Raw genomic sequence first — 72,089 nt, forward strand, 5'->3', positions numbered from 1 at the left:
GAGGGTAATGATGGCCACGACTGAGGGGAATGGGGCCTTACCCTAGAGGGCATGGAGTAATGCAGGGCAGGGCTATGGAGGGTTAAGAGGGGAGCAGGTTCCAGGCCCTAGAGGGCCAGGAGGTGAGCAGGGCGTGGCCCTGGAGGGCAAGGAAGGGAGCTAGGTCTAGGCCCTAGAGGGTGAGTTGGGGAGCAAGGCGCAGCCCTGGAGGGCAAGGAAGGGACTGGGGTCCTGCACTGTAGGGTAGTGGGGGAGCAGGGCTCTGCCCTGGAGGCAGGCAAGAGGAGCGGGCCCGGCCTTGGAGGGCAAAGTGGGGAGCAGGGCCCATGTCCTGGATGGCAGTGATGGCCATGCCTGAGGGTAACATGGCCTGGCCCTGGAGGGTGAGGAGGGCACCAGGCCCCAGGCTCTGGAGGGTGAGGCGGGCATCGGACCCTAGGCCTTGGAGGGCAAGGAAAGGAGCATGGTCCAGCCCTGGGGAACGAGGGAGGGAGCGGGGTCAGGCCCTAGAGGGTGGCGAGGGGAATGGGGCCAGTCCCTGGAAGGCAGTGAGGTGAGTGGGTCCTAGTCCATGGAGGGCATGGAGGTGAGTAGGGCCAGGCCTTGGAGGGTGAATAGGGAAGCAGGGTCAGACCCTGGTTGGTGGCGAGGATTTCTGGGTGAGGCCCTGGAAGGCAGTGAGGGGGGCGGGGTCAGGCCCTGGAGAGTGTGGACGGGAGTGGGGTCAAGCTCTGATGGGCAACGAATGGAGGGGACAGCACCATGGATGGCAAGCAGGGGAGCAAGCATGGATGGCAAGGAGGGTGAGGAGGGCAGCGGGGCTCAGGCCCTGGAGGGCGAGGAGGGGAGCAGAGCCCATGCCCTGGAGGGCAGTGATGGCCGTGCCAGAGGGGAGTGGGGCCTGACCCTGGAGGGCGAGGAGGGGAGGGGGGCCTAGCCTGGGATGGTAGAAGGGATGCAGAGCTGGCCCTGGAGGGTGAGGAGGGGAGCAGGGCTGGGCCCTGGAGCCTGAGTAGCAGAGCGAGGCCCGACCCTGGTGGGCATCATGGGGAGTGGGCCCAGGTCCTGGAGGGTGTACATGTGAGCGGGGCCTAGCCCTGGAGGGTGAGGAAGGCAGCAGGGTTGGCCCTGGAGTGCAAGGAGGAGAGCAGGGTCAGACCCTGGAAGGCAGTGAGGGGAGCATGGCCCATGCCCAGGACAGAAGTGAGGGCCATGAGAGAGGGGGGTGGGGCCTTGCCCTAGAGGGCATGGAGGTATGCAGGGCAGGGCCATGGAGGGCTAGGAGGGGAGCAGGACCTGGCCCTGGTGGGCGGCAAAGGGAGCGGGGCCCAGCCAGCCATGGAGGGAGGAGAGTGGAGCAGGGCCTGGCCCTGGAGGGCGAGGAGGTAAGTGGGGCCCGGCCTTCTTGGGCAAGGAGGGGAGTGGGGTCCTGCACTTGAGGGCAGCGGGGGAGCAGGGCCCTGCCCTGGAGGGCAGCAAGATGAGTGGGCCTGGCCCTGGAGGGTGAGGAGGGGAGTGGGGCCCAAGCCTTGGAGGGCAGTGATGGCCATGTCTGAAAGGGGCAGGGCCTGGCCCTGAGGGTGAGAATGGGAGCAGAGTCCAGCCTTGGAGGGCGGCATGAAGAGCAGGCCTGGACCTGGAGGGTGAAGTGGGGAGCGGGGCCCATGCCCTGCAGGGCCCGATGGCCATGCCTGAGGGGAACAGGGCCTGGCCCTAGAGGGTGAGGAGGGCACAAGGCCCCAGGCCCTGGAGGGCGAGGAGGGGAGGAAGGTCCAACCCTGGAGAAAGAGGAGGGGAGTGGGGTCAGGCCCTGGAGGTGAGGAGGGGAGCAGGGCCCATGCCCTGGAGGGCAGTGATGGCTGTTCCTGAGGAGAGAAGGGCCTGGCCCTGGAGGGTGAAGAGGGGAACAGAGCCCAGGCCTCATAAACAGGCATCACTGCCAATCAGGGCATGGACCTCGCTCCCCATGTTGCCCTCTAGGGCCAGGCCTTGCTCCTCTTGCCGCCCTCCAGGGCCGGCCCATGCTCAACCTGCCACCCTCCAGGGCAGGACCACGCTCCCCGCCTCACCCTCCAGGGCCAGGCCCTGCTCCCCTCCTTGCCCTACAGGGCCTGGGCCTGCTTACCTTGATGTCCACCAGGGCCAGGCCTTGATCCCCTACTCACGCTTCAGGGCCCAGCCCTGCTCCTCTCTTTGCCCTCCAGGGCCCTGCAGCCCTCCTTACCATCATGGGCTAGGTCCCCCTCCCCTCCTCACCCTCCAGGGTCAGGCCCTACTCCCCTCGGGCACTGCCATCACTGCCTCCCGGGCATGGGCCCTGCCTCCCTCCTAGTCCATCAGGGCCTGTGCCCCATTCTCTCCTTACCATCCAGGGCCTGAGCCCCACGGCCCTCCTCACCCTCCAGGGCCTGGACCCACTCCCCTCCTCACCCTCCAGGGCCAGGCCCTGCTCCCCTCCTCACCCTCCAGGGCCTGGCCCCACTCCCCTCCTTGCCCTCCATGGCCCTGTCCCACTCCACCCGCTGCCCTACATAGCCTGACCCCGCTCCACACCATGCCCTCCAGGGCCTTACCCTGCTCCCCTCACTGCCTTCCAGGGCCTGGCCCCATTCCCCTCGCCACACTCTAGGGCCTGACCCCTCTCCCCTCCTTGCCCTCCAGGGCTGGGCCCTCCTCAACTCCTCACCCTCCAGTGCCAGGCTCTGCTCCCCTCCTCGCCTTCCAGGGCATGAACCCCCCTCCCCTCCTTGCCTTCCAGGTCCAGGCCCCACACCTCTTGCTGTCATCCAGGGCCAGGCCCTGCTCCCCCTGCCACCCTCCAGGGTCGGGCCCTGCTGCCCTCCTTGCCCTCCAGTGCCGAGCCCTTCTCCCCCAGCCGCCTTCCAGTGCAGGACCGCAGTCCCCTACTCACCCTTTAGGGCCGAGCCCTGCTACCTTCCTTGCCCTGAAGGGCCAGGCCCCATGCCCCTCTTGAACGGGCATTGCTGTCCTCCAGGGCAGGCCCCATTCCCCTCTCTCCTTCCAGGGCCAGGCCTCACATCTCTTGCTGCCTTACAGGGCCAGGCCTTGCTCCTCCTGCCGCTGTCCAGGGCCTACTCTGCTCCCCTTCTTTCCCTCCAGGGACAGGCCCTGCTCACCTCCTCGCCTTCCAGGGCCTGGGCTCTGCTCCCCTCCTCGCCCTCCAGGGATTGGCCCTGATCCCCTCCTTGCCCTCTGTGGTCCTTCCCTGCTCCCCTCTCCACCCTCCAGGGCCAGACTTCCTTGCCCTACATGGCCTGGTTTGTGCTCCCCTTGCCACCCTCCAGGTCCAGGCTCTTCTCCCTTCCTCACCCCCCAGGGCCAGGCCCTGCTCCCCTCCTCACCATCCTGGACCAGGCTCCCCTCCCTTGCCCGCCCTCAGGGCCTGACCCTCTGGCTTTCTTGCCCTCCAGGGCCTGGGCCCAGCTCCCCTCCTCGCCCTCTCAGGCTGGACCCTGCTCCCCTTGTTGCCCTCCAGTGCAGGAACCCACTTCCGTCTTCTCCCTTCAGGGCCTGCCCCTGCTCCCTCTAATATTTCTAAAACCTACAATGAAGTTGATTTCTGAACTCTGGAAAATTGAAATTGTGTTAAGTAAAATGCAAATCATGCATTGGGGAGATCATGTGCATTTAGTCATGAAGTTTATAATCACTGTCTAGTTATAGTGGAGAGTGAACATGATGCATACAACTATGGTAAAGTCTGAACACCTGAATCTAACACTGAACTGTACATGTAGTGTTAATGACCATGCTAAATTCTAACAGCATTTGAATCACTAGAAATATTGAAAAGCACCCAAATATTTATAAACCTCACATCTGTATCCATAGTAATGATGCTAAAAGTACAATGTGTAACATTTCCCAGTACGCGTTTATATGCATTTCCCTTTCACAAACACACATGAATGCACACACGTACAAATCATAGAAGCTTAAGGGTTCAGAAACAAATATTTATGGACTTTAGGCCTTCATTATAGTTTATTGACAATTGAAAATAACCAAGTTTAATACTAATTTATATATGTTAACATTTTTGTAACTTTGAACCCGCTATGCTTTCCAGCATGATTAGCAAGCCAACGTCTGCTACATCTTCAAAGGGACTCTTAAAAATCAAAAGTTTACAGTGGTGCTTAAAACAATCAGTACAAAGTAGGTGGTTCTGAGAATGTCTATAAATAGTGTCAATTGCTTGGCTTCCATTACATTTGATTGTTCTCCAAGCAGTGTGGGAACAGGGTATAAACTGCCCACTTTCAGTTAAAATAACTAAAATTGATTAATCGGTGTAATGCTGTTTTTTTTTTTTGTGGAGGATATACAATATATATTGTAAGTATGTTCTTTCAAATTAGTGAATATAAGTATGTATTTCCTAAAAATCAGAACTTAATCCAAAACAGGACATGATTTAGGGACATGAATTTTATTAGATGTTGCATTATATTAGATTTTTGTAAAATGGCAAAGATTTTATTTATAGCTACCAACTCATAAAACATTTGTTGTGGAACAGTGTTTGTCTATATGCTTGGCATTGTAGAATGACAGGTACACAGTGCACTTAATAAATTGAAAGTTAAACCCTAAGTTACATCTTACTCAAACTAATTGTGCATCATATAATTTTTCCTAGATATTCCATCATTGTGTTTTACTCTTCATTTCTGTGTTACTGAGTTGTGTATTTTAGTATTTGCTTTAGAGTAGAAAAAATACCCTGTTGCATCTCAAAGATTAAGGATAATGTTGAACAATTTAAAAGTCTCAAAGCTATAGAATCTTTTTCTTGGAGTAGTAGATTAATTTTGGGGTGAGAACTCTTTGAAATGAAGATGCTTTACTGTTGAAAGTCATCAGTGAATGAAAGGAAGAATGTAAATAAAAATGGGAATATTTTCCAGTTCTGTGTAAGTCTCTAAAATATTTGAAAAGGAAAACCATTAAGTGCAAGATATGACAATATATAAGTTTTCCTTCAGATTAGAAATTTGATGCTAAATATTTAACATTTAATCTTTATTTAATAGTAACTATGAATGGAGGCCATTATGTTGACACCCTGTAAGCTGATTTCTAATCTTAAACTGAAAAAAAAAAAAACATGTTTTGCTCATTACCCCTCTTCCCTCTGTGCTTGAAAACATTGGCTTTTATCACAACACTGGAAGTATATTGAAGCCAGGAGCCAGGAGCCTCCTCCATGTCTCCCACGTGGGTGCAGGGGCCCAAGGACTTGAGCTGTCTTCTACTGCTTTCCTAGGCCATAGCAGAGAGCTGGATTGGAAGTGGAGCAGCCAGGACTCAAACCGGTGCCCCTATTGAAACCTTAAGTTTTAGCCTTCCCAATAAAAATAAATCTCAGCATCATTTAAAATGTTGGCTACTGCCATTGAGTGAATACAATGAAATTTGACGCTTTACTTGGGTGTAAGATACCATTCTCTGAATCAGGTTTTATGACTACCTAAGTAATTTTTCATCCTTGTTTTATGAATATAAACACTGATACATTTTCTTAGCTTCAGAATTTGAACATTCCAGTGATTTAGCTCCTGCTAACAAAGTGCCTAAATATTTTTGACACCTCATAGCCTTTTAATGTGTGATATCTGGTCATATACACATGGGATCTATTATAAGTTAGAGATACTTTCCATAAATAGAATAATATTTTGGATAACCTTTGATGAATTGAAGAATCTATTTCCTCTTCAAATTTTTTTTATTTTAAGGCAATTTTGGGAAATTGAATTTTACCTATAGTTTTATTTGTCTTTGTGTCCAGATAAAGTAATAAAATAAAATAGCTCCAATTATACCAAGCAACCCTTCCTTGTCTCAAGTGCTTAACTTTCTCTCTTCATTCTTAGATAACTACTGGTTTCTTAAATTGAATGGTCTTCTTTTCCAGCAGCTGCTCAAAAATATCCATGATTGACCATTTTGTTTGCACTAAACAGACATGCTTTCCTTCTTTCTCCCTCTCTCTGGTCCACATCATCTTCCCATCACCTGTGCACACCAGACCCACCTGTTCCTTCCTCCTCCAATAATCACTGAACTCTGCAAAGACCCTAACTCTGACCTCTCATGGTCATCCCAGATCCTTGTGTTTTCAAGACTCAAAACAAAATCAAGTGTGGAAAATAGGGTTGATTTTTCCACATTTTTTTTTTCGTCAATCATGACTCAAATCCCAAACACACACATAAAAATCCCTGCTTTACATAACTAATTTTAATTTTCTTTCCAAATGTCTTCACATTAATGATCTCCATTGATGACTTCTCCTTCTCATCTACACTTACATTTGGTCCTCAGTGCCATGGCTTTATTCTACTCAGCATGGACCAAATTCGTCCTATTTGACATCATCCTTTATTTTATTCCTATTGCCACTTTGTGTCTCTGGAATTTAATGTATTCCCTCCCCACAGAACTCCTAAGTTAACTGTCCTCTGAGCATTTTTATCTGTTTTTATTCTTCCCTAGTGGGATCTTGTAGGATTTCTTTACTATACCACACAGTAAAATATTGACTCGATCATTTATCTTCTTAGAATTCTGCATTAACCTGAAGCTATTCCACACTTGTTATACAAATGTTTAATCATAAAGTTTGATGCATATGACACACAAAGTGCCTGATATCTATCGCTGACACACTACGTAACTTTGCTTGGACTGGCTCTTGAGTGTAATCTTGTTTTATTGAGTGCAGTGTTTTTCTGGCAAAATTATTCTTTAGAGCACGATTATACATCATTAGCATTCAAGACAGTGTTCTGTTACTTCATGATGTGAGTACCTAGAACTCACTGTGAAGGATTCATTCAGGAAATTTTCCAGAAGGTGTTCTGCATCCATCATTTAGCCAAGAACCCCTAGTGAATTGCAATACTGTATTCACTATCTGATTTCCTTTGATAAGAATTTTGGAGTATCTATTCATAGACTTTCATCTAGAATTTCTTAACCCAATCATTAAAGCCTTTATTGAATAGTTGATTACTTTTGCACTGATAATTGATTTTGTTTGGTTTTAATAAATCCTTGCCCAATAGACTTGTTTCTGCTTAGCACTTCACTACTAAAACTCCATTTTGAACAAGTGTAAATTCACGTGCAGTATTTAAAGAAATAATGTAGAGGTATCCTATAAATCCTTTACCTAGCTTCCCCCAACAGCAGTAACTTGAATAATTGCAATATAATAGCACAACCAGAAAATTCGTTTTGATACAATCCATCAACATTACCCAGATTTCACTAGTTTTACGTGCTCTGTGTATGTGTGTGTTTAGCTCTTGTTGCCTATCAGATATTCATTTATTTTTAACCCACCAGATTCATTTATTTTTAACCCACAGACTGCAGTATCTTTTTGCCAATCTGCATGCATTGTTTTTATTAAAATCTGCATGACACCTTGTCAGATGCATACCCCCTAATTACTCATCACATTTTCTGCTGGTAGTAAAGACTATTACCTGCATAGAGTCAGGTAAATCCTATTTGTTTGGCAAATCTTACTTCTGGTATAGAAACTGCTGCTCTGAAGATGAATGAATCCTCCATGGTTGAGATTTTCTGAGGCTCCTAGATCCACGTTTTTAGTAGTGGGGTGAACCTGGAAAATGTTTGGTCAACCCACAGGAAAAGTAGATGAACAGTCACTAAAGTCTCATTGTTTGTGTTTGTGAATGGTTGATATCAATGGATGCTTTCTAACATCTTATACCTTTGGTTATATGTTATATATTTACCATTTTTATTAAGTCTGGACAAAAATAAATGCACATTTATTAAAAAGTTTATCATAACCAAGCTAAAAATGTGTATTTTAAAATATATGGTGTCTATACTTTTAATAATCTGGTAACTATGAAATCCAATTTCCTATTAACCAATATGTATGAATATCCTGTGGCATTACTTTTAGATGAGACATGAGATGCTATAGCCATCTCTGCAGAGTTATGCATTGTTGAGCTTTATGCATTTTATACATTTATGCATTATTGAACATTATATATAGTCAGTTCATCTTTTTTAAAATGTCAAGTACTAAATAAAACTTGAAATTATTGGACATTTGGGAAAAATAAGGACTATTAAGCAAGCTGCATTGTACTATTGGATAGTGGCACAAACATTGGTGAGTTAAAGAAAAATAAACTGCTTTCAAATTTTTTAAATTCACTGGCTTTAACAAATAGATTAAAAATCCCTTTTATGAGGACCTTGATAGAAAGATGCTGCTTCAGTCCAGGATGTCTGTGTCTGTATGATCCACTTTGCAGAGGATTATTGTTAACCCTTGTCAAACAGTGCTACAGGATTAGGGACCATGGATCTGGGACACTGATGACCACATGGGTGGCCTGGCCAGTGAATAAAGTACAAGGAAAGGGAGGGCGGGGCAGACCATCAGTAATCTTCCCATGGGATCTTCTGAGATAGGTTCCATAAACCACCTAGAAAGGAAAGTTGGTGGCAAATCTACTTGTGCAACACAGTTACCATTATTTTCTGTAAGGGAGTTAACATAATGCACATGGCAATGCATTTTGGTCAGTATTTTTATTTCTTTTTATAAAAAGATTATTTATCTACTAATTTGAAAGGCAGAGTGACAGAGAAGGAAACAAAGACAGAGGTTTTCCATGTACTGCTTCACTTCCCAAATAGCCAAAGCAGCCAGGGCTGGGCCAGGCAAAAGCCAGCAACCAGGAGCCAGGAATTCCTTTCTAGTCTGCCACATGGGTAGCAGGAGCCCAGGTACTTGGACCATCAGGTGCATTAACAGGAAGCTGGATTAGAAGCAGAGCAGTTGGGACTCAAAGCTGCACTCTGATATGGGATGCCAATGTCACCAGCAGTGGCTTAGCCAGCCATGCCACAAAGCCTGCTCCTTGATGAGTGTTTTTTTTTTTTTTAATAAATATTGTTTTCCATGACTTTGCTATTGATTCCTTTTTCCTGATCTCTTTGGTTCTTAAGGAAAGATAGTTCGTATTCTCTGTGTAGCAGGACTTCTTCATAAACCAGTGATTCTCAAATTTTGTGAGCACTGGAGTAATACAAGTCCTTTCGAAAGATACAGAAGCCTCTTGGATTACAATTAAGTTCATCTAGAGTGGAGCTGCCATGTGTTAAATTTGACAATCCATGGAAATCATAGCATGAAATGGGAGAATGGGGTATGGGACATGTGCACGTCCTGTTCAGTGTTGCTCAGCACGTGACAAATGACAGCTCATTTCTGCCATCCTAGTCTCTGTTCTCATTTTTCCCAGTAATTTGGTGCAAGTCCCAAGTGTCTCATCATTTCATCGGGACACTGTCAGCCTACAAAAAGTCCCCAGGTGATTCTTACACACCATCAGGGTTGAGAATTCCAAGACAAGAAGAGTCTTTTTTCTCAATGAGAAGTCCTAAGACACAAGCACTTGTCCTCTGGATGTCATTCTTTTCAGACATGTCTGCCCAACAAGGCATTACAGATTTACTACAATGCACGGCTTGTATCTGTGGTTATCAGTGATAATTGTAATATTCCCTTTTATAAAAATATTTGTTTTGTTTTATTTATTTGAAAGAGGAACAGAGAGACAGACACAGGCAGAAAGCGATCTCTTGTTTGCTGATTCATTCTGCAAATGGCTGCCACAGCTGGGGTTGGGCCAGGGCAAAGCCAGAAGCCTGGAACTCCATCCAGGTCTCCTGTGTGGGTGGCCCTGACTTAAGTTTTTCATTCATTACCTGCTGCCTCCCAATACATTAGCAGGAAGCTGGAATTGGAAGTGAAGCCAGGACTGCAACAGTGACTGCAAACCAGGTGCTCAATCCACCTGGGACACAAACATTCCTGCTTGTTCCATTATAATACTCTTTCATGCTGTGTAGTAAGGGAACTGATTTCCACTTAAGGCTTTTTAAATTTTAATTAGGTAAACTTAAAAATGCAATCTGTTGATTCAATGAACCACATTCCATGCACACCATAGCTGTGTGTGGCTAATGTATGGGATAATGCAAGTGCAGAACCCTTCCTTCCTCTAAAGTGTCCTGTTGGTCTAGACATAAGGACCATCCTTCTTAATCTTCATCTGCTGAAAGAGGGACCTTCTCAACAGAACAAGAGATTATGAGAACTCCAACACCAAGAGAAACTAAATATGATAAAAAAATGAAGCATCTTTAAAAGTGAAACATACTAACACTAACCGATAGAATAAACAAGGGGGAGAGTGATCCAACATGGGAAGTGAGATACTCAGCAGACTCATAGAATGGCAGATGTCCTAAATAGCACTCTGGCCTCAGAATCAGCCCTAAAGGCATTTGGATCTGGCTGAAAAGCCCATGAGAGTATTTCAGGCATGGAAAGCCAAGACACTCTGGAAAAAGATCTCTGTGAGTGAGATCCCAGTGGAAAGAACAGGTCTTCAAAGAAGGAAGTGCCTTTCTCTGAAGGGAGGAGAGAACCTCCACTTTGACTATGACCTTGTCTAAACAAGATAAGAGTCGGAGAACTCAGAGGGCTTCCATAGCCTTGGAAACTCATGACTGGAGCATAGGGAGATTACTGATGCCATAGACAGGAGTGTCAATTGGTAAAGTCAACAACAGGAGTCACTGTGCACTTACTCCTCATGTAGGATCTCTGTCCTTAATGTGCTGTGCATTGAGATTTAATGCTATAACGAGTACTCAAACAATATATTTCACTGTGTTTCTATGGGGGTGCAAACTGTTGAAATCTTTACTTAATGTATACTAAACTGATCCTCTGTAAAAAAAAAAAAAAAAAAAAGAAAGAAATTATCAACTCCCAACTTGACTCTCACTGGGATTAAACATGACAATAGGTCTGATCTGATTTCATCATCATTTAAAAAAATCATCTATTATTTTTCACTTTATGTTTCTGTGTGAGCAAACTGCTGAAATCCTTACTTAATGTATACTAAGCTGATCTGTATATTAAGATAATCGAAAATGAATCTTGATGTGAATGGAAGGGGAGAGGGAGTGGGAAAGGGGAGGGTTGTGGGTGGGAGGGACGGTATGGGGGGGAAGCCATTGTAATCCATAAGCTGTACTTTGGAAATTTATATTCATTAAATAAAAGTTAAAAAAAATACAAAAAAATGAAACATAAAAGAGCATGATTTTCCAAAAGAACTTTTTAAAAATAAACACTTGCATCAACCAGCTGTTTTTTTAGAAGAAAATGCAAGCATGGATTTGAGGACAAATATGCATCTTAAAGTCATTCTTAATTGAGAACAATGTATAAACATCGAATTTGGGCAGTTATCAAAAGACAAATGGACTCAGAGATACTGAGATGTTAGATCAGTAAGTTGTAGATCCCTAATTAAAATGCAGTCAAATGCACATAACAATGGATATGAGTGTCAGAAAATGGTATTGTGGAAGTGAGAAGGCAAACAATAAAACATATTCAAAAATGTAAGGTCTACTAGGGAGAGTTCCAGGCCCCTAGAGGAACAGGGAGGAGACCATTTTTTCTGGGAAAGGTTGGGGAACATGCCAGAAACTAGGGTAGAATTTCCAGGGGAAAAGTAAGAAAGCTTAATAGAATCAGACAGTGGCAATTAACATAGAAACATTAACTTTTAAAGCCTCACAAAAGATTCAGTCTTTTCGAATTTCCAGTCTGAATTCCAGAATTGCCAGTCAGGTAGCTGACAAGCAGAAGGAGTTCCTAAAGGAGATTAGAAGCACTTTTAGCAGGACAGGGGGGATAAAGCATTCATCTTGGATTTGCGGAGAGCTGATGTAGAGAATTTTGAGGGTGTGCAGCATCTCTCCCATGAAAACATCTGAGCCTGCTGGGTTTCCAGCCATACATTGTGCAATGAAGCTGCCCCAACAAAGGGCATGCGGATGTGGGAAGCAGGAGGACTATTCACTTGTGAATTTTTTTAAATAAAGATTAGTTGGGAATTAATTGAGGATTGCTCTGTAAGCCTTGTGTGGTGGAAAAGGCATTATTACTACTGAACATTAGCAAAGATCCCTGGGTGCAATTATGTTAGAATATATGAGTTGAGATTGCTTATTAAAAGTATGGAAAAGTAGAAAAATGTTAATGATTAGATTCAGGATATTTTAGAAGCCCAGGAAAGAAATATGTATATATAGTACAGCACTAAACCAAACAAATAAGTGTATAGGCAACTCATTATTTGTTAGAGGTTTTGGAACAGAAAAAAATGCAAACCAAATATAATTTGCAGTAAAGTTTTATTGGCAGTGCAGAAAAAAGGGGCAGGAAAACATTTTAGTCTTTTAAGGTGAGTGAAATTTATCCCTACTCTTCCCGGAATGTTGGACTCTCTGCTGGACTTCAGCTGGTTCCTGGCTTCATGATGGCTTGTCAGCATCACCATGTCCCTGTCTAGTCTTCAGGGCCCATGGTCCCCTAGATCGGATGCCTGTACTTTTGCCATCCCCCTTCCTCTCTGTTGTGACAACACTTTTTCAGCCCACAAACAACTGCCTCTCTCAGTTTCTCATTCATTCAAGGCCCTGCACGGCCTTAACCTATCATTCTGGGATCTGTTTCTCATCACTCCCATCTGTATTTTGTACTCCAGATACTGTTTTATGCCTCCTGCTCATGTTTTTGGCTTTTATTTTTCTTGTCACCTGGAAAGCCCTTTTCTGCCACTGTAGAGGCTCTGTCCTTTCTTTAAGAGCTGTGGTACACCTGATCTGCTCATGAAAGCTTTTCATGATTCCCCAGTTGTATGTGCCTTTTTCTTCTTTGATGACCAATGGATGTTTGCATCTCTCTTCAGTCACTCAATCAGTACTTTGATGTTACTAGATATTTATGAACTTATTTTTATCCTTGTTCATGATTTGCCCTCCTGTACCACCCCCATTCCCCATACCCCCAATACCCCACCCTCCACCCAACACAAGCCCACTACTTCCATAAGCTACTTAATTAAGTCACATGGTATATTTACTCATCAGTTTCCTAGTGAGGAACAGAATACCTCCCACTGCAAATATTCAATAAACATGGGTTGAGTGGAAGTCACATGGTAAGTAACATGTTGACAATGGTGAATTGTGAAAGACATGGGGATGAATCCTAGAGGAGATCAGCCTTGGGAGCAGTTGCCATGCTTAAGGAAAGAGTACAGGGAAACAAAGATGGGGAGGCTCAGGAGCAGCAGATATTTGGGGGACACAAGGAGTTGTGAGAGCCCTGCCCAGAGCCCAGGGCGGTTGTGCCTTAGCGAGTGAATGACCTGGCTGCCCACACTTGGGCAATGCCTCATCATCACCAGGTAGGCCTTGCTGCTGCCTTTTTATACCTCTGCTGGCAAGGGGGTGCCCGAGGAAAAGGGAATTCCCTTGGTAAGTAGACTGCAGACCCAAAGCTTCCCACTTCCCATGACTCATCACTTTGAGAGGTTCTTAACAAAGGATCCTTGATTGGGGTCCCAGAGAACCAGGGAATTAATGCAGGAGCACTTTCCTGCATCTCAGTTTAGAGAAACTTTTTTTTTCCAAACTCTTTTCTATTTCTGCCAGTAACTCTTCAGTTTGGGAACTGTAGTTCCAGGCAAAATAAACTATTGTCTCAGGTCTGTATTTTTCCTGAAAAACCATTTTATGTAAGACTTTGAGAGTGACAATGAAGGACCCAGATCAGTTCTCTGGCCTGACCTGACTGCCTCTGTGTCCCAGCAAGGATGATGCAGCTTCCAAAAAAAAAAGGGGGTGGGGGGCGTCTGAGCCTCCCAAGCACAGTCCCTCCTGCAAAGGCTGGTGATGTGATTTCTTCTTCTTTCTCCAATTATTGTCCATGTGTATCTGGCTCCATTTGAAGGAAACAAAGCGATCCCCACATCTGGAGTGCACTGCTCAAACTTCTCTTTTTATTCAACTAAAGAATGCTAATAAAGCTTTCTTTTTCAAAGTAGCTGTTTTTTATATGAATATTCATTAGTTATGCAGTTAATAATAATTCAGAGAAGCAAATATTACACTAAGTCCTAATGACTTCTTAAATATTACAATCACATTGATATATAAATGTAATGATATTATATCATGACATAATTAATATTAATTAATTTTTAAAATAAATAGCAGACATCGTTAAGGAAGGATTTGAATGCTACAGGAGTATCTCTAGCCTGATGCAATCAACAAAGTAATAGTCATCATTTTGAAGACTAGATTCCCTTACTTCAACAAGTGAGTAAAAGACATTCTTCTGATATTATTCTGCTTCCATTAGTTGAGTTTGTCTTATGAGCCCTTCAAAACAGTTTGTAAAATGAGAAGTTCAAAAATAAAAGAATTCTGAAGTCATTTCTTTATAAGACGAGCTAATGCACTCATGGTAATCCTAGGAAAATTGATTATTTTCTTGAAGTTGATTAAAATTTAAAAGTCTTATGTTGTATTAAATGGTTATCTCTTAAATTGAGAAATTCACATTCTAGACATTTTGGGAAAGTTGCTGTAATGAAATTTTTCATAACTTGTTGTTGTTGGCTCCTACAGTTAGAAAGTTCCGCTAATATGTAGGGACTGTTCACAGAAGCTTTAGTTTCATGTTCCATAAAATTGAGCTTCCTCTCTTTACCTTTTGGAACCTAGAATATGATCCTTGAGGATTTTCATGAGTACGTAAGATTGCTAAGGAAAGGAAATAGTGTAACTTCAGAAGACAAAGAAATAGTACCATCAAAGTAGACCCTTGCCTTTAGTTGTAGAATTTACTAAAATCTGTTTATGACCTGCATGTCTGGACTATCTTACCATTTATTTTTTTAAAACTTTTTTGACAGGCAGAGTTAGAAAGTGAGAGAGAGAGACAGAGAGAAAGGTCTAACTTCCATTGGTTCATCCCCCCAAATGGCTGCTCCGTCTGGTGCACTGTGCTGATCCAAAGCCAGGAGCCAGGTGCTTCCTCCTGGTCTCCCATGCAGGTGCGGGGCCCAAGCAGGGCCCAAGCACTTGGGCCATCCTCCACTGCCTTCCTGGGCCACAGCAGAGAGCTGGACTGGAAGAGGAGCAACTGGGACTAGAACCCGGCGCCCCAACTGGGACTAGAACCCGGGTGCCGGCACCACAGGAGGAGGATTAGCCTAGTGAGCCATGGTGCCAGCCTTACCATTTAATCTTGAAAGTACACGATGTCTTTGAGACACTGTCCTGATGAGCTCATGAGGCAAATTTACATTATAGGTAAATATTCTCATTGAGAATGTCCTTCCAACACCCACTCTGTGTATGTTTGAGTGTTAAAGATTTATGAGAATTGCATGATTATTCATTTTTCTGACAGAATCTATGTTTCTTCTAATTTGAAAAAAAATCTTTTTTCTTAGAACAAATTAAATACCTATATTAAGGCTTTCCCCTGAAATATTGAATTTTATTTGTGAATATTAAAGTGTAAGCTTTACCTATGATTTATTTATTGTGATAAATACATGTGCTATATTTATTTTTCAGTGGATATGCATTTAAACCCACTGGATACGTGGATAATACTATATAAGAATTTCATTTAATGTGGCAAATACATTTTGAAGTAAGCACTTGAACACAGTGAATATAGCGATTGAGAACAATGGAATATAAAGAGAAAACACCATTGAAATAAATTACTACCTTCAAAAGGAAGGATGGACACAGATTTTTGCTAACTCGTTCATCATTTTTTCATATTCTGGACTTTAGTTGTATGTCAGTGTGATTTTTTTAAGTGAAAAATCCTGGCAACCTTGCCAAATTTGTTATTAGATATAATTTTGAATTATACAACTCTTCATTATAGAAACCTTATCATGTTCCATGCAGTACTCTTTTTTCATGTGACATTGTTTTATAGCTAAGTATATAACAGAGCTCTTTCAAAATAAAGGCATTAAAATATAATCAAGTAAGGAACAGTATCTCTAACACTCCAGGCCTTCACTAGCATGAACTTTACCAAGTTTGACATACCTCCTCTCACTTAAGTCTTCTGTGTTGTAGAGGAGCCTCTTCCTCAATTGAGGGATAGTATATTCCAGAGTAGAAGGAGTTGGTTGTGTAAGTATATGAGAGAGATGAGAATAGAGAACGGATGTAACTTAATCTAATATAAGAGTTGGAATAAAGTACAACCGTGTTGTGAAAATATGTTTTCAATATGCCATAGACAGTTCTCAGATGATGTTCCATATTTATTTATGGGACAGCTAAGTGATTCCCTGGATATTATCACATTTGGCCATTTAAGGAATCTATGAAGCTGGCAATATATAGAAAATAGAGGGATTACAACTGTTATGTAGCACACAAAATGACAAGGCTGTTGCCATTTTCATTCCCATAGCTATCACCACACAATAGAGCTGCAGGGCAGATTAATTATGCTCTGTGGCTACTAACAGGGAGTTTAATCATAAAAACATTCTTATTCATGTTTAGTGTTTTGCAGTAAGTGCCCATGTAGGGAAGATTCCCCTTGATATTGTAATTAATATTAGGTATAAAGTAGGAAAACTTATCTTTAGGAATGCCATAGTACATGCGTAGAAACACACAAAACTTGACTACTCAAAAATACCCATGCACACTACCCAGAAGATGAGATGTGTTTGTGTATTCCTGTGGCAACTTCCCTTCTGTTCACCCCATGTAAGACAGCTCTTTTCTAGAGAGCAGGTACTTGTATGCTTCAGCTACATTGTACAGTGCTTCAAAGTGTGGTCAAGTGAGATTTGAGCAAGGCTTCTTTTGAGTTGAGTCTTGCCAATTTGGATTCTCTATTACTTCCAAAGCTGAGTTGCCAATCCCTTAAGTAACACCAGTGTAGAATTATTATAAATGATTCCAATATCTATCCTGAAAGAAACATGTTCTTACAATCAGGAGAAATGTGTAGTTTCTTCCCACTGGTGTGAAACCATTTCTCTACTTTTGCTTTCTAATATTGAGATCTCAAAGGGAAGTTCTTTGTGCTATAATTTTTTCTATGCTTTGGGATGGACATATCTATTATTTAATTTAAAGAACAAAACATTTGGATGTGGTGATCATTGCTGGATATCCCAATAATCTATGAGTAGCAATTGTTAATGCATGTACACTTGTGTTACATATGATTGAAAAGAAATATATTTCATTATGTACAACAGTGCTGAGGATTTTCTTTGTACACCATGGCTTCAGCAGAGCAATTTATATATTTCAATGGATTCTTTGTCAGATCAACACAGCAAGAAATATAAATAATGAATCAGAAAAATGTTCTGAGCATTACAGATGAACTTTAGAATACCACTTTATGTGGAGGGTGGGACTTATGCCCCAAGATGGTGACCCACCATGGGAACTTCCACCCTCATAGTAAGATGGGCAACAGACTCCACCCCAAGGTGGTGGCCCCCATGACCAACCACATACTACATGGCTGATTAATAGAGCAATGTATATTAAATCATATTTTATTATATTAGCTTGTTACTTTCACCTCTGAGCTGGATTTTATTATGTTAGTTTGTTATTTTCACCTCTGAATGAGATTTTACAATATTATTTCCTTATTTTTCTCTCTGAGTGTGATTTTATACATTAAGCTCTATAATAGGTATAGTAGCTCTGAGATGTCAGATTACGTGTTAAGGTAGATGATCAGAGATATAACTGGGCCAAAGCTTAGCCCTATTTACCTCCTGTCTCCCCAGGTTACAAGGTGATTTTAAAAGAATTTATTTATTTATTTGACAGGTAGAGTTACAAGCAGTGAGAGAGTCAGACAGAATGGTCTTCCATCCAATGGTTCACCTCCCAAATGGCCACAACAGCTGGAACTACGCTGATCCAAAGCCAGGAGTCAGGTGCCTCCTCCTGGTCTCCCATGCAGTGCAAGGGCCCAAGCACCTGGGCCACCCTCCATTGCTTTTTCTGGGCCACAGCAGAGAGCTGGACTGGAAGAGGAGCAACCAGGACTAGACCCGGTGTCCATATGGGATGCTGGCTCCGCAGGCAAAGGATTAGCCTAGTGCACCACAGCACTGGCCCCACAAGGTGATTTAACTATGGATAGTTCTACATCTGCTCCTTTGGAGACTCCATGACAGATCTACACTTAATAATTGGGAGGCCCTTCGACTAGAAGGATTAAGAAATTATAGCTAATACAATGTATCCATGTAATATGCTTAAGAATAAAATAATTAAGGTCATGAAGACCTGTGTCTGTTTTTATTTTCTCAGGTCCTACAGAGACTGTAAAGCTGTATAGCTCTGCATACATTCCTACAGACTTACTTCTAAGGGTACAGTTTAAAACTTGATATGGGATCGCAAATCCCCTTGGGCTAGATGGTAATGCTAACATCTTAAGTTTTAAAGTGATCCTGTCTATAGGATTAAGTATGAACTGCTAATAGTAAATAAAATTAAAGAGGAGTGAATGCTCCAATATGGGAGGGAGTCCTTACAGCAGACTCATAGAGTGGCAATCTCCTTAAGTAACACTCAGTGACCTCAAAATCACCCCTGAAGGCATTCTGGTCTGGCTAGAAAGCCCACAAGAGCATTTCAGGCATGGAAATCCAGGGGACTCGTGGAAAAAGTGTCCCTATGTGGAGAACCTCCCTGGGTGAGACCCCAGTGGAAAGGAGTGGACATCAAAGTAGAATGTACTTTTCTCCAGAGGGAGGAGAGGACTTCCACTTTGCTTATGGCCTTGTCTGAATACTGATGGAGTTTGTGAAACTCAAAAGGTTTCCATGGCCTAGGCAGCTTATGTCAAGAGCCTCAGGTGATCACTGATGTCACACATAAGAGTGTTAATTGTTAAATTAACAACAGGAGTCACTGTGTACTAACTTCCCATGTAGGACCTCTGTTCTCAAAAGAGCTACAGTATTAACATTAATGGTAAAACTTAATTCCAAAGATTTACTTTGTGCTATTGTGTGATATTATGCATCATAAGTTCTAGTTGTGGCTAAGTGTCAAGCTCCATTGCCTGTATTCTTAGGTATTTATTTAAAGTTTATTAAGTGCCTCAAATGTAAAATCTTGGATACATGTCTCTCTGTGAAATTTCTATCTCATATGTTTTAACATAGGGTAAGCGATTTAAAGGCAGCTGAGGAGATTTCTGAGAATGATGAAATTCTGTGGAATTTGGATTCCAAGATTTGAATTCCAAGCTTTTGTATACAGCTTTAAAGAGGCCCTGATGCAGACTCTGTACTGAAAAGTGTAGCTACAAAAGTTGTTATGGATTCCAGGATTTGGATTCTAAGCCTTGTGTTTGCTTAAAAAGCCTCTGACATAGACACAATGTGCTGGGCATGGGAGCTACAAAAGCTGTTCCAAGGAATCAAGGCGTTTTTAACAAAAACTCCAACATTAACAATTCCTGAGCAAACCATTCATAAGAAGATTCTCTTCAGATCAGTTTCAGCTTAAATGAAAGGGATCTTACCAGGTGATATTGAGCATGACTACCTCCATTAAATTAGGATTAAACTTCTGCCTCTTAAATATTCACAGGTGAATGCGAAAGACATTCCTGATTATTCCTGTAAGCCAATCAGAGACCTTAGTACCTCTTCAAAGCAATAAGATAAGTAAAGTTTTGCCTTTGTCACATCAAGACTGCTGTACCTTAAGGCAAAAATGCTGTACCTGCATTTCTTCATTATCTCTGGGAACTGTTATTGAGAATAAAGCTACCTAATGAGTTATTCTATTATAATTCTCTATACTCAAGCTAAATGGGTTATAATCTACATAAGGGTAACTTATCACTACCCACTCTCTGGGAATCTGAAAAATATGTTGTTTTCGTCTTAAGGGGCACCCCAAATATAATTGGTTTTGTTCCAGTTTTGTTTATGCTAGTCAGCAAACTTTTATGTTTCAGAACTCAACTTCTGGGAGTAACTGACCATGCAGGGGACACAGACATTGGCAATGACCAAGACTGCTCCCGCTCACAAAACGAATTTGTTAGATAGGCTATGTGGAGAATTCCAGAGCCATAGGAAGAGCCTGCACTATGCCCCCATAAGCAGGAAGCATTTACAGAAGAGATAATTCTACACCTATCAACTTCCCTTAGGATTAAGGGATGAAGTCTCTGAGGGGGAAATGAAGTAGACAGGCATACAGGTTAAAATTGATTAGGCTTATGAGCTGGAAGACCATGCCTTTGCCACACCCCTGTGTGACCTCATGCCCCTACCTGGCCACATCTGAGCACCCACTGGCCAATCAGGTTAATTAGCCACTCTCCTTTGATAATGGATTAAAAATCTGTGACATAGTGTGTCTATCCCCCCTTTTATTCCTTTTTGTCACCCTGGCCTCTTGCCAGTAGGGGGCTGTCTGCATCCCTGTGCCTTCAGGGTGTTAGGGTCAGAAAAAGCCCACCGCCCGAGGAACGACTCCAAGAGACTTTTCTCTCATGCAACCAGCAAAGGGTTAAAGATTTATTGATCCAACATGTTGGGGCTCTCTGAACATACAAGGACAGAGGAGCCCTGAGGAACTACAGCATAGGGTTTATAAAGGCAAAAACCGCAAAATCGGGAGGGGGGAGAGAATACACGGTTGCTAAGCAGTTGCTAATATCTTACAATCAACAATTATGATCTTAAGACATAGACAAATCACATCTTCATTATTAGCTCAGGTAACCCAGGTGCAACCTTTTTATTTTTAAGCTTGAGCAATCATGCTAGGGGGTTTTTGTGCATTGCCAAGGGTGATGTAGTGCACTGCTATTGTCTGACTATTTGAGATCATAGTTTCAGACCAGTCTCACGGTGTGGGGGGGTGCTTTCCCAGAATGGAGTCTCAAGTGCTCCAAAATGGAGTCCCTACTGTCAAGGTGCTACTTCACTCTGTTTTATTTTCACAGCTGCACCAGGAAGGTTTAAACCTGTAAGCTTAAGCTTAACTTTTTACACCCGCACATATACAATTTTAACTCTTCATAGGGCACATGGCCTTCAGGCCAACCTACCCTATGCTTCCTGGCCTGGATGCTCTTCCACGTGGCTGGTTCCTGGTACTTGGTGTGAACGCAGATCTATCTCTCTCCTAGAAATAAAGCCCTCACTCTCCTATGCATCTTTCACACTAAATAAAAGCTTAAAATGTAAAAAAAAATAGAATACCACTCTAAATACTAGTGTCTGATCATTAGCATCACTTGTGAAAGAAGTAACCCTATCCTCTTAGACTCATCAAATTTCTCTCTTAACGTGTTCTCACTATCCAACATTGTATGACAGCTTTTGAACACCAGGATTTCATTTTTTTTGAAATAGTAAAGTGTTGCAGTCTTGAGTGTGCTGGAACAGGTTAATAGGGGCTTCAGGTAGCCAGTTGTTAAATTTTCTGGAAGTTCAAGAGCTGTTTGATGTCATCTTAGCTTTCAGCTTTGAAATTCCCTGTGTGCAGGGAACATGTTTCATGGAACGTGGCCAATTGTACAAGTCAGAGCAATTTCCCCATTCTGCACCACACAAATTAGTTTTAAATAAAGAGGATTCTGAAATTTCTTTAGTGAGTGATGATCAAAATTCTAGAAGTGTTTTTATGTATGTACCAAAAAACTTGCATACATTTGACTACATTCATCTGTGACAAATGATGATTCAATTTAAAACATTTAAAATATTTAAACTATAAATCTGAGAGGATTTCAAAGGGTTCATGGAAGATGGAATTAAAGTGTAATTTTATTTTGGGGTACAAAAGATTTGGAGCTATGCATGTTGGAAATCTTTAAAGTTCATGAAAATTGCATATTATTTAAAAAGTGGATATAGTTTTTATTTTATTTATTTATTTATTTATTTTGACAGGCAGAGTGGACAGTGAGAGAGAGAGATAGAGAGAAAGGTCTTCCTTTTGCCGTTGATTCACCCTCCAATGGCCACTGCGGCTGGCGCGCTGTGGCCGGTGCACTGCGCTGATCTGATGGCAGGAGCCAGGTACTTCTCCTGGTCTCCCATGGGGTGCAGGGCCCAAGTACTTGGACCATCCTCCACTGCACTCCCTGGCCACAGCAGAGAGCTGGCCTGGAAGAGGGGCAACTGGGACAGAATCCCGTGCCCCGACTGGGACTAGAATCCGGTGTGCCAGCGCCGCAAGGCGGAGGATTAGCCTACTGAGCCGCAGCGCCAGCCAAAAGTGTATATAGTTTTAAAAGTTCTTCACACTGACATAAATTTATCTTTTTAAAAAAACATTTATTTGAGAGGTAGAGGTGTTTATATCAATATATTTAAATCACACTAGGTAGCAATGATAAACATTCAAGTTTATTTTGTATACAATGATTAACAACAAAATTTCTCTTCATATTTCTGTATAGCTAAGGCTGCTCAGAAAGATATTTTAAATATAGTGAGTTTCAAATGTAGGCTTACTTTCTTCAGATTAGGAAGTTTTCATGCATTTAAAATAAATGCTATTGAAAATAAATTACAAAGAAAGAGTACTTTTTCAGATTATACTTTTACTTTTTTTTTTGAAAGACTTATACATTTACTTGAGAAGCAGAGTTACAGAGAGAGAGATCTTCCATTGCTGGTTCACTCCCCAAATGCCTGTAATGGCTGGAGATGGGCAGATCCGAAGCCAGGAGCTTCTTCCAGGTCTCCCATGCAAGTGCAGAGGCCCAAGCACTTGGGCCATCTTCTGCTGCCTTCCCAGGCCACAGAGAGCTTGATCGGAAGTGGAGCAGCTGGGACATGAACTGGTGTTTTGGGATGCTGGTGCTGCAGAAGGAGACTGTGTCACAACCCCACAAACTTATCTTTTAATTTCATTCTCCCTGAATTATTTGCACACATACATAAAATATATATAAACATTTTTTAGTTTGACTTACCTTGAAAGTAGATGACAATGTCATTAAATTATATTTAAAAACTGACTGTTAATGAACAACTTAATACATTATCCCTCTTAGTAGTTTTTTTATCTGTTCTACTTAATATGACTGGTTTAGATCTGTAATTGATGCACAGTTATTCTTAAGTGTTGAAAATTAACTGAAATGTGATCCCTGTTGAACATGGTGGTGGGAATGGGAGAGGGAAGAGATGTATAATTTGGGACATGCTCAGGCTGACTTGCCCCAAGTGGTGGAGTTGGAAGCATACCAGGGGATTCCAATTCAATCCCATCGAGGTGGCATGTACCAATGCCATCTCACTATTCCAGGTGATCAGTTTCAGTTCACAGTTGGTCATGGTGGAGGGACTGGGAGTCAAAGGGAGCACATAGACAAGTCTAGTACCTGCTAACGCTAACCGATGGAGTAAATAAAGGGGAGAGTGATCCAACATGGGAAGTGAGATACTCAGCAGACTCATAGAATGGCAGATGTCCTAAATAGCACTCTGGCCTCAGAATCAGCCCTAAAGGCATTCGGAGCTGGCTGAAAAGCTCATGAGAGTATTTCAGGCATGGAAAGCCAAGACACTCTGGCAAAAGATCTCTGTGAGTGAGATCCCAGTGGAAAGAACAGGTCATCAAAGAAGGAGGTACCTTTCTCTGAAGGGAGGAGAGAACCTCCACTTTGACTATGACCTTGTCTAAACAAGATAAGAGTCGGAGAACTCAGAGGGCTTCCATAGCCTTGGAAACTCATGACTGGAGCATAGGAAGACTACTGATGCCATAGACAGGAGTGTCAATTGGTAAAGTCAACAACAGGAGTCACTGTGCACTCACTCCTCATGTAGGATCTCTATCCTTAATGTGCTGTACATTGAGGCTTAATGCTATAACGAGTACTCAAACAATATATTTCACTTTGTGTTTCTATGGGGGTGCAAACTGTTGAAATCCTTACTTAATGCATACTAAACTGATCCTCTTTAAAAAAAAAATTATCAATTCCCAACTTGACTCTCACTGGGATTAAACATGACAATAGGTCTGCTCTGATTTCATCATCATTTAAAAAAAAATCATCTATTATTTTTCACTTTATGTTTCTGTGTGGGAGCAAACTGTTGAAATCCATACTTGATGTATACTAAGCTGATCTTCTGTATATTAAGATAATCAAAAATGAATCTTGATGTGAATGGAAGGGGAGAGGGAGTGGGAAAGGGGAGGGTTGTGGGTGGGAGGGACGGTATGGGGGGGAAGCCATTGTAATCCATAAGTCGTACTTTGGAAATTTATATGCATTAAATAAAAGTTTAAAAAAAAAACCTGACATGCTTCAGTTTGAGGCGTTTTTAGTAACAGAGCTATAAAAAGATATTATGAGATAAATAAAAGCACTCAGACCTGCTAAAACACTTTTATTTCTTAAAAAGCAAGCATACTTAACCCTAACTGATGGGCCAAAGGAATTGTGAGCACAGCCAAGTTTTTAAAAATATGTGTTAGTAGAAAGAGCATCACCTCATTTATAAAATGAATTTCATTTTTTAAGAAAAGAAGGATGCATTTTGCTAAATGCTACATGTCAATTGACAGTGAAGTGATTTAAGTGGAATTAAAATACCAGTAAATGTGTCAGTAAAAATTTCAGTTGAGGGGCCAGCATTTTGGTGCGATAGGTTAGGCTGCCACCTGCAAAGCCTGCATTCCATTTGAAGCCCAGTTCGAGTCATGGCTGCTCTTCTTCCAGTCCAGCTCCCTGCTAATGTGCCTTAGAAAACAGCAAAAGACAGCCCAAGTCCTTGGGTCCTGCCTGCTCCCCATGTGGGAAACTTGGATGGAGTTCCAGGCTCTTAGCTTTGGTCTGGCCCAACCATTGAGGGGAGTGAACCATTTCCTGAGTGAATCAGCAGATGGAAGATGTCTTTTTCCTTATCTTTCCCTCTCTCTATGTCACTCTACCTTTCAAAAAAACTAAGGTAAATCCTTAAAAATTGTTTTCAGTTAATTAAATCTCACTCATGGTACATTTTATTTGATATTATCAATAGTAAGTATTATTACTAAACTTATTTTCTCTCTCCCACATCTGTACTTTAAATTCTCTCAATTTTCTGTTTGCAACAATCATGCATGGATTCTATAGATTAGGAATCTGAACTTGAAAAGAGAATTGGCTTAGAAGACCATGGAAGTGGCAAATTGCAATGATTTTCAACTCAAGTCTTCAGGTGTCAAACCTTCTGCAATTTTCCCCAAGTCATTCTTCTTTTCTGAATCTGTAAATGTTTTAAGCAAAAATATGCCCATTACAAACTGATTTTAACCAGAGTTCTGGTTAATCAGTGCAAAACTTTAAAAACATGTGCGGCTACTAAGATTTATTTTCTACTCTGACAGTTATTGCCATATGAAACAAATGATGTGCTTCATTCGTGTTTCTGTGTGCTGTGTGTATGCAAGGGTAGAGATGCTGGTAAATAACATTTACCCTTTTTGAGAGTGCCAGCTTACATGTTAAGTACAAGAAAAATGTACAATCCCAGTTCATTTCCCCCCTCAGTGTAATGAAATGCTATCTTCTATCTAGTATATAACTCTAAAAACTTATTAAATATTTCAAAAGTTATGAGCCATGATATATGACATATGAAAAAATCAAAGTATGGGTTTGGATGGAGTGCCTTGATCCAATACACAATCAGTACCCTTGGATTATCTGCAAGGTGAAATCTTCAGATTCACATAAACTTACTCATATGCCATTTGGGAGAAATTAGAAGTAGGTGTAGAAATTTTTTTTGTATCTAATCTAAAATTTGGCTTTTAAAAAATATATCAGATTTCAGTTAAAGCTACTGTCCTAGAAAATTTGTTTACCATAATATTCAGTTTAGTCTCTGAAATGCATACATATAACAGAATTAAAATTCCTGTTTAAAATTTTTATTTATTTGTTTATTTGAAAGGTAAAGAGAGACTTACCATTTGTTGATACACTTACAAATGCCTACAATAGCCATGGCTGGATCAAACCAAATCCTCAAGTTAGGAATTTAAATTCCATCTCCCATGTAGGAGACAGGGCCCCAAGCACATGGGACTGCCTCCCAGCATAGGAGTCAGAAGAAGCTGAAATTGGAGGCAGCGCCAGGTCTTGAACTCAAGCCCTCCAATATGCAATGTGGGTGTCCCAAGCAGCTTCTTAACTGCTTAACAAAATACCCACTTCATGGTATTATCATTGCTATTTCCCATAAATTGATTTAGCAAAGAAAAAGGTTATGTATCCCAAAGTATTAACCCTTAATGCATGATAGCTTGATAGTACCCCAAGGACTACTATTTATAATTATTTATGGTTAATTTTAGGTCACTTGTATCCAAAACTTGATTGTAAGGTACTTCTAGGTAGGTAGTATATCATATTTATCTGTGTATTTTATAGTACATTGTACAGCAAACTACTCGTGATTGTCACATGTCACATACATCACATATCACACTTTCACCATAGGGTATATGCTATGTGTACACATTTCTAAAAGGGACTATAGTATCAAATGGTATTTAAAAGATACTTTATTTTTGAGTTTCCTATTTCAGCAAGATAGTCAATTCCCCATTCCCACTTTTCCACACACATAAGCCAATCCTATACTCACTGCCTTTCATAGCCTCTTTTGTTCAAGAAATGCACTAGGATCAGTGCCTCTGACCTCACCTTCTTCTTCCTCTTCTAGAAAGGCATTTATGCACCACATGAAAGCCTCTTCTGCTGTTATTCATAATCATTGCTACTGTATCCATTCTGCCTTCACCAGTCTTGTTACCAACCTTCTTTGCTTGTGTACTCTACACAGGCTAGGCCAGCAATTCTTCACATTTTACACTCAGAAATTTGTTGATGATCATTTCATTCCTCTCATAGGATCTCACATTCAGTATGTTTTTTTTTGATAGGCAGAGTTAGAGAGAGAGAGAGAGAGAGAGAGAGAGAGAATGGTCTTCTTTCCATTGGTTCACCCCCTAGATGGCTGCTATGGCCGGCACGCTGCACCTATCTAAAGCCAGGAGCAAGGTACTTCCTCCTAGTCTCCCATGTAGGTCCAGGGCCCAAGGACTTGGGCCATCCTCCACTGCCTTCCCGGGCCACAGCAGAGAGCTGGACTGGAAGAGGAGCAACCAGGACAGAATCCAGCACCCCAACCGGGACTAGAACCCGGGGTGCTGGCACCGCAGGCAGAGGATTAGCCTAGTGAGCCACAGCACTGGCCTCAGTATGTTTTCTAAGTAAATGTCACTTAATGTTTTCTTCTCTCTCTCTCTCCTCCCTCCTGCACACAGCCTCTCCCTATATAAAGTAATAGTAAGAATGATGAAGAAGACAATGGAGATATGATTTACACAGTTTGGGAAGAGGAAGCCTTTCTTTGTCATTTGCATGTTATTTTTCTCAAACATGTTTACATCAGAGCTTCCCTGTTATTTGAGGAAATCATTATGTTGCACAACAAATTGACTTTATTAGAGAGCACTGATTTTCTCTTTGGCTGATTTTACTTTTTTGGAAAGCAAGTACTACTTACTCAATATGAACAGGATTCTATCTGTGAAGGGTATTTAAGCAGTGTCCTACAAATGGAACTTCTATGATTTTTGACTTCTCATATTGGGGAAGTCCTTTTAGAAAAGCAATCAGAAATGTGTTGCAGAAGATTCACCCAAAGACTATGATCTTTCTTGCCAGTGCAACTGCAATAGGGAATGATCACAAGGCATTTCTTTCCAGCAGCAGATGCAAGCAAACTGCTGTATAATACATGAGCTGGAAACTCAGGTTGTCTCAGATTTTAAGATTATTTTTATATCATTACTTTTATGTATTGTTTATTTTTATAATTTACAGTTTCTACTGTGAAGGCAAGTGAAATAAATAGGTAGATTATTGACTTTTAATCATCCAGAAATAAAAAAGTAATACCTGAGCTATTTGCTTCTCAAACCCTCCAAATGAAGAAAATTATACATCCTAGTAAATAATAAAGGCATAATATTTTAAAGAATGGGCTAAGGAATGTTTTTAGTAAATTTTGTCTTGATTAAAATCATTTAAGAGTACAAGTTATAGTATTTTGTATGTTCTAACATTTAGGCATGATGTGATTCTTCTTAGTACATCCATGTATCTGTTTACTGGGACTCTTTAAAGGAGAAGAAACACACACACACATCCTGACATACATACTCTCACACTCATACACATTCATATACACAGTCACCCATACTTACACACTTACACACACACACCCTCACACACACACTCATATACATGCTCACCCATACTTACACAGTCACACACATATCACACACATACTCTCACAGTCACACATACACACTCACTCATACACACACTCACCCATACACACACTCACTCATACTTAGTCACTCACACACAAACAATTATACTATCTGATATTAGTTAATTGGGCAGACTAGGATTAGTTATATTTCATCAAACTTTCCAAAAAAACCTTTCAGAGGGAAAAAATTCATCTCTGGATGCCACTGGGCCTTGGAAATCATAGCTACACCTTCTGTTTCATTGTGGGCTGGCAGAAAATAACATACAGCTCCTTGTAGGAGCTCAGCTATTTTTCACTGTGAATTAGAACACACTTATCCATTGTGTGAATTCTTTTTTTTTTTTTTTTGACAGGCAGAGTGGACAGTGAGAGAGAGAGAGACAGAGAGAAAGGTCTTCCTTTGCTGTTGGTTCACCCTCCAATGGCCACCATGGCTGGCATGCTGCAGCTGGTGCACCATGCTGATCCGATGGCAGGAGCCAGGTATTTCTCCTGGTCTCCCATGGGGTGCAGGGCCCAAGGACTTGGGCCATCCTCCACTGCACTCCCAGGCCACAGCAGAGAGCTGGCCTGGAAGAGGGGCAACTGGGACAGAATCCGGCACCCTGATCGGGACTAGAACCCGGTATGCTGGCCCCGCAAGGTGGAGGATTAGCCTAGTGAGCCGCGGCGCCGGCCCCATTGTGTGAATTCTAAACTTCTTACATTTTAGACTGAGCTCCATTTTAAGAACAAATTTTTCCTATTTTTTTAAAATGTTTTCTAATTCTTCATTGTATTAAATGTATTATTTCCAAATACTAAGGCCTTAGGCTACAGTCCTCTCTTAAAGGTTAGAGTTTACAATTAATTATTGAATCCTACAATATGTGGGCATTTATCTAAATGATTTACTTAATTTAACCATCTTCACATGAATTCTGGGTTAAAGGTCAGGAAACGAAAGAAGTAGGGTTGAATAAGCAGGTGAGCGGCAGAGGTTGTGCTCTTAACATCAGATGAATGTGGCTTCTTGGGTAACCAAGAGTCTGCTTGTGTGTCTTAGTTATCATAGCAATACTTAAGTTATCATAAAAATACTTAGTATCATAATTAAATAGAGGTATTTTCTAATTCTTCTGTTTTTAATTTCAAAGATTTATTTATTTATTTGAAAGGCAGAGCTCTACAGAGAGGGAGAGAAACTAGAAAAAGGATCTTCCATCCACAGGTTTAATCCTTGAATGGCCACAATGGCCAGGGCTGAGCCAGGCTGAATTAAGAAGCCAGATCTCCATCTGGGTCTCCCACATGGCGGCAGGGACCCAAGTTCTTGGCTCTACTGCTTTCCAACAAGCTCCCTGCTAATTCTATTGGGAAAGTAGCAGAAGAATGCAGATGGAGTTCCTGGCTCTTGGCTTTGGTTGACCCAGCCTAAGACCTTTGTGGTCATTTGGGGAGTGAACCAGTGGGTGGAGGATCTCTCTCTCTGTCTCTCCTTCTCACTTTATCACTTGCTCTGCCTTTCAAATAAATAAATAATGCTTAAAAAATGGAGAATCATTCTGTTCATACTTAGACCTCAAGCCTGTGTGTTAAGAACTTACTAAATTTCATATCTAAAATTGTTTTCTAGAGAGGATTTTGTCCATCTTATTATAATATCATATGATGAGTGGTTATATACAGTTCATGTTTTGTAAGGAGAAAATTTGACACATCTCCAATTAGGTCATCAGTTGTTTGAAGGCAGATTGGAAAACCAAGGATGTGTTGCGCATGATGGAGGTGAGAGTATTTTACTGCTTCTACTCTCCATTTGTCCCAAGACTAGCACAGCACTTGGGAAAGCAGTAACTCAGCCATGATGAATACAGTAAATCACATGATTACATATATTTGAATGAATGAGTTGGTACTAATTTTTTTCAGATCCCAAGAAGGAAATTACAAGTCTGAAGTCAACAGCAAGCCCAGGAAGGAAAGGACAACATTTACCAAGAGCAAATCCAAGGACTAGGAGCAGAATTTGCCCATCACAACTATGTGACTAGACTGAGGAGATACAAGATAGCAGAGAATCTGGATCTCACCAAAAGACAGGTAAAGCTGGGCATTGCCAGGGATTGTTTTCATTGCTTTGGTTCAATAACCCTCTTGTACCATTTTTTAAATATCTGGAATCATTGTTCTTAATTATCAAAAGGAAGAAAGGTGTGCTATTTAATGATTAAGTATTTTTACCCAGCAAAATGAAAAAATCAAAAATCAGTGAGTGATTTTATGGGGGAAAAAACTCTACATTTATTGAGTTTAAAGAAGAATTCTGTGTTCTGCAATAACGTTCTTTCTGTATTCGTTGGTGGTGAGGAGGTGTGTGTGAAAATATTTATTTGACATAATGATGGAATGTGGTGAGGAATTTTGTATCCTTTCAAAATCTCCTATTTGGCATGTTAGAAAGTTGACAACCCCCGAGTAGTTTCCTGTATTGGTCAGAATAGGGTATGTTATGTTGCGCTAACACATTAGCTTCCGAGCCTCAATGGCATGATACAAAAATGCTCATTTGCTCACTCTCCATACTGAGTCTCCTAAGTCCAGGCTTCCAAATAAACACTCCCAGCATGGTGGCTCTCTAGCATCTCCACACACAATGTCATTGGGAACCACGGAAGGTGAGCAGTCATTGCGAGTTCATGCACTGGCCCTTGAATGCTTGCATGGCCATGACCCACATTAATGTTTCAGGTTCAGAAATCATCAAATGGTGCAACGTAAAGGAAATGATGGAATACAAGGGCACGTAGACCACTCATGAATATTTTTGTCCCATTACTCCAAATATTTTTGAAATTGTGCTGGTCTTGGTAATGCAAAATTCTGCTACTAACTCAGAGAACACTTTGGAATTATTAAAAATTTGCGGATCTCAAATAGTAAGACCTAAAGAGTACTATTACATTAATTTTGTATTAATTACTTCCTAGATCCCCTTCTTGAATTTTATTTGGATGACAAATGGTCTCCTCTTATGATGCTCCCAGCACACTCTTTGTAAGGGCTGTGACTTGCCCTGGGAGAATCTAGCCGACTTACGATTACCAGTTGTTCAGCTTCAGATAAACATTCCTGAAAGTCAAATGCAAAGATCTTTATGGACAGTGCAGTTATTATTGGCACTTGGAGGGCTGGACTCTCATTTCCTCTTTCACTGTACACACCTCCTCCGGGATCCCACTGGAACCAAGGAAATATCCACAGGGTGCAGACATATGAATGCATATCTTAGGCGAGCAAACTGTTCATCTAATTTCTTAAATCATCTTCTTTCCTCTGTTAATTTTACATCTCAACCCTGTTAGGTTACTTCTGGGTGGGGAAAATGCATACAGGAACACTTTCATGTGTTTTTATACATTGCCAGTTTGTGTTTTATTAATCATGACTAGTACCTAACTTATGGAGCATAACATTTCCTTCCCTTGAACTTCACAAAGTTCCATCTATAAGTGTACAGCTTATGGCATGCAAGAAAGCCTGTTCCAAAATCTATATCATCAGACAATAGTTTCACTATGTTTTCATTTCTAAAAAATTGTTTACTTAAAAATTTATATACTTATTTGAGAGGCAGAGAGAAAGAGAGGGGGCATTTGTTTTATTGTTTTTTAATTTCTAAAAAATTATTATTTATTTACTTATTTGAGAGCAGAGAGTGAGAGAGAGAGGGGATACAGCTATTGCTTGCTCATACCCCAAGTGCACATGATGATCCTCGGCTCGGGGCTGAAGCTGGGAGCCAAGAATCCAATCCAGGTCTCCCTTGTGAGTAGTAAGGAACTCGTTGACTGAGGCTACCACAGTGGCATCCCAGGATCTATGTTAGCAGGAAGCTGGAGCCAGGAGCTGAGCTGAACCCAGCATGGAATGCAACCAACCAACATCATAACTGCTAGACCAAAACCTATCCTGTGTTTTTCTCTTGTTTAATTATTTCTTTAACTGGGTACAGGACAATAGGCAGGGGGAACCACAAATTTCTGTCATTATAGAGAGACAGTGAACTCCAGGAAAGCTAAATGTGTTTTATATAATACATGAAGGAAGATGGAAATTGGAGTTTGCTTCCAGTGTTCATAATGATGGCTGTAATACTGAGCCTTCAGTGAAGAACAAAGTAGAAACTCTGTGTTTACTAACCTGGGGATCTTGGTTTTCCCCAGCTATCTAGGCATTCAACAGGTTTCACTTTTGTATGAGTGTAATTCCTTTTGAAAAGTAATTCTATAAGCCTAGTTTGAGAGGTTTTGAAGGTATTTGGATATTTTTTCTTTTTTTTCTTAAATGACTTAACACTATTGAAAAATAATGATATGTAAATATGATATATCTACATATGTCACATACATGCACACACAACTTTATTCACTTCTTTGAAGTCCCTTTTCAATGCCATGATCTTAAGCCAATGCTGTATAATAAACCACTCTACACATTGCTGGATCTTAATGGATATTGAGCTGTAATTCACTCACAATCTTGTGCATCAGATTTGGACTGGAATTACTTGGCCAGTTTTATTTCCAGCAGTACCTGCCTTCCTCATGAATCTGCACTTGGCTGATGGGTTGACTATGAGCTGACTGGGCCTCCACTAAAACAATGCATTTCTGTTGTGTGTGTTTCCATCTTCTACCAGGATAGGCTGGAATCCCAATCTTCAGGTGGTTGTAGAAGCATTTCCAGGAGCTCTGAGAGGGAAAGCTGCAACATGGAAGGTTTCTCAAGTCTTTGCTTGGATGATATTTGCTAATTTAGTTTCATTGTCCAGAGAAAGTCATACAATCAAACTCAGTGTGGACAGGAGAAGGAGATTATGTCATTGCCAGACATTCCTAGAATAATCTAAGCATGGCCTTGGTGGAAAAAACAAACAAACAGCAAAACACTTGAGTAATAATTATGTTTTCAAAGAACTGAACAGTTGATATTATGCAGATTATATTTATTCCACAAATATTTAGGTGCAGTTTTGCAAGATAATATGAAAAGGAGATGAATGTGGGTGGAATGTAAATTCCCAATTAAAAGTAAGTCCTCAGGGTTCCTCAGAAAGAATTCAATTGTTATGCAAAACACTGATTAGAATTCTGAGATTTACCATTCAGAATTGTGTTTTGTTAGGTAAGTAACAATCTTTTCAAGACACAACATGGAGATTAAAATTGCATGCTCTTTCTTTTCCTTAGAATTCTATATTATAATGCATATGAAAGAGTTCTTAGCATAAAGTACAAAAACCTAACCATCAACCACAGGAGGAAAATCTTTGATATACATGTCAACTAATTATTTTATAATACAAATATACATTGAGCCAGGTGTTAGATGTAAAATATTGTTACATTAAGCTAGAAAAGTAACTTCCTGAACACACAGAAGAGGCAAAAACTGAACTAGTAACAACACTGTGGTCAGCATTGAATGTCACAAGAGAAGAATGACAGGATCATATACGAATATGTTCCTGGTTTCATCAAATGTAAATTTATTCTTATCCTTCTGCACCTGTACAGCATCTTAAGATTCTAAAGGCTTTATTTTTATTCTCTGGGCTGAATTTTACTGTGCTGAACTTATCAGAAGAATTATTGTAGATTTCAACCATCAATTTTTCTATTATTAGTGACCCAAAGATGTATTTCTCCAAAATGCCAGGGCTTTCATCCAGTAAAATATTTTCAATTTATTTTCTGAAGATTGGGCTCTTAAAGTTATAGACATAGAGTTATATACAGAATTCTACCTTCTTAAATTGGGAAGCTGCCTGTCCTAGTCCATTGGGGTTGCCAGAGCAAAATCCCATAGACTGGATGGTTTACAGACAACATGAACTAGTTGCTCACAGCTGAAGACTGGGATCAAGGTTAAGACACCAGCAGAGTTCCTGTCTGATGAGGGCCTGCTTCTTCCTAGACAGCAACCATCTCACATGGGTGAGAGGTTTGGCTGAGCTCTCTGGGGCCTGTTCTACAAGGCACCCAGCCCAATCACAAGCGCTCTGCCCACATGAACTAATCACTCTCAAAAGTCCTTATTTTTTCAAAAATAATTTTTTGAAAGGCAGAGAGAGAGAGGAGAGAGAGAGAGAAGTAGAGAGAGATAGGGTGATCTTCCATCTGCTGGTTCACTCTCCAAATGGTCACAACTGCCTCAGGCTGGTCCAGACTGAAGCGAGGAGTCCAGGACTCCATTTAGGTCTCCTGTGTGGGTGGGTGGCAGAGCCCAAGAACTTGGGCCATCTTCTGCTGCTTTCCCAGGCCCTTCAGCAGGGAGCTGAATTGGAAGTAGAGCAGCTGGGATTTGAACTGGAGCTCATATGGGATGACAGTGTTGCAGGCAGATGCTTAGCCCACTGCACCAGTGTGTGGGTCTCAGACCTCACTTTTAATGTGGTCACTTTCACAGACAGGATTCTAACATTTGGAGTTTGGAAGGTACAAATGTTCAAACTACAGTATAGCTATTCAATTACTTTAATTTTTCACTAATGCCATGCATGCTTATCATGTAATCCTCATCTTGGTCTTGAGTGATACTGTTTTGCAGGATTTCCACATATTAAATGCTCTAACTAAAGGGTGCAAGATCTCTCTCTCTCTCTTGCCTTCTCCATAACTCTGAGTTTCAAATAAATTAACAAATCTTTAAAAAATCTAACTACATATATGCATTCTTTTCACTTGCATTCTTCAATGCACACTTTGAAATACTGTGATTTAGTACAGGAACTTACACATACTCACAAAGGAATGTTGTATCAAACCTCATACTGATCAGTGTTTTCCTTCACTTAAATAGGATCCTCTAAATCTAACAAATGCCTGTCTGGACCAACCTGAGGCAGTTGTGACCATTTGGAGAGTGAACCAGCAGATGGAAGATCACCCTATCTCTCTCTACTTCTCTCTCTTTCTGCTCTCTCTCTCTCTCTCTGCCTTTAAATCTCTAAATCTAACAAATGCCTGTCTTGACTTGTCCAAAGCTTTTCAAGATGTAAGTACAAAGCAATTCTATCCTGCAAATGGGAAAAACAATAAGTGTTAACTCATCTAGCTCCATGGTAGGATTGTTTAAGAGAAATAATTTTCTCTTAAATGACAACTGACTTAAAAATCAAAACTAGTCTTTGACATGTTTTCATATGTAAATTTATTGTGATTACCTATGAAACATCCATTTCTATAACTGATGTCATTTTTAGCTACCTCTACCTTATTTATTGAATGCATTTCATAATAAGCCTTATGCATGTCATCCTGAAGGCTTGCAATCCTTGGGTCTCATTTTAGAAAAAAACCTAAGATGTACAATTTGGGACTTGCTCAAGCTGACTTGCCCCAAATGGTAGAGTTAAAAACATACCAGGGGACTCCAATTTAAGCCCATCAAGGTGGCATGTACCAATGTCATCTCACTAGTTCAAGTGATCAATTTCAGTTCACAATTGATCATAATGAAAGGACTAAGAGTCAAAGGGAGCACATAAACAAGTCTAGTACCTGCTAACACTAACCGATAGAATAAATAAAGGGGAGAGTGATCCAACATGTGAAGCGAGATACTCAGCAGACTCATAGAATGGCAGATGTCCTAAACAGCACTCTGGCCTCAGAATCAGCCCTAAAGGCATTCAGATCTGGCTGAAAAGCCCATGAGAGTATTTCAGGCATTGAAAGCCAAGACACTCTGGCAAAAAAAAAAAAAAAAAAAAAACCCACACAAACCTAAATGAAAGATCTCTGTGAGTGAGATCCCAGTGGAAAGAACAGGTCTTCAAAGAAGGAGGTACCTTTCTCTGAAGGGAGGAGAGAACCTCCACTTTGAGTATGACCTTGTCTAAACAAGATAAGAGTCAGAGAACTCAAGGGGCTTCCATAGCCTTGGAAACTCGTGACTGGTGCATAGGGAGATTACTGATGCCATAAACAGAGTGTCAATTGGTAAAGTCAACAACAGGAGTCACTGTGCACTTACTCCTCATGTAGGATCACTGTCCTTAATGTGCTGTGGATTGAGATTTAATGGTATAACGAGTACTCAAACAATATATTTCACTGTGTTTCTATGGGGGTGCAAACTGTTGAAATCTTTACTTAATGTATACTAAACTGATCTTCTGTAAAAAAAAAAAAGAAGAAGAAATTATCAATTTCCAACTTGACTCTCACTGGGATTTAACATGACAATAGGTCTGATCTGATTTCATCATCATTTTAAAAAATCATCTATTATTTTTCACTTTATGTTTCTGTGTGGGAGCAAGCTGTTGAAATCTTTACTTAATGTATGCTAAACTGATCTTCTGTATATAAAGAGAATCGAAAATGAATCTTGATGTGATTGGAAGGGGAGAGGGAGTGGGAAAGGGGAGGGTTGCGGGTGGGAGGGACGTTATGGGGGGGAAGCCATTGTAATCCATAAGCTGTACTTTGGAAATTTATATTCATTAAATAAAAGTTAAAAAAAAAAGTGGTTGTGAAATTTCTCAAAGAAGGCAGACTCTTAAATGGTGTCTTCTTCCCTAATCCACCTGGTCAACCAGGAAGAAAACAAGAGGCTCGTATTGAAAACCAGCTCCACTAAAAATGCTAACCTTAGAGCAAAAATGAGGTTCAAGTCTTTTAATTCTAAAGCTGTGTTGTGGAGCACTTATCACTGCAGTTACTCTCCAGCTTCTAACTCAAAGCTTCCAGTTTATGACCTATCCTCCCACATCCCCAAGAGCCACGGCTAATAATCTTCAATTGGCAGCGCCACTTAGAATATTTTGAAGAGCCAGTCTGTCTAAAGATCCTCCTGTGCCAAGGTATTTTCAAGTCTGATGAGCTTATTCTGGCTTTTTTTTTTTTCATCCAGATAAGCTTGGAGAAGTCTCCTGCCAGATATCTGGTATCTGACAGGGGGAAGAAAGAGAAAACAGCTGCATGGGAATTTAACAGGGAGTGGTAAAAAGGACATTTTTACAGAGTGAAGGCTGCCAAATGTAGAAGTAGTGGGAGATCCTGCCACTTCACAAAATCTTTTCCACAGTGCTAATCAAAGGTGCAATATTGTGGATTTTTAAAGCAGCTAAAATGAGTGGAATAAACATACTGAGAACTCAATACCTCTGCCAAGATAAATGGAAAATCCCCACCTTGTTGGATTATACTCCATTGACGGTAATAAGAAGGATTATGTTTTGTTTGCTACTCGTAAATCATTCAGTGGCTCAATGCCAAGTATTTTCAACATAGCCATCCACTTTTTTTTGGATGAGTATAAAAAAGGAAATAATTTTGTACACCACATAAACAGTGGGTTTGTCTTTTGCACATTTTTAACAGAATTTTTCCCATTCTAGATTTATTTATGTAAATTACTATGAAAACACTTAGTTTAATCGATTTTGTTTCTGTGAGCCACCATATTGTCTGTTCAACTGTTCTGAGATGGCCTTTGTTACCAATGATTTTATGATAGTGCTTCTTTCTTTGGATCAGTATTTAACACTTACCTGGAGTAAAAGTCAGTTGCTTCTTTTGTGTAGGTTCCACATACACAAAAAGCTTATGGTAAGTAAAAAAATCATTTAAGAAATAGTAACATTAAAGACAGATCTGGCTGGTGCCATGGCTCAATAGGCTAATCCTCCACCTAGCAGCGCCAGCACACCGGGTTCTAGTCCCGATCGGGGCGCCAGATTCTGTCCTGGTTGCCCCTCTTCCAAGCCAGCTCTCTGCTGTGGCCTGGGAGGGCAGTGGAGGATGGCCCAAGTGCTTGGGCCCTGCACCCCATGGGAGACCAGGAGTAGCACCTGGCTCCTGCCTTCGGATCAGAACGGTACGCTGGCCATGGCGGCCATTGGAGGGTGAGCCAAAGGCAAAAGGAAGACCTTTCTCTCTGTCTCTCTCACTGTCCACTCTGCCTGTTAAAAAAAAAGACAGATCTATACAGTGACCAATATTGCAAACCTTCCATACACTGATTTTCAAAAATATTGCCTATATGAAGTAGAAGACTGAGAAATAAGTAACTGGTTCATAACCATAATATTCAAAGTTGAAATGACAAAGACAAAAACTCTGAAAAATAAGGTCATATCCTAACTACTGCCCTTGAGAATGGTCTTTTTTCTTTAAAAATGCTATTCTTTCCCTGCATAGATAATAGAGAGGTAGATAGATAGATGATAGACACACAGCTATAAAGTTGAAGAAATATTTCTGAGCACACACACAGACCTACCTATCTATGTATATGTGTTCATATACATGTGTACATATACATAAAAATGAGTTTTAAACAATTGAAATTTGTTGTACTTTTTGCTATCATGAGCATTCATCAACTTAGTACAATGAAAGGACAACATCATCGAAGACAGCATTGTCTAAGAATTTTCCATACTTGGCTCCTGAATTTCTTCAATAAGCAGTTAAAACATTAATTTGCACTTAATCAACAAGTCAGTAGTTACATTCTGATGGCTATTGGGGATCACAGCCAAATGTCATGGTTTATGTGTGATGCTACGGAAGGAGATTTGGCTGTGAGAGGACACTTCCTGCACTTCTTTTCACACTAGCCTTGCATGCATTTTTTTATTTCATGAGAAAATTCTAGAAAGTTTGAAAAGCCAGTGAAAGTTTTGTGTTGACATCTTTAATTTCAACAAGAGTTGTTCTAAAAGGTAATGAACTCAGGCCAAAGAGAACTATTTCTGGAGACTTTGTCTATAAAAGACTGTGCTATTTGATCTCCATAAACCCATAACTTATGAAAAACTCAGAGATACATTCAATTTAAAGTAAATGTTATACTTTAAATCATTTTATCACTCCCAATTTTTATGCATAATATATACTTTTTAGTTTTTTGCTTTCTTCCAGTTATTGAAATTACTGACTATTTTGGGGAAAGGAATCAATGTGTACTCATACAATAGTAATGATAATCTTTGTGAATTCTTATAATGATTTTAGATATAAGGGAGTAGTCTCTAAATTAGTAAATGAATGATCAGTGAGAGCTCACATATATGCTGATAACAACCAGAACATATCAGTATTAATTCAATTAGACTCAGACATAATAAGTTGATAATGTCCTATGGTTCTTTACTCATAAATTTGGTGAGATTCACTGTTTTAACTGAATACATTTGATAGATATGCCTGAGATGAGGGGGAAAGAAGAAGTTGTTAATTATAATAATGTATATTGATAGTGATGTTTCTAATTGTTTTTAAACACCATTGAGAGATTAGGCAAGATGATAAGAGAAAAAAAAGCTGTCATTCTAGTTGGTCTTGTTAGTTTGAAAAAGACAGAAATGTGAATTAATGCTATAACTAGTACTCAAACAGTACTTTCTACTTTGTGTTTCTGTGTGGGTGCAAACTGTTGAAATCTTAATAATACATACTAAATTGATCTTCTGCATATAAAGATAATTGAAAATGAGTCTTGATGTGAATGGAATGGGAGAGGGAGTGGGAGATGGGAGGGATGCAGGTGGGAGGGAAGTTATGAGTGGAAAAAGCCATTGTAATCCATAAGCTGTACTTTGGAAATTTATATTTATTATGTTAAAGTTAAAAAAAGAAAAAGAAATAAAGTAATTACTTTGAATACAAAAAATTCATATCTTCAGTTAATACCAGCTAGGAATTTTATAGCAAAGTAAAGGAAAAAAACAAGTAACTTAGTTTTGATATTTTCACTCAATTTGCTAAAGTCCCATATGATGTACTAAGTAAATGATATTTCACTTTGAATAACTAAAAGCAGTATGTATTTTTTCACCTTGTATGGAAATGTGGTTATTCGAAGTAGTGTGTTTCCATTGTAATTAAATGTTGATGAAATAAGTAATTTTCATTGAACTTCATCAGGTAAGAAGAAATTATTAGCATTTATTACGGCTGTGACATTTCAAAAAGATCAAGTTAAAAGGAATGAAACTTTTTTTTTCTATCACCTTGTTTTTTTTTTAACTTTTATTTAATGAATATAAATTTCCAAAGTACGATTTATGGATTACAATGGCTTCCCCCACATACCGTCCCTCCTACCCATTACCCTCCCCTTCCCCACTCCCTCTCCCCTTCCATTCACATCAAGATTCATTTTCAATTATCTTAATATACAGAAGATCAGCTTAGTAAACATTAAGTAAGGATTTCAACAGTTTGCTCTCACACAGAAACATAAAGTGAAAAATAATAGATGATTTTTTTTTAATGATGATGAAATCAGATCAGACCTATTGTCATGTTTAATCCCAGTGAGAGTCAAGTTGGGAGTTGATAATTTCTTTTCTTTTTTTTTTTTTTTTTACAGAAGATCAGTTTAGTATGCATTAAGTAAAGATTTCAACAGTTTGCACCCCCATAGAAACACAAAGTGAAATATATTGTTTGAGTACTCGTTATAGCATTAAATCTCAAAACACAGCACATTAAGGACAGAGATCCTACATGAGGAGTAAGTGCACAGTGACTCCTGTTGTTGACTTTACCAATTGACACTCCTGTCTATGGCATCAGTAGTCTCCCTATGCTCCGGTCATGAGTTTCCAAGGCTATGGAAGCCCTCTGAGTTCTCCGACTCTTATCTTGTTTAGACAAGGTCATAGTCAAAGTGGAGGTTCTCTCCTCCCTTCAGAGAAAGGTACCTCCTTCTTTGAAGACCTGTTCTTTCCACTGGGATCTCACTCGCAGAGATCTTTTTGCCAGAGTGTCTTGGCTTTCCATGCCTGAAATACTCTCATGGGCTTTTCAGCCAGATCCGAATGCCTTTAGGGCTGATTCTGAGGCCAGAGTGCTGTTTAGGACATCTGCCATTCTATGAGTCTGCTGAGTATCTCACTTCCCATGTTGGATCACTCTCCCCTTTATTTATTCTATTGGTTAGTATTAGCAGGTACTAGACTTGTTTATGTGCTCCCTTTGACTCTTAGTCCTTTCATTATGATCAATTGTGAACTGAAATTGATCACTTGGAATAGTGAGATGGCATTGGTGCATGCCACCTTGATGGGATTGAATTGGTATCCCCTGGTATGTTTTTAACTCTACCATTTGGGGCAAGTCAGCTTGAGCATGTCCCAAATTATACATCTCTTCCCTCTCTTATTCCCACTCTTATGTTTAACAGGGATCACATTTCAGTTAATTTTGAACACTTAAGAATAACTGTGTATTTTTTTTTTAATTTTTCATAGGCAGAGTGGACAGTGAGAGAGAGAGACAGAGAGAGAAAGGTCTTCCTTTTGCCGTTGGTTCACCCTCCAATGGCCGCCGCTGCAGCCGGCGCACCGCGCTGATCCGATGGCAGGAGCCAGGATCCAGGTGCTTTTCCTGGTCTCCCATGGGGTGCAGGGCCCAAGCACCTGGGCCATCCTCCACTGCACTCCCTGGCCATAGCAGAGAGCTGGCCTGGAAGAGGGGCAACCGGGACAGAATCCGGTGCCCCGACCGGGACTAGAACCCGGTGTGCCGGCGCTGCAAGGTGGAGGATTAGCCTATTGAGCCGCGGCGCCGGCTCATAACTGTGTATTAATTACAGAATTAAACCAGTCATATTAAGTAGAACAGACAAAAAAATACTAAGAGGGATAATGTATTAAGTTGTTCATTAACAGTCAGGGCTATGCTGATCGAGTCACCGTTTCCCATAGAGTCCGTTTTACTTCAGGAGGTTTCTTACTGCGGTATAGTATTCTTTTTTTTTTTTTTTTTGTGGGAGGATGTATTTATTTATTTATTTATTTATTTTTTATCTTTTATTTAATGAATATAAATTTCCAAATTACGACTCATGTGTTACAATGGCCTCCCCCCCATACCGTCCCTCCCACCCACAACCCTCCCCTTTCCCACTCCCTCTCCCCTTCCATTCACATCAAGATTCATTTTCAATTATCTTAATATACAGAAGATCAGCTTAGTATACCTTAAGTAAGGATTTCAACAGTTTGCTCCCACACAGAAACATAAAGTGAAAAATAATAGATGATTTTTTTTAAATGATGATGAAATCAGATCTGACCTATTGTCATGTTTAATCCCAGTGAGAGTGAAGTTGGGAATTGATAATTTCTTTCTTTTTATTTTTTTTTTTACAGAAGATCAGTTTAGTGTACATTAAGTAAAGATTTCAGTCGTTTGCACCCCCATAGAAACACAAAGTGAAATATACTGTTTGAGTACTCGTTATAGCATTAAGCCTCAGTGTACAGCACGTTAAGGACAGAGATCCTACATGAGGAGTAAGTGCACAGTGACTCCTGTTGTTGACTTTACCAATTGACACTCCTGTTTATGGCATCAGTAATCTCCCTATGCACCAGTTATGAGTTTCCAAGGCTATGGAAGCCCCTTGAGTTCTCCGACTCTTATCTTGTTTAGACATGGTCATAGTCAAAGTGGAGGTTCTCTCCTCCCTTCAGAGAAAGGCACCTCCCTCTTTGAAGACCTGTTCTTTCCACTGGGATCTCACTCACAGAGATCTTTTTGCCAGAGTGTCTTGGCTTTCCATGCCTGAAATACTCTCATGGGCTTTTCAGCCAGATCCGAGTGCCTTTAGGGCTGATTCTGAGGCCAGAGTGCTATTTAGGACATCCGCCATTCTATGAGTCTGCTGAGTATCTCACTTCCCATGTTGGATCACTCTCCCCTTTATTTATTCTATCGGTTGGTGTTAGCAGATACTAGACTTGTTTATGTGCTCCCTTTGACTCTTAGTCCTTTCATTATGATCAATTGTGGACTGAAATTGATCACTTGGGGTAGTGAGATGGCATTGGCACATGCCACCTTGATGGGATTGAATTGGAATCCCCTGGTATGTTTCCAACTCTACCAATTGGGGCAAGTCAGCCCGAGCATGCCCCAAATTATACATCTCTTCCCTCTCTTATTCCCACTCTTATGTTTAACAGGGATCACATTTCAGTTAATTTTCACCACTTAAGAATAACTGTGTGATAATTACAGAATTAAACCAGTCATATTAAGTAGAACAGACAAAAAAAAATACTATGAGGGATAATGTATTAAGTTGTCCATTAGCAGTCAGGGCTATGCTGATCAAGTCACCATTTCTCATAGTGTCCATTTCACTTCAGGAGGTTTCCTTTTTGGTGTTCAGTCAGTTGTCACCGATCAGGGAGAACATATGGTATTTGTCCCTTTGGGACTGGCTTATTTCACTCAGCATGATGTGTTCCAGATTCCTCCATTTTGTTGCAAATGACTGGATTTTGTTGTTTCTTACTGCGGTATAGTATTCTAAAGAGTACATATCCCATAATTTCTTTATCCAATCTACCGTTGATGGGCATTTAGGTCGGTTCCAGGTCTTAGCTATTGTGAATTGAGCTGCAATAAACATTAGGGTGCAGACCGCTTTTTTGTTTGCCAATTTAAATTCCTTTGGGTAAATTCCAAGGAGTGGGATGGCTGGGTCGAACGGTAGGGTCATATTCAGGTTTCTGAGGAATCTCCAGACTGACTTCCATAGTGGCTTGACCAGTTTGCATTCCCACCAACAGTGGGTTAGTGTCCCTTTTTCCCCACATCCTCGCCAGCATGTGTTGTTGGTAGATTTCTGAATGTGAGCCATTCTAACTGGGGTGAGGTGAAACCTCATTGTGGTTTTGATTTGCATTTCCCTGATTACTAATGACCTTGAACATTTTTTCATGTGCCTGTTGGCCATTTGGATTTCCTCTTTTGAAAAATGTCTATTGAGGCCCTTGGCCCATCTCTTAAATGGGTTGTTGGTTTTGTTTTTGTGGAGTTTCTTGATCTCTTTGTAGATTCTGGTTATTAACCCTTTATCTGTTGCATACTTTGCAAATATTTTTCCCCATTCTGTCGGTTGTCTCTTCACTCTCCTGACTGTTTCTTTTGCAGTACAGAAACTTCTCAATTTGATGCAATCCCAATAGTTGATTTTGGCTTTGACTGCCTGTGCGTCCCGCGTCTTTTCCAAAAACTCTTTGCTTATGGTAATATCTTGAAGGGTTTCTCCAATGTTCTCTAATAACTTGATGGTGTCAGGTCGTAGATTTAGGTCTTTAAACCATGTTGAGTTGATTTTTGTGTAAGGCGTAAGGTAGGGGTCTTGCGTCATGCTCTGCACGTGGAAATCCAGTTTTCCCAGCACCATTTATTGAATAGACTGTCCTTGCTCCAGGAATTGGTTTTAGATCCTTGATCAAATATAAGTTGGCTGTAGATGTTTGGGTTGATTTCTGGTGTTTCAATTCTGTTCCATTGGTCTATCCATCTGTTTCTGTACCAGTACCATGCTGTTTTGATTACAACTGCCCTGTAGTATGTCCTGAAATCTGGTATTGTGATGCCTCCGGCTTTGTTTTTGTTGTACAAGATTGCTTTAGCTATTCGAGGTCTCTTGTGCCTCCATATAAATTTTAGCACCAATTTTTCCAGATCTGAGAAGAAGGTCTTCGGTATCTTGATTGGTATTGCATTGAATTTATAAATTGCTTTTGGGAGAATGGACATTTTGATGATGTTGATTCTTCCAATCCATGAGCATGGAAGATTTTTCCATTTCTTTGTATCCTCTTCTATTTCTTTCTTTAAGGTTTTGTAATTTTCATCGTAGAGATCCTTAACGTCCTTGGTTAAGTTTATTCCAAGGTATTTGATTGTTTTTGTAGCTATTGTGAATAGGATTGATCTTAGAAGTTCTTCCTCATCCATGGCATTGTCTGTGTATACAAAGGCTGTTGATTTTTGTGCATTGATTTTATACCCTGCTACTTTGCCAAAAATCTTCTATGAGTTCCAATAGTCTCTTAGTAGAGGTCTTTGGGTCCCCTAAATAAAGAATCGTGTCATCTGCAAAGAGGGATAGTTTGAGTTCTTCCTTCCCAATTTGTATCCCTTTAATTTCTTTTTCTTGCCTAATAGCTCTGGCTAGAACCTCCAGAACTATATTGAATAGCAGTGGTGAGAGTGGACATCCCTGTCTGGTACCAGATCTCAGTGGAAATGCTTCCAACTTTTCCCCATTCAATAGGATGTTGGCTGTCGGTTTTTCATAGATTGCTTTGATTGTATTGAGGAATGTTCCTTCCAAACCCAGTTTGCTTAGAGTTTTCATCATGAATGGGTGTTGTATTTTATCAAATGCTTTCTCGGCATCTATTGAGATAATCATATGGTTTTTCTTCTGCAGTCTGTTAATGTGGTGTATCACATTGATTGTCTTGCGCACATTAAACCATCCCTGCATACCAGGGATAAATCCCACTTGGTCTGGGTGGATGATCTTTCTGATGTGTTGTTGCATTCTATTGGCGAGAATTTTATTGAGGATTTTTGCATCTATGTTCATCAGGGATATTGGTCTGTAATTCTCTTTCAGTGCTGCATCTTTTTCTGGCTTAGGAATTAAGGTGATGCTGGCTTCATAGAAAGAATTTGGGAGGATTCCCTCTTCTTCGATTGTTCTGAATAGTTTGAGAAGAATTGGAGTTAGTTCTTCTTTAAATGTCTGGTAGAATTCAGCAGTGAATCCATCTGGTCCTGGGCTTTTCTTTGTTGGGAGGGCCTTTATTACTGTTTCAATTTCTGTCTCAGTTATGGGTCTGTTTAGGTTTTCGATGTCTTCCTGGTTCAATTTAGGTAGGTTGCATGTGTCCAGGAATCTATCTATTTCTGATAGGTTTCCCTGTTTGCTGGCATACAAGTCCTTGTAGTAATTTCTGATGATTCTTTTTATTTCTGTGGTGTCTGTTGTTACGTTTCCTTTTTCATCTCTGATTTTATTGATTTGGGTCTTTTCTCTTCTTTTTTTAGTTAGTTGGGCCAATGGGGTGTCAATTTTGTTTATTTTTTCAAAAAACCAGCTCCTCGTTTGGCTGATTTTTTGTAATGTTTTTCTTGATTCAATCCTGTTGATTTCTTCTCTGATTTTAATTATTTCTCTTCTCCTACTAGATTTGGGTCTGGTTTGCTGTAGGTTTTCTAGATCCTTGAGGTGAATTGAAAGCTCATCTATTTGGTGCCTTTCCAATTTCTTGATGTAGGCACCTATTGATATAAACTTTCCTCTTAACACTGCTTTTGCTGTGTCCCATAAGTTTTGGTATGTTGTGTTGTTATCCTCATTTACTTCCAGAAAGTTTTTGATTTCTCTTTTGATTTCTTCTATGACCCATTGTTCATTCAGGAGCCTGTTGTTCAATCTCCATGTGTTTGCATATGCTCTAGGGATTCCTGAGTTGCTGATTTCCAACTTCATTCCTTTATGGTCTGAGAAGCTGCATGGTATGATTCTAATTCTTTTGAATTTGCTGAGACTTGCTTTATGGCCTAGTATGTGGTCAATCCTAGAGAAGGTTCCATGTACTGCTGAGAAGAATGTAAATTCTTTAAGTGTAGGATGAAAAGCTCTGTAGATATCTGTTAGATCCATTTGGGCTATAGTTTTGTTTAAATCTACTGTATCCTTGTTGATCTTCTGTCCTATTGATCTGTCTATTTCTGAGAGTGGAGTTGAAGTCCCCCAGTACTATTGTATTGGGGTCTAAATCTCCCTTTAAGTCCGTTAACAAGTCTTTTAGATAAACCGGTGCCCTGTAGTTAGGTGCATATACATTGATAATTGTTATATCTTCCTGTTGAATTGATCCCTTAATCATTATGTAGTGTCCCTCTTTGTCTCTCTTAATGGTTTTTGTGGTAAAGTTTATGTTGTCTGAAATTAAGATGGCTACGCCCGCTCTTTTTTCATTTCTGTTGGCATGGTATATCTTTTTCCAGCCTTTCACTTTCAGTCTGTATGGATCTTTGTTGGAAAGATGAGTTTCTTGTAAGCAGCAAATAGATGGGTTTTGTTCCGTAACCCAATCAGCCAATCGGTGTCTTTTAACTGGACAGTTCAGGCCATTCACGTTCAATGTGACTAATGATAAGTGGTAACTTTGCCCTGCCATTTGCCAAAGATAAGTTCTAATATATGCTTTGAATTTCCTGTGATCTTTTGCTGTGAGCTTTCCTTCCTTGGTTTCCTTCCTTTACCTTCTTTCATATTGATGACCGTGTTTCTTTGTTTCTGTGTGTAACACATCTTTAAGCATCTTTTGCAGGCCGTACGAGTGGCCACAAAGTCTTTCAATTTCTGTTTGCTATGAAAGGTCTTTATTTCACCTTCATTCACAAATGAGAGCTTAGCAGGATATAATATTCTGGGCTGGCAGTTTTTCTCTTTTAGTACCTGGGCTATATCTCGCCATTCCCTAAAAATATGGAACGCTTCACGAATTTGCGTGTCATCCTTGAGCAGGGGCCATGCTAATCTTTCTGTATCATTCCAATTTTAGTATATGTGCTGCTGAAGCGAGCACGAGGAATGAAACTTCTGACAACTTTGCTCATCACATGAATTATTACTTTGGTTCACTTTTGGAAAGAAGAATGAGATTTCATAAGATTAGTTTTAATAATATCAAGAGATTAACATTTCTTACATCAAATTTTATTTGTCACAACAAGAGTTATTTATTGTTCAACATGTTATTTATCCATGGCTCACAATAGCTGTTGAGTATTCAGTTTTCTTAAAAACATGTGGGGGGAGGCATTTGGTGTAGAAATTAAGACTCTGCTTGGGACACCTGCAATCTCAAATTAGAGTGACTGGGTTCAAGTCCTACCTCCATTCCTGATTCCAGTTTCCTGGTTAATGCACATCCTGGGAGGCAGCAGGTGAAATCTCAAGTTGTTGAGTCTCTTCCACACATTTGGGATATACTGACTGAATTCTTTGTTCCTGGTTCGACCTGTCCCAGCCTTGGCAGTAGCTAGCATTTGGAGAATGATCCACTGGGTGGGAGATCCCTCTTTGTTGCCCTCTCCATATGTGTGTGTTTGCAATAAATAAAGATGCAAAAAAAAAGTGGGATAGTAAAACTTGTATGACTACAACAAAGAGCCTGTTTTACAAGATTGATTTGTAAAGGGGAAAAACAAGTTTCAGAACTGAAAACTATATAGACAGAAAAATGATTCATGTATCACCAGCTTTGTGCTAAAATCAATGATAAAGGCAAGAGGCAGCCCAATAAATAGGGTTTCAATTGTTAGTCATGCAATGTATTCTTGTCCACTTAACACAGACATAGTATAAAATAAAAAAAAATTAAAAAAAACACACACAGTGACGAAAGAAGAATTAACTATGCCAAGCAACAAACACAGAAATCGAGGGAACAAGACCAACGATGACACTATGATGCCTCCAAATAAACAAAACACCCCAAGCAAAGATCATGAAGATGATGAGATAGAAGAAATGCAAGATACGGATTTCAAAAAATTTATGATAAGAACATTTAGGAGTTTTCAAAAGCAAATCCTTGAACTACAGAAATCCTGAATGGACAGGATTGAAAATCTCTCTCATGAAAATGAAATTTTAAGGAAGAATCAAAATGAAACGCAGAAACTAGTAGAGCAGGAAAGTGTGATAGTGAAGAGAAATCAAAATGAAATGAAGAGCTCAATAGATCAAATGACAAACCCATTAGAAAGCCTTAAAAGCAGAATGGGTGAAGCAGAAGAGAGAATATCGGACTTAGAAGATAGAGCACAGGAAAACATACAGTCAAACCAAAGAAAAGAAGAGGAAATTAGAAATCTAAAAAATATTGTTGGGAATCTACAGGATACTATTAAAAAAAAACAACATTCGAGTTCTAGGAGTTCCTGAAGGCATGGAGAGAGAGAAAGGATTAGAAGGCCTTTTTTAGTGAGATACTAGCAGAGAACTTTCCAGGTTTGGAGAAGGACAGAGACATCCTAGTACAGGAAGCTCATAGAACCCCCAATAAACATGACCAAAAGAGATCCTCACTACGACATGTGGTAATTAAACTCACCGCAGTGAAACATAAAGAAAAGATCCTAAAATGTGCAAGAGAGAAACATCAGATTACTCTCAGAGGATCTCCAATCAGACTCACAGCAGACTTCTCATCAGAAACACTACAGGCTAGGAGGGAATGGCGAGACATAGCACAGGTGCTAAGAAAGCAAAATTGCCAGCCCAGAATATTATATCCTGCTAAGCTCTCATTTGTGAATGAAGGTGAAATAAAGACCTTTCATAGCAAACAGAAATTGAAAGACTTTGTGGCCACTCGTACGGCCCTGCAAAAGATACTTAAAGATGTGCTACACTCAGAAACACAGAAACATGGCCATCAATATGAAAGAAGGGAAAGGAAGAAAACCTACCAGTAAAATGAGCATGGGAAGCTCAAAGCATATATTAGAAAATATCTCCGGGAAAATGGCAGGGCAAAGTCACTACATATCAATAGTCACATTGAACATTAATGGTCTTAATTCTTCAGTTAAAAGACACCGATTGGCTGATTGGCTCAAAGAACACAACCCAACTATTTGTTGCCTACAAGAAACACATCTCTCTAACAAAGATGCATGCAGACTGAAAGTGAAAGGCTGGAAAAAGATATTCCATGCCAACAGAAACCAAAAAAGCAGGTGTAGCCATATTAATATCAGACAAAATAAACTTTAATATAAAAACTGTTAAGAGAGACAAAAAGGGGCACTATATAATGATTAAGGGTTCAATTCAACAGGAAGATGTAACTATTATAAATGTATATGCACCTAATTACAGGGCACCGGTCTATTTAAAAGATATGTTAAGGGACTTAAAGGGAGATTTAGATTCCAATACAATAGTACTGGGGGACTTCAATACTCCACTCTCAGACATAGACAGATCATCCGGACAGAAGATCAACAAGGAAACAGCAGATTTAATCGACACTATTGCCCAAATGGATCTAACAGATATCTACAGAACTTTCAATCCTACATCTAAAGACTTCACATTCTTCTCAGCAGTGCATGGAACCTTCTCTAGGATTGATCACATACTAGGCCATAAAGCAAGTCTCAGCAAATTTAAAAGAATTAGAATAATACCATGCAGGCCGGTGCCCCGGCTCACTAGGCTAATCCTCCGCCTGCAGCACTGGCACACGGGGTTCTAGTCCCGGTCAGGGTGCCGGATTCTGAGAAGGAAGAAGTCAAACTATCCCTCTTTGCAGATGATATGATTCTTTATTTCGAGGATCCAAAGAACTCTACGAAGAGACTATTGGAACTCATAGAGGAGTTTGGCAAAGTGGCAGGATACAAAATCAATGCACAAAAATCAACAGCCTTTGTATACATAGGAAATGCCATGGCTGAGAAAGAACTGCTAAGATCAATACCATTCACAATAGCTACAAAAACAATCAAATACCTTGGAATAAACTTAACCAAGGACGTTTAAGATCTCTACGATGAAAATTACAAAATCTTAAAGAAATAAATAGAAGAGGATACCAAAAAATGGAAAAAACCTTCCATGCTCATGGATTGGAAGAATCAACATCATCAAAATGTCCATTCTCCCAAAAGCAATTTGTAGATTCAATGTAATTCCAATCAGGAAACCAAAGACATTCTTCTCAGATCTGGAAAAAATGATGCTGAAATTCATATGGAGGCACAAGAGACCTCGAAGAGCTAAAGAAATCTTGTACAACAAAAACAAAACCAGAGGAATCACAATACCAGATTTCAGGACATACTACAGGGCAGTTGTAATCAAAACAGCATGGTACTGGTACAGAAACAGATGGATAGACCAATGGAACAGAATGGAAACACCAGAAATCAACCCAAACATCTACAGCCAACTTATATTTGATCAAGGATCTAAAACCAATTCCTGGAGCAAGGACAGTCTATTCAATAAATGGTGCTGGGAAAACTGGATTTCCACGTGCAGAAGCATGAAGCAAGACTCCTACCTTACGCCTTACACAAAAATCCACTCAACATGGATTAAAGACCTAAATCTATGTCCTGACACCATCAAGTTATTAGAGAACAGTGGAGAAACCCTTCAAGATATTGGCACAGGCAAAGAATTTCTGGAAAAGACGCGGGAGGCACAGGCAGTCAAAGCCAAAATCTACTATTGGGATTGCATCAAATTGAGAAGTTTCTGTACTGCAAAAGAAACAGTCAGGAGAGTGAAGAGACAACCGACAGAATGGGGAAAAATATTTGCAAAGTATGCAACAGATAAAGGGTTAATAACCAGAATCTACAAAGAGATCAAGAAACTCCACAAAAACAAAACCAACAACCCATTTAAGAGATGGGCCAAGGGCCTCAATAGACATTTTTCAAAAGAGGAAATCCAAATGGCCAACAGGCACATGAAAAAATGTTCAAGGTCACTAGCAATCAGGGAAATGCAAATCAAAACCACAATGAGGTTTCACCTCACCCCGGTTAGAATGGCTCACATTCAGAAATCTACCAACAACACATGCTGGCGAGGATGTGGGGAAAAGGAACACTAACCCACTATTGGTGGGAATGCAAACTGGTCAAGCCACTATGGAAGTCAGTCTGGAGATTCCTCAGAAACCTGAATATGACCCTACCGTTCGACCCAGCCATCCCACTCCTTGGAATTTACCCAAAGGAATTTAAATTGGCAAACAAAAAAGCGGTCTGCACCCTAATGTTTATTGCAGCACAATTCACAATAGGCAAGACCTGGAACCAACCTAAATGCCCATCAATGGTAGACTGGATAAAGAAATTATGGGATATGTACTCTTTAGAATACTATACTGCAGGAAGAAACAACGAAATCCAGTCATTTGCAACAAAATGGAGGAATCTGGAACACATCATGCTGAGTGAAATAAGCCAGTCCCAAAGGGACAAATACCATATGTTCTCCCTGATCGGTGACAACTGACTGAACACCAAAAAGGAAACATCCTGAAGTGAAATGGACACTAGGAGAAATGGTGACTTGATCAGCATAGCCCTGACTGTTAATGAACAACTTAATACATTATCCCTCTTAGTATTTTTTTGTCTGTTCTACTTAATATGACTGGTTTAATTCTGTAATTAATACACAGTTATTCTTAAGTGTTGAAATTTAACTGAAATGTGATCCCTGTTAAACATAAGAGTGGGAATAAGAGAGGGAAGAGATGTACAATTTGGGACATGCTCAAGCTGACTTGCCCCAAATGGTAGAGTTAGAAACATACCAGGGGATTCCATCTCAATCCCATCAAGGAGGCATATACCAATGCCATCTCACTATTCCAAGTGATCAATTTCAGTTCACAATTGATCATAATGAAAGGACTAAGAGTCAAAGGGAGCACATAAACAAGTCTAGTACCTGCTAATACTAACCAATAGAATAAATAAAGGGGAGAGTGATCCAACATGGGAAGCAAGATACTCAGCAGACTCATAGAATGGCAGATGTCCTAAACAGCACTCTGGCCTCAGAATCAGCCCTAAAGCCATTCAGATCTGGCTGAAAAGCCCATGAGAGTATTTCAGGCATGGAAAGCCAAGACACTCTGGTAAAAAAAAAAAAAAAAAACTAAATGAAAGATCTCTGTGAGTGAGATCCCAGTGGAAAGAACAGGTCTTCAAAGAAGGAGGTACCTTTCTCTGGAGGGAGGAGAGAACCTCCACTTTGACTTTGACCTTGTCTAAACAAGAGGCAGTGAACTCCAAAGGCTTCCATAGCCTTGGAAACTCATGACTGGTGCATAGGGAGATTACTGATGCCAGAAACAGGAGTGTCAATTGGTAAAGTCAACAACAGGAATCACTGTGAACTTACTCCTCATGTAGGATCTCTGTCCTTAATGTGCTGTACATTGAGATTTAATGCTATAACAAGTACTCAAACAGTATATTTCACTTTGTGTTTCTATGGGGGTGCAAACTGTTGAAATGTTTACTTAATGTATACTAAACTGATCTTCTGTAAAAAAAAAAAAAAGAAAAAAAGAAAAAAGAAATTATCAATTCCCAACTTGAGTCTCACTGGGATTAAACATGACAATAGGTCTGATCTGATTTCATCATCATTTAAAAAATCATCTATTATTTTTCACTTTATGTTTCTGTGTGGGAGCAAACTGTTGAAATCTTTACTTAATGTATGCTAAATTGATCTTCTGTATATAAAGAGAATCGAAAATGAATCTTGATGTGATTGGAAGGGGAGAGGGAGTGGGAAAGGGGAGGGTTGCGGGTGGGGGGGACGTTATGGGGGGGAAGCCATTGTAATCCATAAGCCGTACTTTGGAAATTTATATTCAATAAATAAAAGTTTTTTTTAAAAAAAGATATAGATACATTTAAAAATTAAAAATAGTTTTTCTTGTATGCCTATTTCCCACCTTTGGTAACTTTTTAAATTAAATCTGGCTTCAAACTGTGATCAAGAATTCCAGAAAATATTTTATTATATCATGGTTAGTAATTCCCCTTTAAAATATTGTTTACTTTATAAAAAATACAGTTTTCAGAAACAGTTCTTAAAACAAAATGAATTTACAAAGATAATTATTGTCATATCCAGTTCCTGTTAGGGGCTTTATTTTGTATTTCTGCCCTTTTGGAAATGGTTCATTGAGATAAACATTCATTTCCTTTACTTAAAGACTAATCACATGATTTTAGAACACATTTTTGTAGAACTATTCAAGCATCCACTGCTTTTGCAAATGTGTAATATTGATGGTTGAAGATATTTGTACATCTTTTTTATGTTCCGTGTATATTGACATTGAAAATTCACTTATCTAACCTGATGAAACATGAAACTCAAGGTATTATTTTATTCAAGCTAATACTTCTAATTAAATAATTTGCTTGGCTTTCATTTTCTCTTTTCTTTTTATTTTTTTGAAAGGCAGAGTGGACAGTGAGAGAGAGAGAGAGAGAGAAAGGTCTTCCTTTGCCATTGGTTCACCCTCCAATGGCCACCGCAGGCCATCGCGCTGATCCGAAGCCAGGAGCAGGTGCTTCCCCTGGTCTCCCATGCAGGTGCAGGGCCCAAGCACTTGGACCATCCTCCACTGTACTCCCGGGCCACAGCAGAGAGCTGGCTTGGAAGAGGGGCAACCGGGACAGAATCCAGTGTCCCTACTGGGACTAGAACCCGGTGTGCCGGCGCTGCAAGGTGGAGGATTAGCCTATTGAGCTGCGGCACCGGCCGGCTTTCATTTTCTTTGCGAGAGCTCCATTTTCATTGGCTTTGCCAACATTGGAATTGGTAATTTTTGTGATCCTGGGCCTATGTAATGTAAGAGAGTGGTGTTTAAAAATTAGTAAGCAGGAGGGAGCATTTGGCCAAGTGGTTAAGAATCCCCTTGAGACAACCTTGCTACAATGGAATGAGGGCCTCTGAGTGTTGTTTCCATTTCTGTGTTCAACTTCATGCTAATGCAGACGCTGGGAGGCAGCACAGGAGGGCTCAAGGAATTGGGTTCCTGCCACACACACAGTAGAATTATCTCTGCCTTTCAAATGGATACACGAAAACTAAAATATAGAAATATAAAACGTGGAGAAAGTTATGTCTAAAATTATCAGGCTTTAAAAACACACACCTGTTTATTCATTAGACAATCGGCTCCTAACACTGCTACACCTGCAGGTCCAATTGGGACTGTCAGATGGACCAACATCAGCGTGACCAGTGCCAGTCTTGCCGGCTCAAGAAGTGCTTCCGGGGGGGTTGTGCAGAAGGAAGATGAGTGGCCCCCAGCCCCGCTGCAGCCGGGGGGAGGCCTGCGGAAGGAGGGTGAGCAGCCCCCTTCCTCCCTGCAGTCGGCTGGTGGGGCCCAGCATTGCACTTGCTAACCACAAGGCCAGGGCCATTGCACCCTGTACTGGCGCAGGAATCCAATTACAGCTGTGGCCAGGGCCCGGTCCCCTGCCCAGGCCTGGCCACTGCGTCCTGAAGAAATACACAGACACACACATACACAGACACACAGACACACACACACATACTTCACACACACGCACAAACACACACGCACATACACACATTTGGTTTCTGTTGCTCCCACCCCTACCTCTGTTTGCTTAAGGCAGGAGCCAGGCAGCCTGAGCCCATGGGGACCCCACTCTTGTTCCCTCCCCAGAAGCCCCAGCCTGGCCCAGGGCAGACAGAGTCCAAGCAGCGCGGCCCTAAACTCCAATGCCCTGCAGTTTCTCCAGGCTCCACAAGGGGGAGGGGGGCGGTGGTCTCGGGGTAGGGGTGGGGGTGGGGGTTCCAGCCTCAGGATAAATGCGCACCCCATACCTGCTTTCTGTCTGCCGGTTCTTCCCAGCGTCTGACTCCAGTCTCTCATGCTTTCAAAGTCCTCCCCCCTCACTGCGTCTGTGAGGGAAGCTGATAAAGTCGGCTCAGAGCCCCTTGGAAAAGCCACTCCCTTCAGTTTGGGGGGGTTCACATGTGCCCCTCTTCTCACGTGGCTGATCTGAAATCACGCAGGCCCAGCCCTCAGGTGGGCGCGCCTACAGCCACATGCTGCACCCCCCACCCCATGCGCGGCCTCCCACCCTCACGGCTCACAACCCCTTACTTTGCTTTGGAACCCAATGACTTCTCCAGGGACTCTCTTTGTCTTGTGCACTGTTGTGCCCCAGGGTCCCTGCATACAGTTGGCCCTCAGTAAATAGCCCATAGCTTCAGTTGCCACCAGGGTAGCCCTTCCTCCATGGTCAATACTGCTCTAAAGCAGATTTGTTAATTTGGGAGTTGGTGTTAAAGAGGGAGTTGTGGGTGGGATTTGAACCCCACGCCCCAGCCTGGGCTGGAGGAGGAAGAGTTGGGGGTGGGGGTTTGGAGAAGGGGGGGTGAGCAGGTGTAAAGGCCCTGAGGTAGGATGGGGGGGAGGAGTGGTGTAGGCAGGGCTTATAACCAGGGCAGCACTTTTGGGCCCCATTTGGCCACTCCTACTGGACAGCTGACTCCCACCCTCGCAGGACTCAGCCCCACTTCCAGTCCCGAGTCCCCTCCAGGGCTGGTAATGCGCCCTGTGTGAGGACGGCCCAAGGCTGGAGCTCATGGATTCCATCAGGCCAGGTGGGCGGGCTCATTAAGGCTCCTTAATTTGCCCTGCCTGGCAGCCAGCCCTCCCCGCCTCGGTTTCCCTCCTCCCACCTCACCTGCTTTCTATGGGCGAGGCCCCAGCTCCCAGTCCCACCTGGGGAAGACCCCAGGCCCCCTCCCGACCCGGGCTCTCCCGGAGCTGGGGTGGGGGGGACTCTGAGAGACCCTAGCTCTGGCTGTCTTCTCCCTGCCCTTCTCTCTCTCTCTCCCTCCTGCCGCCCCGCAGCGCTGCAGCGCGGCCGCATCCCGCAATCGCTGCCTGGCAGCGCTGGCCGCCTCCTCCTGCAGCCCTCCTGGCTGGGTGCTGGCGAGAGGGCGGACAGAGGCTTGTTCCCGGTGCAGCTGCGGGCGCGGCAGGTGCAGGTGGCGGCGGCACGGCGCTGGGCATGGACCAGGGCGAACGCTGGTGGCGCGGCTGCTTAGTGCTGCCCCTGCCTGCACAGGGCGCCACTGCAGGCCAAGCGCGTGCGGCCTTCCTGGACCAGGAGCAGTTGGAGGAGCTGGGCCGCCTGCAGGCGACTCGGTGGAGTCCAGTGCCTCAAGGTCATGGCCCTCTCGGCCTCTGCGCGCGCTGAGAGGTTGCAGGAGCAGACATAGGTGCTCTCATGGAGTATTGCGCGCCCAGTACCTGTCCCAGCCCCAGCGCGCCCGGCCCTGCGCGCGCTCCAGGCGCCCCTCATTACGCAGCTCCACTTGCTGCGCCTGCTGGGCAAGACGCCCACCGAGACGCTCACCCGGGACTCGCTGCTGGCGGGCAGCCCCTTCAACTGGCCCTAGGGCTCTGGCCGGTGAGCCGCCGCGTCAAGAAGACGCTCTCTGCTCTGATTTCGGTATCACAGATTGCACAACACCTGGAAATAGTTTCTTTACATGTGACTATCGGTTACAACGCAGAGAGGTTAAATGAAAAGGTGTCTAATCACGACCACACTCTTTCTTAGTAACTTCAGGCAGATTTAGCATCTCTACAATATATTAAATAATGGCCAGATATTTCCCAGGAACACCATGTTTTTCTGATGGATTTCAAAATTTCATGGGAAATAGAAGTAGAAGATAAGTTTGTGTTGGTGCATAACATTTGAAATATGTATTTCTCATAATACATGTTTTCCATGAACTTTTTAAATAACCCATGTATATATAAATTTCAACATGTTTTGAACCAAAATAAATTTAACTTTTAATTCCATTTCCACAATCATTTTAAGGTATGCTTATGTGAGTCAAACAGATGGCTTCGTACACATAACACAAGGCTTGAGGAAATATATCTGTATAAGCATGTTTTGGGGGCTGGTGCTGTGGTGCAGCAGGTTAACACCCTGGCCTGAAACGCTGGCATCCCATATGGCCACCAGTTCAAGACCTGGCTGCTCCACTTCCGACCCAGCTCTCTGCTATGGCCTGGGAAAGCAGTGGAAGATGGTTCAAGTGCTGCACCCGTGTGGGAGACCCAGGGGAAGCTCCTGGCTCCTGGCTTGGGATCAGCGCAGCTCTGGCCATTGCGGCCAATTGGGGAGTGAACCAGTGGGTGGAAGACCTCTCTCTCTCGCTCTCTTTCTCTCTGCCTCTGCTCTCTCTGTGTAACTCTTTCAAATAAATAAATCAATATTTAAAAAATAAATAAGCATGTTTTTGAAAAATAGTGGAGATATATATATATAATACATCCTGCTTTGCCAAGTTTTTTTTTTTGCTTAATAATGTAAATATATTTTATAGCTAAACTATGTTTCTTCATATGGATTTATCATATACTATTTAATGAATACTGTACTGTTAGATATTTACTTTTCTATCCTCAAGTTTCCCTAAGAAAAAGTTTCCATAGACACTTCTGAAACCTATTTTTCCATAGAAAGATTTTTTTAGGAAGTGCTTATTTGGGACAAGAGTATATAATAACATAATCTGTATTGCTAAGACTTTTGGTACACATCACCGATTTCTTTTGCAAATTCACATTCTATTCAATGGCCATTGCCTCATATATGTCAAAATGTCAACAGTTGCAATAATTGTTTTGAATCTAATGAAAAACACATACTTTAATTTTTATTTATTCAATTTTTAAATAAATTAAACATCTTACTGAGTTTGCTGATAATTATATATATATTATACATAGTTATTATATTATATATATTATAGTTAAGATATATAATATATAGTCTAATGTGATATATTCTAATATATAATTATGTTATTATAAATTATATAATTATTATATATGTTATGTAACTATATAACTGTTATATATTATATAACTATATAATATATAATATAATAATATATGTATATATGTGTGTATATATATACACACACACACACACTCATAGATTTATCTTTTTGACAGGCAGAGTTAGACAGTGAGAGAGAGAGACAGAGAGAAAGGTCTTTCTTCCATTGGTTCAACCCCCAAATGGCCCCCATGGCTGGCAAGCTGAGCCAACTCGAAGTCAGGAGCCTGGTGCTTCCTCCTGGTCTCCCATGCACGTGCAGGGCCCAAGCACTTGGGCCGCCCTCCACTGCCTTCCTGGGCCATAGCAGAGAGCTAGACTGGAAGAGGAGCAACCGGGACAGATTTTTCATTCATTTCTGGAAATAATTTTTAAGATTTATTTATATATTTGAAAGGCAGAGTTACAGAGAGGCAGAGGCAGAGAGAGAAAAAGGTCTTCCATCTACTGGTTCACTCTCCAGAGGGCTGCAACAGCAAGAGCTGCCCTTATCTGAATTCAGGAGCTTCTTCTAGGTCTCTCACATAGGTGCAGGGGCCCAAGGACTTGGGCCATCTTCTACTGCTTTCCCAGGCCATAGCAAAGAGCTAGATATGAAGGGGAGTACCTGGGACTTGAACTGGGGCCCATATGGGATGCCAGCACTGCAGGTGGTGGCTTTACCAACTATGCCATAGCATCAGCCCCAGGATATACTTTTTAATTTTAACAAAATTAATAAACTATGAGTAAAAGTAATTGAGGAAACACAGGGAAAAGTAACACTAGTGTCCATTTTCATGTATTAAAACAATTGTTTACAGAGAAAAGAGCTTTGTCAAGATCAGAAAAAAATATTGTAAAACTCTTAGGGGTAAGGCCGGCGCTGCAGCCCACTAGGCTAATCCTCCGCCTGCAGCACCAGTACCCAGAGTTCTAGCCCTGGTTGGGGCACCGGATTCTGTCCTGGTTGCTCCTCTTCCAGTCCAGCTTTCTGCTGTAGCCCAGGAAGGCAGGGGAGGATGGCCCAAGTCCTTGGGTCCTGCACCCATATGGGAGACCAAGAGGAAGCACCTGGCTCCTGGCTTTGGAACGGTGTATCTCTGGCCATAGCAGCCATTTGGGGGGTCAACCAATGGAAGGAAGACCTTTCTCTCTGTCTCTCTCACCATCTAACTCTGCATGTCAAAAAAAAAAAAAAAACTCTTAGGATAAAAACTTGACTAGAGATAAAAATCCACTATACTTTGAAAATCAAATTCCCAAACACAAACACAAATATAAATTCCTAAAATCCAATATAAGAAGTATAAAATAGGAAAACTCCAAATTAAAACAAGCAAGTTGAATCCCAGTTTGAAGGCCACCAGCCAATAAAACAGAGAAACACAACTTCAGTTATAGAAACACAAAATATTTCAAACATTTAAGAAATTAAAAAAACCTATATTTCTCAGATGTATCAAAGTATAAATAAGCAAAGCATATTTTCAGATTTCTTTTAGAAAGCCAGCATTACATTGATAATGATGCAAAGTTGACTGGAACTTTCAATATAAATTAAGTATAAACTCTCTTTCATATACTGATGTATAAATCCTTAGTATTTGTATAATAAATGAAATCGCATATGAAAATGTAATGAATAACAAGTCACATATAATAAAAAATACAAGAGGTGGTTAACATTTCTTAACAAGTCATGTAAATTTTCCAGGTAGGTGACAAATTCAAGGAGAAAATCACATGACAATTTAATGTTCAAAAACATTTAAAAATCAGCATGTAATTTTTAAAAACTGCTTGCAGTATAGTAAAAAAGAGCAATGGCTTTCTTATTCAGATCAAAATTTTTTTAAAAGGATCCTACAACGAAAACCATGATTAATACAGAATCATTGACAGCTTTTACCCTGGAAGTAAACCTAGACCAGGAAGTCTCCACTAGTGCCAACTTCTTATTGGAGGAGTAGTTGGGGGCGAGGGGGAGAGCAAAAAGAAATAAAATAAGATGTAAAGATCAATTTCTTAAAAATAAATTGCCAATATATTGGAGATATTTATTTAGGGAGAATCCATAAAATCTAAAAACAAATAAACTGATAAATGAATTTAATGTTGTGGGAAAGATCAATGTTTTAAAAATCCATTAGATTACCAAGTGCCAGCAAGAAATAACTAGAAAATATAAAAGATCAATAGGCAGAGTAGAAAACAGAAGAAAAGAAAAATAGAGTAAATTATGTTACATCTAAATGTTATTCAAATCAATAAGTAATACAAACGACCCAACAGAATGAGCAGAAATACAAGGAAAACGAAAGCGCCGGAAGCGGATAAACAGAACTGTAACTCACTGCAACAGGTTACCGCCAGCTCCAGGCAGCATCCGCAGGGAGAAGGACGGGGACCCAGGGCGAGGCCAGTGGGTAGCAGGAGCTCGGAGGTGAGAGCCCTCCAGCCGCGGGGAGGCAGAGCCCAGGGGCGGCCATTTCAGACCTGAACCCAGGTCTGTCTCTCGCTGTTCCCATCCAGGACAACTTGAAGTTAGGGGTCCTTGCTATGGGGGACGCTGATTGGCTCCGTGCTTTGTGACGTTCCGTGCACTCAAGGCTGGCAAACTGTCCAATCAGGCAACGTGACGTCCACAGTGCATCAGCACGCGGGGCCTGGACGTCACAATCTTCTCAGAGTTTGCCTGCAGAGTGAACTCCTGGGAGACAGCTCCGCCGCCAGGAGGCTCCCAAGCGAAGTCCACCTCTGCAGCTCTCCATCTTCACTCACCAGGGACGCTGGGCACCTCGGAAGCTGACAACCGCGACATGGTGAGTGTGTGGACCTGGCTGTACCGAGAGGGGAAAACGGAGCCGAAGGCCAGGAGGACACAGGCCTCCGGCATCTGTGGGCTCCATATTGGCGCTGGCACAGGGCTTCCCCTCGATCCCCTCAGACCTGTGGGTTGGGGGCTTTACCGGCACCCGGGAACCCCGAGGTCCTGCCCCTTCCCTGCTTGGGTGAGACTTCTCAGCCCAGAGTCATAGCAGGCCAGCTGTGTGGCAGTAGCTCCACGTCTCCCCCGATTGTGCAGTGGGGACTGGGTGGTCTCTAGGGAGAATGTGGGCTCTGTGTATGTGGTTCATGCGGGACAGGCGCTGTCGGTTCCTCCTTCCCTCCCCACAGGCACCTGGTTCCCCCGAGTTTTCTCAATATGTGGCCTGCAGGGTACTTTCCAGGGCATTGACCTCTTTACACAGCTGTTTCTAGGATGTCTCACTCCTTCATATGTTTCCAATATCACAGTAACATAGACTGAGTAAGGTAGAAACAGAAGTTTTATTTGGCTTGGGGTTTTCACCCAGGTTTTAGAGAAGCAGAAAGACCCTGTAATTTGGTATTTGGGCATCGTCTTAGCACTTACACTTTCTCTGTACAGGGTGCCATCTCTATTTGCACTTTCGAAATAGAAATTTTGACCACTCAAATTTATGTGTGTTTTAAAAATGATTTCTCTTGCATGAAAGTCTTCCAAATCCTGTAGATATGTGTAGTTTACTAAGTTATTTTGGATTTATATTTTAATATAGGAGTCTGTTTAGTTTTGCTTGTTTTAATTTTTTCAAGATTGTCAGAGTATGACTGACACAATTTGTGTATCATCAAGGTATGAAAACTGATGTTTTGCTATGTGAGGGACGTTAAAAAGTTATGGACAATTCACATTATCTTTTGATTACATTTTTTCATAAACTTTCTGGAATCCTCTTGTACATATACATTGTGAAATGATTAAGACAATCTAACATATCCATCACATTACATCCCTTTGTTATTAAAGAATATGGAAGATATTAACAAGTTGTGAGTATGTGATATCATAACCAACTGTTTACTGTGTTGAATATTAAGGTCTTGAGGTGTTAATTTTGTTAATTTATCTCATAGCTGCAAATGTGTGTTCAGCTAACATTTTCCCATGTCCTTCACTCTCAGCCCATGACAACCACCATTCTATTCTGTGATTAAGTGCGACTTTCTTAGATTACACATATGAGTGATATTGTGTGGCATTTATCTTTCTGTGCCTTATTGCAAATAGCCTAATGTCCACATTCATATTTTTGGATCTACATCCTGACAAAATGGAAGAATTTCCTTATTAAGGTTGTCTGTGATTCCTGTGTATGTGTGTTTATCACATTTTCTTTATTCATATGTTGACAGTGGGGTTGTCTCCATATCTTGTTCTTGTAGATAATGCTGCCAGTAATGTGGAGATAAAGGTATCTATTTGAGATATTGATTTGGTTTCCTTTGGATATACACGCAGTTGTGAGATTGCTTTGTCATATGTTCTATGTTTAATTTTGATTGAAGACCTACATAATGTTTTCTATATTGGATGTACCAATTTACTTTCTCAGCAACAATTTTTATATTCCTTTTTTCCACCCTGGGCCAATGTTATCTTTTTACTTTTGGATAATTGTTTTAACACATATGAGATGATAATCACTGTGGTCTTAATTAGCATTGTAGTCTTCATTAGCTGTTTCTGAATCCCTTTTAAGTTACCTGTTGGCTACTTGTATATATTCAATGGAAAACTGATCAATCCTTTGTGCAATTTTTATTACAATATTTGTTTTTGAGTTGTTTGTGTTCAAACTCAGGTTGTCCAATGTTTTCTTCATTTCTTGCTTTATCTGTTCTGTTTTTCCTATCACATGCAGAATATTTCTTAGATTTTTTTCAGTCTTTGCTTTTGTCACCTATGCGTTTAGTGTCATATCTAAACAATCATTGTTGAGACTAATATCAATGAATTTGCTTCCATTTGTAAGGGGTTTTATATTCTCAGCCCTTTTATGTAAGCCTTCAATTCATTTTGATTTGACTTTCATGCCTGGGTAATATAAAGATATTATACTTCAGTTTTTGGCATGTAGATGTCCAATTTTCCTCTGCTTCAGATGTGGTCACTAAACACTAAGTGGCAGGATCCAGGCAGAAACTGTCACAGTCCAGTTTTTCCCTAATCTGCCTTGTCTCCCAGACCCACTCTTCTGTGTTCTGCTGCTCTTCCCTGTCTACATGAATAGACCTCAGAAGTGAGCATGCACAGAGAGAGACACATGAAGCAGTGTGCAATGTTGGGGAGAAGCAGAAACTATGTAGTAAAGGGGCAGGGCCCAGAAGGCTCTGTCACCTTTCTCTGAAAGCCTTGGATATACAGAGGCACTTCAAAAATTCACTGAGGGATTGACATTTGGCATGTGTTACAACCCTGCTTAGTATGTCCACATCCTATATTGGCATGCCTAGGTTACAGTCACAACTCTCAATTCCAGCTTTATGCTAATATGCACTTTTGGAGGGAGTGATGGCTGAAGTATGTGGGTCCCTGTAACCCACATGAGAGACTCGTATCATCTGGGAAGCAGAGCTGATGGGGTCCTCCATGCAGAGTGGATGAACATAAGGTGTTCCTTTGCTGCAATGTGTGTTGGTGATCTGGAAAATAACACTCCATCATGAACTTTCTTATGTCAAACAATGATGCACAACTGAGAAAAGGAGCCCACTGAGGTATTCAGGCATTTTTTCAATTAGTCTATGCTGCTGCCATCCCCACAGGGAAGGGGCCCAACTGGGATAGTCCCAGTCTGACCACATGGATGCAGGAGGTTTATTTAAATTTTGAAAATTAATTTTATTCACATTAAAGGCACAGTGATCTCTCATCCACTCTTCTCTCCAGATATTCACAATAGCTGGAATTCAGCCAGGTTGTGATGTGAAAACATCAGGTTTTATGAAGTGAAAATCCCAGAACTCGGTGTGGGTGGCACAGACCCAAGTATCTGAGCTATTATATGCTGCCTCCTAGGGTGCACTTTAGTAGGAAGCTGGATTGGAAGTGGAGTGGGACTCAAACCTACTCTAATATAGGATGTGGGTCTCGAAAGAGCCATCTTACATGCTGTTCCCCAATGCTCACCCCTCTGTTATTTTAAGAGGAGCCCTACAACAGTCCAAACCAACTCTCCTGGCCCTGATGGTCATAGCCCCTGAATTTAAGCTGTGCAGACCCTCAACACTCTAGAAAATACCCAAGTACATCCACGCAATGGAGTGTTCACAGCAGCAGCTTCCTGCTGTGCTTGTCACTCAGAACTATGAAGCTAAAGGTGTGCCATCAGGTGCTGTTCTGCCTGACACCTCTTCATCCACTTTCCACAAGCTGATACCACATCTGGCCATCCACATCAAAGTGGTCACTATTAGATGCTGTGTTGAAGGGGGATCCCAAGTTGTCTCATTTCAGATAAACTTCATGTGTTGCTTCAGACACTCCTCAGCACTGATGTGGCTCATCCCCCCAGATAGTCTCCATAGCAGGTCCCTTGGCACAGTAGTTCATACACCCCACCGGCACCTCTGTGGGTGACACTCATCTGTTTACTGGGCTCATAGCCTAGATAATTGTGACCTGTGGGCACTGAATCAGGTATTACTTCATCAGTGTGGTGAACCAGCCTGCTGGGTCATTGGCGAAAAGGAGGACAAGTCCTTAGTATACCTGCATGGTCAACATATTAAGGCGGGACTCTTCCTTTTACCATGAACGCTGGTATTGTTTCTCCCCACTTCTCATTTACCATTTCTCATCCTTGGTTGGCATGGACAGTCTGGAATATCTCTTCTACACCATGCCTAATGCTTTGTACAGATGGGGTATGCTGATGAAGAGCCTGTGCATTTCCTCAATTACCTCTGCACCATCAACACTCAAGCAAGGCCATAGTAGAATTTGCCTCAGTTAATCACCACATAATGGAAGCATGTGTTTTGAAATTTCTATTTGTAACTTATTGCAGGTGGAAGCCTAACATCCTGCCTCACAATAATAATTCCAACCAGCCTATTTTTACAGGTTAAAAAAAGAAATCATTTTCGGACTGCATTGATTTGCAAAAACGTGATAAAATAATTCTAGTGACATTAGGGTTAGATGTTTAATATGTTGGTAAATTTGTCTAGAGAGAGTGCCTGCCTTCTAATTTTGTATTAGGAAGGAAGGCAAGTTAGGGGTGACAACCATAGCATTATGTAGTGAGTAGTAGACAACTTTTCTGTTTGGTTTAACCCTTTGAACTGTCTAACATGGAATAGAAGCTGCTCAAATGTTTGTTGAATGGGTAGAAATATCCAAGGAACCTGGAAGATATGAGAAATACCCAAAAACCTATATTTTTTCAGTGATTTACTGTATACCCAGCTTTGGCTTCATGCTGTGGGAGCCAGTGCTGTGTCTAGGAATACTGATAGCAGCAGCAATTTATTGTGCTTCTTGTGAGCCAAGCATTCTGCACACATTTGTTTTTCATTCTCTCTGTTACTCTGTGAGTTGGACATTGTGGGTTTTTTTTATCCATAAGGAAACTGAGGCCAAAAGAGGCCAAGTAGCTGGACAACAAACAGTAAGGTGTTCCCTTAACTCCTGTATTCTAAGGCCTGCTTGGCTCATAAAGCATCCTTTCTTGTGGGAAGTAAACATAATTGGGACAATTACAAATTAGCATGCTAGGGAATAATTGTATAGTATGCCTCTCTTTCTACATATTTGTGTGCTACCAGCATTTCATAAAGTGTGGGGTTTTGTCATGATTAAGTCTGTATGCTTTGGAGTTAGATGCATGGATTGGAATCATTCCTGTGTATGTAAAACTGGACATGTAGCCTTGCATTTAAACATTTATTACAACTTCTTATAAAGTGTGGATAATAAAGGCATCTGCCTCCTTGTTGTGAGGGATGTGTAACTTGTGTAAAATAATTCAGTGTGTGGTAGGCATTGCATCTCAGCATGTTAAGCTACAGCTTGGAATGCTCACATCTCATATTGGGCTGATGCTTTGAATGCTAGCAACCACCATTAAGCTAGCTATTGATGTACTTGGGAAAGCAGTAGAGGATGGTGCAAGGGCTTGTGTCCTGCCACACCTCTGGGAGGTTTGGATGGAGTTCCTGGCTCTTGACTTTGGACTGATTCAGTCTTAAAGATGGGCACTTGATGATTGATCCAGTGGTTGGATGCTTTCTCCCTCTATTCTCCCTCATCACACTCTCCCCCTTCTCTCTTTACCTCCTTCTTTATCTTTTACTTTGCCTTTTAAATAAATAAAAACAAAATGGTTCAGTGTCTGACAAACTGTGGTTCTCATACAATTCAGTGTCTGACAAACTGTGGTTCTCATACAATGTAAGGTTTACAAAGCCACTGATTTGTATCAGTTTTATTCATCTATCCTACACATCTCAAATGGTGATTTTAAAATAGGTAAACAGTAAGTGTTTAATGAATAATATATTTTAATATGTAAATATCTAGGTCCAATTACATTAGAAAGATCCTCATTCTATTTTCACATGTAAAGCAAGATAGGGATGGACTGAATATGGGGCAACATAAACCCAGAGGCAGAGGGGAACCAGAAGGAATGGAGAAACTTTTGCAAAATGAATTATTGGAAAGTATGCTGGCTAAATAGCTCATTTACATGTTTTCTTACTAGTTTTAGAATGAGTATACTCTCTATGTTTTTCTTGGCAATCACAATATAATGTGACACACGTGTTGTGGCAATAGGACTCCATTCTAATGTTGATCCTACAAAGCTGTTTTACTGTTTCTTAGAATTAACACTGGATTCCACCTCACTTGCAATTTTCATTAGAGAGTTGCTATGGAAAATTTCTATACCTCTCAAGAAAGAGTAATACTGACATGTAAGGCCAGGTGCATCACTCAATCATCCCAATCAGATTTCTCAATGCTTGATATAATCAGAAAACTGTGTTTTCTTAGCTTCTTTGTAAAGTTCACTCATAAACTCAGAAAGAATTTATTGAAAATATGTGTGTCTATCCATGCCTGTAGTGTAACAAGTGTAGTCTATGAATTCAGTCCTGTACTTTAGGAGTTTATAGGATTATTGAATGAAGCAAGGAGCATAATAGATATCTATTTAAAATGTATGATGGCTTTTGTACTTAAAATATGTTCTAGATCTTTCATGTCAGTTAATTGACATTAACTGTTTTTTTTTCTTTTTTTTATCTTTTATTTAATGAATATAAATTTCCAAAGTACGACTCATGGGTTACAATGGCTTTCCCCCCCATACCGTCCCTCCCACCCACAACCCTCCCCTTTCCCACTCCCTCTCCCCTTCCATTCACATCAAGATTCATTTTCAATTATCTTAATATACAGAAGATCAGCTTAGTATACCTTAAGTAAGGATTTCAACAGTTTGTTCCCACACAGAAACATAAAGTGAAAAATAATAGATGATATTTTTTTAAATCATGATGAAATCAGATCAGACCTATTGTCATGTTTAATCCCAGTGAGAGTCAAGTTGGGAATTGATAATTTCTTTTTTTTTTTTTTTTACAGAAGATCAGTTTAGTGTACATTAAGTAAAGATTTCAATCGTTTGCACCCCCATAGAAACACAAAGTGAAATATACTGTTTGAGTACTCGTTATAGCATTAAGCCTCAGTGTACAGCACATTAAGGACAGAGATCCTACATGAGGAGTAAGTGCACAGTGACTCCTGTTGTTGACTTTACAAATTGACACTCCTGTTTATGGCATCAATAATCTCCCTATGCACCAGTCATGAGTTTCCAAGGCTATGGAAGCCCCTTGAGTTCTCCGACTCTTATCTTGTTTAGACAAGGTCATAGTCAAAGTGGAGGTTCTCTCCTCCCTTCAGAGAAAGGCACCTCCCTCTTTGAAGACCTGTTCTTTCCACTGGGATCTCACTCACAGAGATCTTTTTTGCCAGAGTGCCTTGGCTTTCCATGCCTGAAATACTCTCATGGGTTTTTCAGCCAGATCCGAGTGCCTTTAGGGCTGATTCTGAGGCCAGAGTGCTATTTAGGACATCCGCCATTCTATGAGTCTGCTGAGTATCTCACTTCCCATGTTGGATCACTCTCCCCTTTATTTATTCTATCGGTTAGTGTTAGCAGATACTAGACTTGTTTATGTGCTCCCTTTGACTCTTAGTCCTTTCATTATGATCAATTGTGAACTGAAATTGATCACTTGGAATAGTGAGATGGCATTGGCACATGCCACATTGATGGGATTGAATTGGAATCCCCTGGTATGTTTCCAACTCTACCAATTGGGGCAAGTCAGCCCGAGCATGCCCCAAATTATACATCTCTTCCCTCTCTTATTCCCACTCTTATGTTTAACAGGGATCACATTTAAGTTAATTTTCAACACTTAAGAATAACTGTGTGATAATTACAGAATTAAACCAGTCATATTAAGTAGAACAGACAAAAAAAATACTATGAGGGATAATATATTAAGCTGTCCATTAGCAGTCAGGGCTATGCTGATCAAGTCACCATTTCCCATAGTGTCCATTTCACTTCAGGAGGTTTCCTTTTTGGTGTTCAGTCAGTTGTCACCGATCAGGGAGAACATATGGTATTTGTCCCTTTGGGACTGGCTTACTTCACTCAGCATGATGTGTTCCAGATTCCTCCATTTTGTTGCAAATGACTGGATTTCGTTGTTTCTTACTGCGGTATAGTATTCTAAAGAATACATATCCCATAATTTCTTTATCCAGTCTACCATTGATGGGCATTTAGGTTGCTTCCAGGTCTTAGCTATTGTGAATTGTGCTGCAATAAACATTAGGGTGCAGACTGCTTTTTTCTTTATCAATTTAAACTCCTTTGGGTAAATTCCAAGGAGTGGGATGGCTGGGTCGAACGGTAGGGTTATATTCAGGTTTCTGAGGAATCTCCAGACTGATTTCCATAGTGGCTTGACCAGTTTGCATTCCCACCAACAGTGGGTTAGTGTCCCTTTTTCCCCACATCCTCGTCAGCATCTGTTGTTGGTAGATTTCTGTATGTGAGCCATTCTAACCGGGGTGAGGTGAAACCTCATTGTGGTTTTGATTTGCATTTCCCTGATTGCTAGTGACCTTGAACATTTTTTCATGTGCCTGTTGGCCATTTGGATTTCCTCTTTTGAAAAATGTCTATTGAGGTCCTTGGCCCATCTCTTAAGTGGGTTGTTGGTTTTGTTTTTGTGGAGTTTCTTGATCTCTTTGTAGATTCTGGTTATTAACCCTTTATCTGTTGCATAGTTTGCAAATATTTTTTCCCATTCTGTCGGTTGTCTCTTCACTCTCCTGACTGTTTCTTTTGCAGTACAGAAACTTCTCAATTTGATGCAATCCCAATAGTTGATTTTGGCTTTGACTGTCTGTGCCTCCCGGGTCTTTTCCAGAAATTCTTTGCCTGTGCCAATATCTTGAAGGGTTTCTCCAATGTTCTCTAATAACTTAATGGTGTCAGGACGTAGATTTAGGTCTTTAATCCACGTTGAGTGGATTTTTGTGTAAGGTGTAAGGTAGGGGTCTTGCTTCATGCTTCTGCACGTGGAAATCCAGTTTTCCCAGCACCATTTATTGAATAGACTGTCCTTGCTCCAGGAATTAGTTTTAGATCCTTGATCCAATATAAGTTGGCTGTAGATGTTTGGATTGATTTCTGGTGTTTCAATTCTGTTCCATTGGTCTATCCATCTGTTTCTGTACCAGTACCATGCTGTTTTGATTACAACTGCCCTGTAGTATGTCCTGAAGTCTGGTATTGTGATGCCTCCGGCTTTGTTTTTGTTGTACAAGATTGCTTTAGCTATTCGAGGTCTCTTGTGCCTCCATATGAATTTCAGCATCATTTTTTCCAGATCTGAGAAGAAGGTCTTTGGTATCTTGATTGGGATTGCATTGAATCTATAAATTGCTTTTGGGAGAATGGACATTTTGATGATGTTGATTCTTCCAATCCATGAGCATGGAAGATTTTTCCATTTTTTGGTATCCTCTTCTATTTCTTTCTTTAAGGTTTTGTAATTTTCATCGTAGAGATCTTTAACGTCCTTGGTTAAGTTTATTCCAAGGTATTTGATTGTTTTTGTAGCTATTGTGAATGGGATTGATCTTAGAAGTTCTTTCTCAGTCATGGCATTGCTTGTGTATACAAAGGCTGTTGATTTTTGTGCATTGATTTTATATCCTGCCACTTTGCCAAACTCCTCTATGAGTTCCAATAATCTCTTAGTAGAGTTCTTTGGATCCTCTAAGTACAGAATCATATCGTCTGCAAAGAGGGATAGTTTGACTTCTTCCTTCTTGATTTGTATTCCTTTGATTTCTTTTTCTTGTCTGATAGCTCTGGCTAAAACTTCCAGAACTATGTTAAATAGCAGTGGTGAGAGTGGGCATCCCTGCCTGGTGCCAGATTTCAGTGGAAATGATTCCAACTTTTCCCCATTCAATAGGATGCTGGCTGTGGGTTTTTTATAAATTGCTTTGATTATATTGAGGAATGTTCCTTCTATACCCAATTTGCTTAGAGTTTTCATCATGAAATGGTGTTGAATTTTATCAAATGCTTTCTCTGCATCAATTGAGATAATCATATGGTTTTTCTTCTGCAGTCTGTTAATGTGGTGAATCACATTGATTGATTTGCGAATGTTGAACCATCCCTGCATACCAGGGATGAATCCCACTTGGTCTGGGTGGATGATTTTCCTGATGTGTTGTTGTATTCTATTGGCCAGAATTTTATTGAGGATTTTTGCATCTATGTTCATCAGGGATATTGGTCTGTAATTCTCTTTCAGTGCTGCATCTTTCTCTGGCTTAGGGATTAAGGTGATGCTGGCTTCATAGAAAGAATTTGGGAGGATTCCCTCTTCTTCGATTGTTCTGAATAGTTTGAGAAGAAATGGGATTAGTTCTTCTTTAAATGTCTGGTAGAATTCAGCAGTGAATCCATCTGGTCCTGGGCTTTTCTTTGTTGGGAGGGCCTTTATTACTGTTTCAATTTCTGTTTCAGTTATGGGTCTATTTAGGTTTTCGATGTCTTCCTGGTTCAATTTAGGTAGGTTGCATGTGTCCAGGAATCTATCCATTTCTGATAGGTTTTCCTGTTTGCTGGCATACAGGTCCTTGTAGTAATTTCTGATGATTCTTTTTATTTCTGTGGTGTCTGTTGTTACGTTTCCTTTTTCATCTCTGATTTTATTGATTTGGGTCTTTTCTCTTCTTTTTTTAGTTAGTTGGGCCAATGGGGTGTCAATTTTCTTTATTTTTTCAAAAAACCAGCTTCTCGCTTGGCTGAATTTTTGTAATGTTTTTTTGGATTCAAACCTGTTAATTTCTTCTCTGGTTTTAATTATTTCTCTTCTCCTACTAGATTTGGGTTTGGTTTGCTGCAGTTTTTCTAGGTCCTTGAGGTGCGCTGAAAGCTCATTTATTTGGTACCTTTCCAATTTCTTGATATAGGCACCTATTGCTATAAATTTGCCTCTCAATACTGCTTTTGCTGTATCCCATAAGTTTTGATATGTTGTG

The 72,089-nt window shown here is 40.8% G+C and overlaps 1 long non-coding RNA gene and 1 other non-coding gene across 2 annotated transcripts; one reads left to right on the forward strand and one right to left on the reverse strand.

Annotated features, from left to right (window-relative positions):
- The first annotated feature begins 2,782 nt into the window (after positions 1–2,782).
- On the forward strand, positions 2,783–24,214 carry LOC127485518 (uncharacterized). Its single transcript, XR_007912525.2, has 3 exons — positions 2,783–14,283; positions 17,818–18,368; positions 19,600–24,214. It is a non-coding gene; the product is annotated as an uncharacterized lncRNA (long non-coding RNA).
- Positions 24,215–47,639: 23,425 nt separating this feature from the next.
- Positions 47,640–47,745, reverse strand: LOC138847166 (U6 spliceosomal RNA). The gene has a single exon (XR_011384815.1). It is a non-coding gene; the product is annotated as a U6 spliceosomal RNA (small nuclear RNA).
- Between the last annotated feature and the right edge of the window lie 24,344 nt (positions 47,746–72,089).

This window comes from Oryctolagus cuniculus, chromosome 19 (assembly GCF_964237555.1).
Source record: "Oryctolagus cuniculus chromosome 19, mOryCun1.1, whole genome shotgun sequence".
Taxonomy (NCBI): domain Eukaryota; kingdom Metazoa; phylum Chordata; class Mammalia; order Lagomorpha; family Leporidae; genus Oryctolagus; species Oryctolagus cuniculus.